Source organism: Xenopus laevis, chromosome 5S, assembly GCF_017654675.1.
Source record: "Xenopus laevis strain J_2021 chromosome 5S, Xenopus_laevis_v10.1, whole genome shotgun sequence".
Taxonomy (NCBI): Eukaryota; Metazoa; Chordata; class Amphibia; order Anura; family Pipidae; genus Xenopus; species Xenopus laevis.
In genome coordinates this window covers 99,753,075-99,824,328 of record NC_054380.1, presented here as the reverse complement: position 1 = coordinate 99,824,328, position 71,254 = coordinate 99,753,075, and the positions used below count along the sequence as shown (strand labels likewise).

The 71,254-nt window shown below is 37.1% G+C and overlaps 1 protein-coding gene and 2 long non-coding RNA genes across 7 annotated transcripts in view; 1 reads left to right on the top strand and 2 right to left on the bottom strand.

Annotated features, from left to right (window-relative positions):
• Nucleotides 1–20,118: 20,118 nt before the first annotated feature.
• On the top strand, nt 20,119–26,213 carry LOC121394081. Of its 2 annotated transcripts, none has more exons than XR_005961496.1 (3): nt 20,119–20,256; nt 23,125–23,294; nt 25,910–26,213. It is a non-coding gene; the product is annotated as an uncharacterized LOC121394081 (long non-coding RNA). The 2 variants fall into 2 exon arrangements; XR_005961495.1 differs by having other exon boundaries at nt 23,125–23,322.
• Nucleotides 26,214–28,394: 2,181 nt separating this feature from the next.
• On the bottom strand, nt 28,395–46,646 carry LOC108717578. Its single transcript, XR_001935868.2, has 2 exons — nt 46,540–46,646; nt 28,395–28,595 (listed from the first exon to the last, which is right to left on the bottom strand). It is a non-coding gene; the product is annotated as an uncharacterized LOC108717578 (long non-coding RNA).
• A 17,208-nt stretch (nt 46,647–63,854) lies between these two features.
• The window catches only part of golim4.S (golgi integral membrane protein 4 S homeolog), a 59,482-nt gene continuing 52,082 nt past the window's right edge, over nt 63,855–71,254 (bottom strand). For 2 of the 4 annotated variants that reach the window (XM_018265708.2, XM_018265710.2), the window contains 4 exons: nt 69,083–69,241; nt 68,488–68,553; nt 67,632–67,706; nt 63,855–64,196 (listed from right to left, as the gene is read on the bottom strand). In XM_018265708.2, the coding sequence (XP_018121197.1) occupies nt 64,053–64,196; nt 67,632–67,706; nt 68,488–68,553; nt 69,083–69,241 (444 nt within the window). In that variant the 3' untranslated portion in view covers nt 63,855–64,052. The remainder of the gene's footprint in view (nt 64,197–67,631; nt 67,707–68,487; nt 68,554–69,082; nt 69,242–71,254) is intronic. The other 2 variants (XM_018265709.2, XM_018265711.2) reach the window with 1 other exon arrangement.

The window sequence follows — 71,254 nt, the reverse complement described above, 5'->3', positions numbered from 1 at the left end:
GCACCAGGAACAAACCTATAACGGGCAGTGAAAAACGATACAATACCCCTTTAAATATTTGAATTTTGCGCCCTTGCGCGCTGGCGCCTATAAATACAGCAGAGGCGCGCCGAGGGGGTGGCAGGCGTCCCTGCCGTCCCCCCACTAGACCACCAGGGTAAGCTGTTACATGTTGCTACGGGAAACATCACAGGTGATGGTTTTTCTCCAATGTTTTACACAGCATGATAAATAAGCCCCACATTTGTAAATTAGCATGTGATATGCTAGCTCTACCAGGTACACCTAGAAGGCCATCTCAAAGAGCAATCAGATTGAAATTTCTTTCTTGTCTTAGGTATTCCTGGAAATATGGCTGAATGGCTGACACATCAATGTTGTACAATGCTAGAAAATTGTTGGACTTTAGACTAAAATTAGACTATAATTTAGACTAAATTGTTGGACTTAAGACTTAAACAAAAAAGTCACATTCACACAAGCTGACACCAGCGCACAGAAAATCTTGTATGTATACATGTAATTGTGTACATACACAGAGCCATCTAATACCCTGCACATGGAAAGGGCATTGAGAAAGGCTCATTTACCAATGTAGTGCAAATTCCACTAAATAAATCACCATGGTTTACCCATATGCAGTGTTTATTTCCCAGCATTCTAACAGCAGATTCCCACTAAGCATCTACCACAGCTTGCACTCAATGATCCAATATGGGAACTACCGTATATACTTGAGTATAAGCCGAGTTTTTCAGCATCCAAAATGTGCTGAAAAAGTCTACCTCGGCTTATACTCGAGTCAGTGGGCAGTAGCTGAGATTGCAGTCACTTTTAATCATTCCTATACCAACAGTTCGCTTGGGGAGAGACTGCAATATCACACAGCGCCCTCTGTTGGTTATATGAAAGAATAACAGTGTGCCCTCTGTTGGTTATATGAAAGAATAACAGTGACTGCAATATCACACATCGCTCTCTGTTGGTTATATGAAAGAATAACAGTGACTGCAATATCACACAGCGCCCTCTGTTGGTTATATGAAGGATTAACAGTGATGGCAATATCACACAGCGCCCTCTGTTGGTTATACGAAAGATTAACAGTGATGACAATATCGGCTTATACTCGAGTATATACGGTAATAGGGCTTATTTGCTAAAACAGGGAAAACTTCCTCTACTGCAGATATTCAATGTAACCAGTCAACAATTACCTGATGATATTGCTGCAGATAGTATTCTGAAAGCAAAACTCTGATTGCACTAAGGTGAATAAGTCGTTTTTGGCTTGAAGAATCCTCAAAGACCTGTGGGCTGACTCCTGCTTATGGGTGCTTTTTTCAAGCTACCAGTATTAATATGGGAAAGACCATTTTGAAGACATGTTATTCCAATGTCATCAGTTGGAATTGTAGCCTATCTCTGCAAGCATTAAAATAAGGCAGTAGTAGTTTAATTCACTAGTGGGATGTCTAATGTATGCCTAACATATTAACAGTCATACTTTGTGCTCTGGACTTTCCAAATTATAGAAAATTAGCAATGTGTTGTCAGTGTACTTGTCACAGTATGCATTTAGCACTTTTACTGAATTATTATTATTAAAATTATCATTAACGCTTACATATAAACCACCAACATATTCTGCATCAGTGTATACACTGAACATACAGTAACTCACTGATACAGTTTAAAGGGGCCCTATTTCAGAGAGAAATCCAAAAAGGGGCCCCTTTATTTATTTGTATTTTTTTGGGTGCAGTGGGTGTATGTACAATAATCACTGTAATAATGGGCTAGCTAAACTGACATCATCATTGATACATGTACTGTAAGTGCATGCAAAGCCCCAATGTAAATGTATAATGTTAAAGTAAAATAATATCTTTTTATAGCACAGATAAAACATTCCATGTCCTATTCTGGAAGAGATATATGCAATGAAAGCGGAAATCCCTTGGAAATTAAGCTTTCCATGCTTTGTTTATCCATCTTATCTCTTTTTTAGTTCCTCAGGTGTGAATAGCAGCAGTAATAGCTTTTCTAAATCCTACTCATCGCACTGCTCAGACTTCACTGATACCAACAATTCTGTTCCAGTTTTGTCAAGAAATAGAGGGCTACTGCAACAGAGTCGTGATTCTGGCATATCATCACCTGTAAGTACTTATTCATTTATTACATATTACAGGGGTTTTAGTTTCAGCATCAGTAACAGCCTCCATTGTATTAAAACGTTGATGAAAAAGCTTAAGTCAAAATTAAAATGGTTAAAACACTGAAAGTTATTGCTAACACCTGATTACTCACCAGGGTTCTGCTGCACAAAATGGCATGTGACCAGCTACTTTTCATGGAAAAAGTCTATTAGCCTTTAACCTAAACAGTTTTAGAAGGACCAAGGTTCCTTTGCACTGATATGCATCCTTTAGGCTTGGTCTTGAGGCCTTATTTTTTAAACTGACGAGGACCTCAGCACCATCTTGCTGCCATTAGTAAGCCACCATGCCTTATCAAATCCCTGTGATTTGGGTTAAAAACCACCTACTACTAGTTACTTAAAGATGTAATGACCTATTCCACTTTGGACTGTACATTTGACAGATACATTAGATAGCTTCAAGAAGAGAGTGGATGGCTTTTTAGCAAGGGATGAGATACAGAGTTATGGAAGTACAAGTTGATCCAGAAACTGATCCGGAAGGAGTCAGGAAGGAATTTTTCCTTCTGCAGCAAATTAAAGAGGCTTCAGAAGAGCTTCCTCTGGATCAACTAACAGGTAGATATTATATAGACTGAAAGACTGAACATGATGAATCGTGGGTTTTTTTTCCAACTTATTACAGTATGTTACTATGTGATCTGTTACAATAAATATGTGGTGCCCATATTATACAGAACTGGACTACGTTTGAAAACCATATGATACTCCCATTTTGTGAAGCGTTAGTCCACAGCCATATCTATTTGACACCCCTCCATATCTGTTCTGCACACATATATTAGTATTAAGCATATGATATAATCACCAGAAGGCCTTCGCTGCAGTCATAGGATCTAGTGTAGTCCCAGACTGCTGATAAACTATGCTGAATGGACCTCATGGAGCTACTAGAGTAGGTGGAGTAAAAAAAGTAGTGCAGGCTACTGTACAAAAAGGAAAGGTTCTGCTGAAAGGCATGTGATAAAGAGGTAATTTTATTTTAATTGATTATGTTCAAATATTATTATATTCATATGTGTGTGTGTGTATGCATATAGAATAATATATATTTTTTTTCACTGAGGAAGATTAAAATGATCTAGAAGAAGTTTTTATTGTGGCTATATTTTGCCCTTAAGTTCCAGGCAATTATTTTTTGCTACTCATTTGCAGTTTTGCTGTTATACTGTATTCATCCTGCAAATTGCTACAAGCCATGCTAATGAATGCCAAACTACCCAGAACCCTAACATATTGCAAATGCTGATTGATTTTGTGCCAGAGCTTTATATTATCCCAGCGATCAGACAAAACAAAGCATGGAAAATGATGGCTGTACCATGTCAAACAATCATTTGAGGAGATCTGCAAATGTATTGTTAGATTGATATCTTAATTCATCAAATGCTAACAGAGCCTAATAAAGAAGCTATTTTGCCTTTCAACACAGATATGCACTAACTGCTTTTCTCAGCGTGTCCCCAATCGGCACTGAAGCTAGAACTGCTTCTTAGATACTTATGCTCCTTATTTGCTTTCTTTTAATATACCACGAAGCAACATCTTCATTTTCCATCGGCATCTTTATAAAAATGATTCATTAAATTATGCTATTACCCTGCTTAATGAAAATGAGAAATTCCCTATCCTCACAGGCATGAAGATATTTGGCAGATTGAGAATAATTTACATTGTAATAGGAATTCTTTGGTGTTCAATTACTGATGCTTGTTTAGGCCTACAGAGTGATGGAATCTGTTTCTCATACTGGAAACAATTCCAATAGTGGTGTAAAGTGATATAAATGCTGTAGCCAAAGTCTACAGTAAATTGTTCCTATATGTATGTAACACTACAAGCAAACCACCTGACCACAACACAGATGCTAATCTTTTGCATATACCAGCCCATGGTGTGAGGAGAGAATTGGACCCAGCAATTTTTAGTGTTTAAACCATTGCAGAGTAATTGGATTCCCTTAGAGGAGAACTAAACTCTAAAAACTAATTTGAATAAAAAATGCCATATTTTACATACTGATAACTGATAAGCTCTGTAGTATACAATGAGATTCTTCAGAACTTATCTGTTATCTACTGTGTGTCCTGTGCTTGAATGGCTGCCCCCATGGCTACACAACAGCTTATTTATATAAACCGATTTTGCCAGTGGACAGTACATTATATTTTGATTCCTTTAAAACACTTTAATTTTTGATGTTACTGTTCCTTTAACAGTGTTGGATTTCTTCAAGCACTTAAATAATTATCTTTATAAGTTGTTACAATTGTATAGCACATCCTTATCATGGTACAAATTAAATAAGGGTAATTGTACCTCGGAAAACTGCATTGCTTTCTTTAATTAAATTAGCTATTAAGGTTTCACTGACAGAAACGAAACACTTAACGTAGTCCTGGGTTTAAAGGAGAACTAAACCCTAAAAATGAACATGGTTAAAAATGTCATATTTTATATAGTGAACTTATTGCAGCAGGCTAAAGTTTCAGCTTCCCAATAGCAGCAATGATCCAGGACTTCAGACTTGTCACAGGGGGTCACCATCTTGGAAAGAGTCTGTGACACTCACATGCTCAGTGGGCTCTGAGCAGCTGTTGAGAAGCTAAGCTTAGGGGTCATCACTAATAATCAAGCAGAAAATAAGGTTGGTCTGTAATATAATAAACTGATGTTACAGGGCTGATTATTAATTTCTCATGCTAGTTGCACTGGTTTCTGTGCTGCCATGTAGTAATTATCTGTATTAATTACTAATCAGCCTTATATTGTGACATTTCTATTCTATGTGTACTGTATATTGTGAGTTGGTCCCTAAGCTCAGTAAGTGACAGCAGCACAGAGCATGTGCAGTGAATCAATAGAAAAGAAGATGGGGAGCTACTGGGGCATCCAGGCCAACTGGGATTTTAGGGCTCTTACACATGAGCGTTTTTACCTGCGCTCCCCTGCATTCAGTTTTTCGGCGTTCAGCCGCAGGGGAGCGCAGGAATAGACGCATTTCATTATTTCAAATGGGGCTGTACTCACACAGGCGCATGTAGGCGCCGAACGCAGGTTGAGACGCAACGTGCTGCATTTTTCCTGCGTTCGGCGCCTACACGCGCCTGTGTGAGTACAGCCCCATTTGAAATAATGAAATGCGTCTATTCCTGCGCTCCCCTGCAGCTGAACGCCGAAAAACGGAACGCAGGGGAGCGCAGGTAAAAACGCTCGTGTGTAAGAGCCCTTAGTGTATTTGTTGCCTCACCTGATGCAGTTAATCTCAATTGCTGTTACGATATAAATGGTGATGTTTTCAGATTTTATATCTGGTAAAGCTACTTGCCTTTCTATTTTGTCTCTCTACAGCCTTTAATTCAATATACTTTCTGGTTGCCGGAGTCTTGTTTGATGTGCTTTAATTCAATGAATGTGTTGTTAACATATTAAATGACTATTATGTCTTAATTTGCCTTTGTAATTGTCTAATGGGAACATTAGAGGCTTAATGGATAATTATTTTCCCTATGCTTAGTTTTTCAGATGAAGATTTAGTTTTACCCGTGCTGCTCTTGTCCGATAGTCAATAGTCCTCTGGATCAACTAGCAGTTAGGCAGGTTATATATGTACTTAAAAGGTTGAACTTGATGGACGTGTGTCTTTTTTTTCAACCTAATTTACTATGTTACTATTTGGCAAATTTACTAAAGGGCGAAGTGACTAACGCTGGTGAAAATTCGCCAGCATGACGTCATTTTGGAATTTCGCCGATTTACTAGCGGTCGCCGGCCTAACTTCGCTAGTAAAGGAGATAGACTCTAGCGTTAATTCGCTCCCTTAAGCCCGGCAAAGTTGCGCTCTGGCAAAGGGACTTAACTACGCAAATTCACTAAGATGCAGATTTTACTGAACGTTACCTCTTGCGCCAGACTTGCCTTTGCCACCTCAGACCAGGCGAAGTGCAATAGAGTAGATAGGAGTTCCTCCAAAATAGTTTAATTAATAATTTTCTAAGTCCCAAAAAAAGCTGCCATCTTTTCCTTTTTGTCAGGGTGATAGGCTGCAAAAGAGCGTACATTTTTTTGGGGGTAACCGACTTCCCCCTATATTTCCTAACATATGGCACATAAACTATACACTGGGCTCATGTGTAGGGCAATATAACAATTTTATTTTATTAAGGTTTCCCGGGCTTGTGTAGTGTAATGTATTTGCTGCAACATATACGTCCATTGAACTTTAACTTCCTGCTGTATGCAAATTGAGCAACGATATCGCAACTTTGCTTCGCTTGGCACAGTAACACTAGCGCAACTTCGCCAGTGTTTGACGCCCTGGACGCAACTTCGGATTTTAGTGAATTATCGTTGGCCTGGCAAAGTGCTGCGCTGTGAGCAAAGCCGTCGCTGCCGAATTTTCGGAGGTTAGTGAATTTGCCCCCAAGTCTCAGGCTAACTCTCCACAGCCTTTTTTATTGCCTTCTGGTGTTAAAATCCCCACCAGGGGGTTGTGGTGGGGTAGACTATAGGGGCATGCTGTAATACCATTGTAGGGTATGGCTTGTTGAGCTGGTAATAGAGTGCCCCAAACATTGCTATACCAAGAATAACCTCCTATGTGTAATAGCCCTTACAGGGAAATACCACATAAATACCACAATTGCCTAATACAGTTTACATTGCAGGATGTGCCTTAAGGCTTCTGTGCATGGATGTCCGCAGAAGGGGGCAAGAGGGGGCAGTTGCCCCACCCTGACTTCTCCAGCTAGTTCCAAGTAATTGTTTGTAATTTAATTTCCAACAATACAAAACATTCTCCCACCCCAAAGAAAGCCTTAATTAGGTTATTTTCTGCATTGTCATGAATAGGCTCATCTTCAGTGGGATGCTACCCTATGTGATATTAGTTTACTTGCCCCCCCCCCTGAAAAATTTTCTGAGGAGACCCATGCTTCTGTGCAGGTATTGTGTGTTTACCATGTGTCCATGTGCCTATCTATATAACCTTTTTCCCTGACAAAAACACCATATACACCCCACAAAGTAACAATAAATTAATAGCAACAGATTATGATAGAAATAATATAAGTAGTCTCCATTGAATTTGCTCTCCTAAAGGCACACACAAACCTCCAAAGAGGTTTTTATGCCGTGAAAAAAACAGCGCGATAATGCACCAGACATCACCAGACTTCTCCGTGTAAAAAACAGCATTGAAAAATGGCGTAAATGTTTGTGCGTTTATCCACTAGAAACAATGTAAAATAACGGCATCAAATCTGACGTTTGCATGGTGTAGAATTACACCACATTGAAAATTTTGCAAAACGGCACCAGCGTCTTGTTTTTGACGCCAGCGTCCGTGTTTTGACGCCGACGCCCGTTTTTGACGCTGATGCACGGTTTTTAACGCCTGTTCCTTTTTTTGGATGCCGGCGACAATTTCTTTTGATGCCGGTGAACTTTCACCAGCGAATTTTCGTGGCCGTTTCGCGAATTTATTCGCCGGCGGCGAATTGCGCGAATTTGCGCCTGCCGAATAAATTCGCCCATCACTAGTGGTTAACGTAGTGGGTCATTGTTAAGAAAGAGTATCTGTAAGATGTCAGAATTGTGGAATCTGTGGAACATTAACTAATGTTTTCAGACATTTGATCCTGGGCAAAGTACACTATGAATAACTCCCCCCCCCCTTTTTTTCTATGGAATTTCATCCTATTATTTCACCATTATTTCTTACTGGACTAATCAAAATATACTGTAAATTAGCAAGAAGTAGCCTCCTTCAATTCTTATTTCTGGACTCCCCCAATTATCTCAAGTGAAGGATCTCCCACATGCCAAATTAAGCCCCAGAAGCTCTGCATTCACATTGCGCCATCTTCTCTGTACGTTTTTATATTAAAATGTTAACCCTGTACAGACAAGAAGCTCAAGATATGGAGATAGATTTAGGATTAAAATAAGTCATCACATGAAGCTGGTAAATGGTTGTACATACAGCATTCATCCTTGGTCAGTGGTTCTTCACTCCTGGGCTTATGAAAAACAAAGTCAAACCAAATGAGAAATAATCAGTACATTTTAGTAATGGCTTCAAAGTGTGTGTGAGATAGAGCCGGATATACAGCCAACAAACAAATATTGTTTGTACTTTTGCAGCTGCTGAGGGCACATTAGATAAATATTAAAGAGTAAGAAATGACTGTAATGTAAGTACGTCTAGAAGAAAAATGTTACATTTATGTTACAATTCAAATTTTCTTACCGAAACTCTTAATAAAAGTCAAAACCTTGTCTAAAATAAATGTTGCATTTTGCTCGATATCACACTATTTGTGCTGTATCTGTCTATTTGTCTATCAGAGTTAGGGACAAGGTGTAAATCACCATGCTTTTTCTTTCCATAATGTACCTTGCTACCTATTTACAGCACCTAGAGATATCATCTACAAAGAGTTGCCTGATGGGGAGTTGCAAGTGTATACCATGCAGCGACCCAAGTCCATTCACAGGCATATATTTAACAAGCATACCTTCCTTATGTCATTAATACATGATGCTTGAAGGGACAGTTTTGTATAACCCCATCCCATAGATCCAAACTGTCGAATTGAGCACTGTGAAAGAATGTTTCTAGCAGCCAACACAGTATCCCATCTCACAATGTTTTCAGCAAACTATCATTTCACAAAATCATATCTCCAGGACATGAATTCAGTATTCCCTGGACTTCATTTAAATGTTAATTCCTTCAAAATATGTTCATATGATCATGTAAAGTTTAAATGAAAGACTAGAAGTCCTGTAAGGGCCAGATTCATACCCAGTGGCTTATCAGCAATTACTTTGCAAAGAATACATTTTGCACAAATATTCTAGACATCTATCCCAGCTGAATTTCTATATCCCAGTCCTCACATGGCTAGAGCATATTACTTTTTTTTTGTCTTGTAATGGGAATAAATGTCTTGCTCAGATATGTGCTTCAGGCATAATGGAATTCATTCCTAAATGGAGCCAAGCCCTAGTCATGGTAGATCAGAAGTCTTGCTAACACAATTCTACATCTCAAAATAAATCTTTTTTGTCACCCTTTTACAGTATTTAAAGGGGCAATACACTTTTGCTTTTAAAATCATTTTTACTATTTACCATACTTTCTTCCTAAACAATTGCTTTGTACGAGACTTTCCTAAAGCTAGTGTGTAGGGGCGGTAGCTGCTAATCAATGGATACATATAATTGATACAAACTGATATGAATTTTAACAGTTTAGAAATATTGAGGGGGGGACCAAATTAATTTTTAAAACATACATTTTAGTAAAATGGTTAAAAATAATTGAGAATAGAAATCAATGAGAAAAAGGCATTTGATTTTGTGAAAGTGACTAGTCCCCAAATACAGCTAAAGGATTTATACAGCTATGGGTTTCCATCTAAGGAGGTCTTTTGTAACTTTAAGCACCATGCCTTAATGCTTTTATAAACCAATAGGACTGATGTGCCACCTATTTACTAACAGACGTAGAGGACAATTAGCTAGCAAGAAAAAAAAACGTCGCTAGCACAGTTTCGTGCCCTGATCGAATTTTCGCTCAAGTGAATGATCGTTACTCCACAAATTCACTAAAGTGCGAATTTTACAGAATGTTACCTCTTTCACCAAAGTTTCGTATGCCAGCTTAGACCTGGTGAACTGATAAGATGAAGCTACATCCTCCTCTAATGTCAGTGACATCATATCCTGTATGTGGAAAAGTCATAAACATTTTAAAAAATGCTGCAATTTTTTTTCATATTTTAAAGTGGGATTGTCTTTTCCATTTTTGTTTTATAATTCAAATTGACCTAAGAGCAAGTGTGCTAACAAAGTTTCACTAGGCAGAAAGAACGTTGGCTAAAGTTCACTATTAAATGTTCACGCTGAACATTTGCCATTGTTCGACTGCAGAGACACAACTTTGCTTTTTCGTGAATTAACGTAGTGGTATTGAATTTGTTCCTGACAAGGTGGTGTGGAATATGGTAAAGCCTTCAAAATTCGCCATTTAGTGAATTTGCCCCCAAGTTTCCTATAATGCTCATACTGGAATCCAGCTTAAAAGTTCAGCACTATGAGGCAGCTGTTCCAACCAAAGTGCCACCATTATGCCCTAAGTATACCGGTGGAAAAAATAAAGAACATATCATTATCTTGTTGCTTCCAGGTACAGGGATATGTAGGACTTACTGGACATGTGTGGGTAGGCTGACAGATGATCTCCCAAAGGATAATTACAACTTTCCTGGGAAGGTTAAATATGAGATACTATGTTCAGTCTATCACACATGTGGCCAGTTGGAAAGGCTGCTTTACAATATGTTCTACTTTGAACTTTCAAACCATACCAGGGAACCACCAAACCTGAGAGGAACCAGGAGCAACCATTAGTAGGCAGATTATAATGAGGACAATTAGGGAACTGAGCAGAGGGGAAATCAAGAGTTGAGCATGGAAATGTGGAAACCTGAATAAATGTATTTTACTAATAACAAAAGTAACTAAATGTCAAGTATCTGCATTTCATAGTGATTTGTGGAATAATGTACCAATATAGCTTTGTTCTTTATATTGTCTCAGTGATGTTCTCTTCATTATGTTTTAGCCCGGGGGGGCAAGGGGTATGTTTGACAAAACGAAAAATAATAATAAAAGTAAATTTAAAAAAAACAATATGTTTTACTTATCTGTAAATTAAGTGTATCCCTCCCATATGTTATGTATAAATTGAAGAAAACAAAATGTACTGTATATCACACATCCTAAGCCATTTCCCTTAAAAATACTGAGTACATAATTCCTGCTAAAAATGTTTATAGTGATAAAGCTGTAGACTGGAAATGCGAGCGATTGCAGGCTGTCCATGCTGATACTTAGAGCATTTCCCATTTGGGAAATTAAAGTTAAATGATACCATTAAGGATCAAAGCAAAACCGGTTTAAGAAAACTTACAGTTACCAGCAGGTGCTGCACTGATTTTCGGCATCTAATATAAATACCGGTTATTTTAAATGGCAAATATACTCTATTTGAGTATGGTTTGTTCTCCATGTCTCTTCTCCTAAAGTCTTTTTCTGTTCAATGATCTTTCCTTGCATTTATACATGTCACTCACCATCCCATATCCCTTCTCACTAATCTTTATAGACCAACAAAACCAAATACTCAATTACTTTGTATGAGGAGATACGCAGATGATATGGAAGCTGCCAATTGTGGCTAAATGGAGATGCTCATAATGTAAATGGGAAGTGTCTGTCCAAACAATTCACAATACTAAACTCATATTTTGCTGAATACATAATGGAAAATAAAAGGACTAAAGGACTAATTAAAAATCTGGCATATGCTGCTTTTTAGAAGGGAAGCTAAAGAATTAATCATATTTCATTGCTTTTACAAAATCGGAATAATATGTAAGTTTAATGGTTCAATTGGCTTCTAGAGACAACTGTACAAATTTGTAAAATGTTTAACAGATGCCGAGGGCAAAGCAAATCACTTGGATGCTATATCGGCTCAGTAGCTCGTTGTGTGATCTCGTCTGGAATAAAAATGCCTGGGAAGTATTAGATTACTAAGGGATAATGCTAATATTTGTATTTAAACAGATGTTTCCTTATGTTATTTTACAGCTAATTAGCGCAAAGCAATAAAAAAAAACTTATAATTTTGCTTAAAAAAAATTGTTCAGTGATAAAGTAATTTTTCCTACATAGTATTTTCCCCCTTCAGTCTATCGGGACTGGAGTTCATTTATGTTTGGAGTTCAAAGGTATAATTACGGTAGTATCCATCCCTTTCAGCTCAGTGGTAAATAAGTCAGATGGAAGCAGAGGATTCTTGCTGTGTGGTTTATTCTGATTTACTGAATTATACACGTATATATATATACTGTATATATATATATATATATATATATATATATATATATATATATATATATATATATATATATAATATCAAAACAGGGGGGTTGTGGGAGCACTCTAAAGGCTTTAAAGTATATATAAGTATAATAAATGCTATTGCATATGTACCCAAAACAGGGGTTATTTTGTTACAAAGTTATGATCATAAAATTGATAAGCCACCATACCACGTCAAGGTAAACCCCGAATGGCGGTCCCTAACTTGTTTTATATTTTATGTGCATTTTAGCATTACCTGTAATCAATGTCCGTTGAACGCTGTTTTTTCACTAAGGGCTGTTTTGATAATATATATATATATGTATATATATATATAGTTCTGAAACCTTTTACCCATGTTTATTTCAGACATAACAGAAGTATGAGAGCTAATGAACTATTGAATCAACTAATAAAGGGAAAAGCATGATAGCCTAGTGGGTAGCAATTCTGTCTGCAAAGAGTTTGTATGTTCCCCTAGTGTCTGCATAAGTTTTATCCAGTTATTCTAGTTTCCTCCCACACCATTAAGGGAGGAACTCCACAGATGATTTTGGAGGGATCCGACACCTTGTGCAAAACCGCAGGCGTCAAATGAGGCGGAAATAAGGTAAGTGAATGCATTGTAAAAAAATGCAGCGTCGATTCAACGCGACACGACTGTCGGATGCTGACACTGCACGCTGAGTCTGCATCTGACAGTCGAGTCGCATCTGATCGACACCATCCGACAATGCATTCACTTACCTTATTTCCGTTGCCTCCGATTTGACGCCTGTGTTTTTGCACAGCACGTCGGATCGCTCCAAAATCCTCCATGGAGTTCCTCCCTAAAACATTCAGGCAGGTTCAATGGCTCCTTATAAGGGTTGGGGCAGATGGGCAGATTCGGGGAGATTTAGTCGCCTGGCAAGAGGATTATTTCCTTTAAGCATTGCACGTTCTTAATGATATCACCCCTTTAATTTATATATTAATAAAAACGATTTGATCTTAAAAAAAATCCTTGTAGGACTTTTGTTTGTTTTAATATGTTGGGTTTTTGTATGAAAATCATTTTCAAGTGTTCCATGAAACAGCATGAGAATTCTTCAAAGAATAATTAGCTTTCTTTCTTCTCTGTATTTCAAGCTTCCATGCGATCCGTTCAAATATCTAACTTGGCACAAGTTAAAAGAACACGATGTTCAAGGGACTCAAATTCGCTGCCCCAGAGTAAGGGAAGGTAAAGTAATAGCATTCTTATTGTTGAAATGCATTTCCTTATGCTGTACTAAATAGCCCTGTTTCCCCACCAGTGCCAACGACTACTGTGACTTTAACTCATTACAGTTTCCTCATTTTTACTTAGCGTTCAGTATAATTGAAATGTGATCCTTTTTGTTTCCGACGTGCTCACATTCTTCATTGGAACAAAGGGCCATCGTTTGAGGAACTTGTAACCAGAGGAGAGCTGCATCTTTTCCAGGAAGAAATACACATCCCAGATAAGGAGATATGGAGAAAGCGACTCCAAGAAAACTGGGAGCAGTGTGTGGTAAGGCCGAGAGACATAATGTACAAGCCATGGCATTATTTTGTGTTTTCAAAAACTGCCAACGCTGCTTTAAATTCCCAATTTTTCACAGTTGATATTTACAATAGAGTTGGCTTCAATTTAACCAGAAAAAAATAACGGATGTGTCAAAATACATGAGAATTTTTTTTCTTTCTTTCATTAGTAAATAATAGACCGCTTCTGTCCCATACCCCTGAAGATTTTATCATTTGGCAAAGTCAACAAACACCAATATGGGCACCTATGTGCTGGGCCATATCAGGCCACCAATGCAAGCCTTTAGTAGAGGACCGAATCAAACCATTGATGCAGTCTTTACCCCAATGGCATTTTCAAACCTGTTGATAGATATCAGGTGGGACGGAAGTCAAAGAGGGACCATACGGGACAGATAAGCTGCCATCTTGATCGGAAGAGGAAAATCAGCAGCTTCAATCTGTGCATATATGGTCAGTAGTGATGGGCGAATTTATTTGCCAGACGCAAATTCACAGCGAATTTGTGCGATTCGCCGCCAGCGAATAAATTCACGAAACGCCCATGAAAATTTGCCCAAAAAAATTCGCCGGCGACAAAGAAAAATTCTCCCGCGTCGAAAAAACAGCCGCAGGCGTCAAAAAACGGGCCCCGGCGTCAAAAACAGGCGCCGGTGTCAAAAACGAGACACTGGCGTCATTTCGCGAATTTTTCACCGTTTCACGAATTTCACAGGAAATTCACTAATTTTCCGGCTAAGCAACACAGCGCAAATTCGACCATCACTAATGGTCAGCTTAGGTTATACTGTCAATATACACAAACAACTCCGTCAACACAGGCGCAGCAATAGAACTTGTGTTGGAAATACATTCTGCCTATAGGTATAATTCAGTAGTATCGTTTGATTTGTTGTATTACAGTGCAAACACTATTGTTAAAAAAAATGTTAAAGGAGAATGCAGTTAATCAAATTATTATCCAGTAAACACACTGTATAATTTACTCAATGTATAATTAACCATTATCTATAAGCACAGGACACAGGTAACAATGAAGGGAAAGCTGAGCCTCATAATAAAGAGCTTGTTATTTCTCTTTAAAGTGAAGTATATTACATGGGGTGTTTTGATACTCACAGTGAATTATTTGGCTCATTTTGACAGAGGTGAAATTTGCCCCTTTAAAAAAGATGAAAACGTCCAATTGTTGGGGGCTGCCAAATGTTAGGGCATCCCCCAAGGATTGTAATAACTTGCCTGATAGATGGGACAGGTGATTCTGTTAGCAAAAAACTGCTCCGCCCAGGGTACATGTGAGCAATCATCTTCCTGTTTGTGTGCTGCTTGTGAATAGCCAAAAAAAAATAAGGGAGGAAGAGGATTGCTCATACACAAGTATACTGGCCTGGTGCGGTTTTCTGCTAACAGGAGCATCAGCTTGGGTATCAGGTAAACAATTACAATCCTTGGGGGTGCCCTAAAATTTGTCACCTCCCAATGATTGGACATTTCCTTCTCCTTTGACAACCCGTGCAAAACTAGACTCCACAGTGAATAAGGATTACATTGAACAACTACACTATATGCAATATGAATGCATGAGCCACCATTTATATTTTTGAAAGTTTTGCTTCAACATCTGGATGGTTTGGTTGTTGAATTAGGGAGTTGGGAATTGTTGGTCAGGAACACCTGAATGCTTTAGGTTGCCCAGTTTTGAATAAAAAGAGAACTTCATAGATCCCTTTTAGCAGGGAATTCATTTTAGTTGTTTCATTCATTCATCTGCAGGCTTCTTAGTAACTGAGGTGTACAGCAGGTTGTCCTGTCCGTTCACAAGTTAATATTTCAATGTTATTTTAAGGCCAGCGACTGTTGGTCTCCTGATTTGCTGCCTGGCTGCTAGGCTAAATTAATTCAAGCAACCAATGTAGCAGAAATTCAAAGCCTAAGTTGAGTAGGTTGCTTATTCAGCATTACAGATAATCCATCATTCACATCAGTCCCTGCCCCAGTGGAGCTTACAGTATAAGGTCTCTATCACATCCAAATACTATGGTCACTATGGTCATGAATAACTCTGGGTGGTGGCTGGTGGATATGTTGTAAGAATACCTAGAACATAACATCATATGGATCAAAGTGGTCTGTCTAGTGTAGCACCTTTATCTAGCTTCTTATGCTGAAGAATCAAGGTGGATGGTGGGGTATAACACCTATGGAGCTGTACCATTACTATTCCTTCAAAAAAGGTTTTTTTGTGAGATTCACCATGTATATGAGGATGCCCAGGTGCTTTGCCCTGAGCCTTCAGCTTGAGGGAGCAGATATCACAGTATTACAGCCTTACTCGTTTTGTGTTCTCACAACACTTAATTATAGTCTATGCTTAAGTGGTGTGAGAACATGAAACACCTGGAAGATTGCTCTTTGAGTGCCTGCTCTACAAACAATATGGCCATTGCACTGACAGTTATTTTAGGATACAGATTTGTGCAGTAAGAATTCATTAAGTGGCACATTACCTTTTTTTCCTGAGTGAAAGTGTTACCATGCCTACCAACACATTATTATTATTTTTATTATCTTATTTGAATTAGAAACACTTTTGTACTTTGTGCATTTGTTTTCTGTCTTAGGCTTGTAATTCAGCTGCTAGCGAGTGCCCCTCTACTTGTTATCGCTATAATAAACTCCATCAGTCATCACTGGGGATGAATTTATACCAATTTTGTCACACTGAAGTAAATGAGCTCTTCTTTCAAACTTTCACTTAATGAAAATGTCTGCAGCCAGAGATTTAATTGACAAAAAGGTTCAGACAAACATTTCTCTCTGGATCCCTGTACTTCAGTACTAACAAGTGATGCTTTATTCTGTATATAATTATTATTAACATGTATTTATATAGCGCCAACATATTGCGTAGCACTGTATATTCATTAGTAACTGGTGGATATAGAGAGATTTCAGCTGTTGGTATGACTCTGGGTAATTTAGGCTGAAGGAGTCTGTGGAGACTGGGACCCACTAGTGTTTTTCTTGGTACCCCATTGTTATCTGCTTACAGAGACATTAGGGGGGTTATTTATCAATATCCGAAACGTTCTCACTATTTTCTGAAAGTCACTCTGACCAAATCTACACAGACTTTTTCCTCCTATTTATCAATACATTTTCACAAACTTTTCTTATGCAGGAAAAGAATCAATAAAATCGTGCAAATATCCGAATCATCTGATTTTTTGCGGATTAGTTGCAGAAAACAGACTTTTTTCGTATATTTGACGCCCCAAACCATGAAATGTTCTGATTATTGAATGAAACCAGGATCAGGATATCAACGGGACATCTGCCATTGACTTCTAAATGAACTCGGCAGGAGTACTTTATTTATGAAGCCTCGATTTTTTTCTGGTTTAGTTTTTTAGGGAGAAAAACTTGAATTTGGAATTTTTCGAGATGTATTATGCTTCAAAGCTGCTTGAAATCCAAAAATACCGCAGCAAAAACCTGTTGAAATCATGCAACTGTTAGATGTCCTCACCAATCCAAAGAAGTTTTTTGAAGATCAGAAATATGGATAACTTTGTGCACATGGAGCACAGGGGACCATGGCTTATGTTGTGTTTGTACGCTTGATACTATTCATGTGGAATGATTCAGTAAGAAGAACAATTATAAGTGATCTGAATTGCAGATAACATCCCTAATACATTAGTTTATTCACAGATATGAACACACTACGCATGCCGTGCAATAAATTGTAAGGTTTTTCAAGCACAACCTGCGTTAACTGCGAGAATTACAGCATGTCCCTCCTTATAACATTTATTTCAAAGTTCATGTAACACACAAATCTCCATTGACTGATCTGTATTGTGAGAGAGGTTTCAGGTGACTGCTTCCATTGAAACAAACAATCAGGCATTAATGGCAGCGCATCCAGCTTTCCAACATCCCAGTCTGTTTCATTTTTTTGTTCAGCTTGCAGTTTATGTGACATCTTGTCATGGTTTCAATAGACATAGAGTAACTCACTTGCTGTTGACCTAAATATAATATATAAAAGATGACCATGTGGGACATTGCTAAGGCATACAAAGGCAATACAAAAAGGACAGTCTAGCCTAAAGAGACGTTCCTTTCAATTTTGTAGAAGAAGAGCAGTTGTACTTTTGCCTGCATAGGCAGAGGCTGCCCTAGGGAAATAAGAGGACTCCTCCAGCAAGGCTGATTGCTGCGGATGAATACATAACAAACAGAACACATGGCTGACTTACAACCCAAGCATAAAATGCTGCCTGGCACTGTGGGCTGTCAGGGGAGTCACCCAGGGATTACTTATACATGAAAATAACACTTACATTTTATGTCCTTCATTGTGGAACTGTCCTTCTGCTTTTGCAAACAACAGATATCCAAGACTTTTCATATAAATTCAAAGACTAATTGAGTTTTTCAGAACAAAATCCAGGATGTCCTGTTTAGTGTTCCATGAATGTTCTTTAGTTAAGCTGCTAGTAATGTTCCAGAATTCGTGCTGCCTAGTTGATTGGTTGCAAATCGAAGAAGGTGATGATGCATATATTTTACATATATTATTCATGTTCTTGATTTACAAAAATTGCCATGAACAATGAAAGGAAGAGGGAATTAAATAAATACTGTATATCCAGGTAACATTATACACTGATGGGCATGAGGAACATGGATGAGCTCTGCTCCCGTCAGTCTGGAGTCATGCCGTATAATGAAAGGTGTTGGAGCTGCCTTCATCAGTCAGACCTGCCATTTTACTGCTCAGAATCCTTTACTACAAGTGATAACAATACATCTGTAGTGATGCAAAAATTGCCTTTTCTAAAAATTGCTCCCCTTTGTCAGTCTGAAGCAGATGAATTATTTGCACACCCTAAAACTTGCTTGTTGTCCCAATATGTGTCTGGCATTTGTATATGTACAGGTCTGGGATCCATTATTCGGAAAACCATTATCCAGAAAGATAATATACAAATAATCCATAATAATACAAATTATACAAATAATCCAAATGTTCCAAAATGATTTCCTTTTTCTCTATAATAATAAAACAGTACCTTGTACTTGATCCAAACTAAGATATAATTAATCCCAATTGGAGGCCAAGCCAGCCTATTGGGTTTATTTAATGTTTACATGATTTTCGAGTGGACTTAAGGTAGAAACATCCAAATTACAGAAAAATCTGTTATCCGGAAAACCCCAGGTCCCGAGCATTCTGGTTAACAGGTCCCATATCTATACTGCTGTTTGTGCATGTCACACTGGCATAGATCTGGCCCTTTCCATTGGATGACGCATTATATGGTGCCCTTTCTGTTACCATAAGTAATGGTGATCTACTGTACATTCCACATTTGGTACAACCGTAAAAGAGGCAGCTGGTGCTCTGACAGTTGCCGATTTGGAACCTCATGCTGTTATATCATGTTCCCCTGCTAATTCTTAGTTGCCACTGACTGTTTGAAATAGCTTGCTCTAATGATTTATGTACTACAGTCTACAACACAGATGTTTTGGGGCCTATGTATTAAGCCTCAAATTTTTCTGGTCGAGTTTTTCAGGGAAAACTTTTAGAGGGGGGAAAAAACGAGAATTTTTTGAGATTTATTATACTCCAAGCTCCAAAAATCCTCCAGCTAAAACCTGTCATAGTCATGTAATAGGCAATGGTATATGTCCCTATTACAATTGGAAGATGTTTTTGCCTTCATGATCTTCGACGGTTTCGGGCTGTTTGACGATGGTTTTCAAAATGTTTTTCGGGCGACAATTAAAAAAAGTCCCATGATTTTGTCGAAACTTTTCTCGCACATGCTTTTTCGATTCATGTTTTTTAGCAAATTAAGAGTATTCGTGGTTGGGAGTTTGTTCGATTTTTTTTTAATAATAAAAATGAGAAAAAGCTTTTTAAAAATACCCCCACCATGTTTTCTTTTGACCAAGCCCTATTATACCCAAAATGCCATCAGACACAGTGCACAATTTGTTTTTATTTTGTCTTTTTTTTAGGAGGTAATGAAACATCCATAGGATGAAGGGCTGGCATTTCTGGTGGGTGACCACAAGGGGGATGTGTTGGGCTAACTCCATGCTTCTCTAGTTAGGTTAGACTAAATGCCCAGGGGCTTAATCCTAAACATAGAAATATTCAGGGATAGCTAAGCAGTTTAGAGTGTTTACTTCCATCACTTGTGTTCACTCATTTTGTCAGCATCCCAATACTCACAATTTTTTTTCGTAAACTACCTTTTTGCCGGAAGGATTAGGGATTAGTTGTTTTAATGAGAACAATAAAAATAACTTATTCCATCACATTTTGACCATAAATGGAATTAACTGCTATTAATACAATCTAAATTTTATTTCTAGAATGTAAATCTCTCATACCAGAGCCTTGGAGATCCTTATCAACAAAATAATTTTCACAGGATTCTTCGAAGGCTCATACGAGTAGAAAGACTCTGGCTGGTTGACAATTCTTTGAAAGACTTGAGTGCCATAAGATTGCCAAGGTTTGTATATTTCCCCTAACATTTATAGCAGATCCAGCTTTGGTCTTGCATGGTAAACTAGAGAAAGCAGCCATAGAGACCTTAAAATAGAGGTTTAATTTTATTCCAGGGTGTATTTTAGTACAAAGAATTGCTACATCCCATTGTAATCACTTGTGCTGCAATTAGATATAACCAACCAGACACAGATGTAAATGCTGGATGCCATACAGGCATGAATTTCTTATCCAGAAAACCCAATATCCAGCAAGTTCCAAATTACATGAAGGTCATTCCCTATAGAGTCCATTTTAAGCAATTAATTCTCATTTTTTAAAATGATTTCCTTTTTCTCTGTAATGAGGAAATAGTGCCTTGTACTTTATCCAAACTCAGTTGCAAGAATCCATATTGATGACAAAACAAACACATTGTGTTTGTTTAACCTTTATATATTATTTAGTATGGTGTGTTTCATTTTTTTTTTGTCTTTTTTTTCCCAAGTTGTGCACCTGCTGATAATGATATTTAGGATTTATTAGGGACTATTTCTATGACTCCCCCCCTCAGAAAAACGTGCATTAAAATATGAAATATACAAATCAAACTATAGTTAATGATCTACAGTAAACTGAATTGCAATACCATGTAGCACTCTTCTATAAATGATCAAGACATCTAGACATGATTGGAGATTATTTCCCTGGAAAGCACACAAACCTCTTGGGACACTTGACAATAATGGTAAATGATCCTTCACATTTCTGAGCATTTTGATCACTACATAGTATTTTCCAGATATAGAAATGAAACCACTGCAATTATTGTTAATATAGTTGTTCTTGGTTGGAAAAGCACAGCAAATGGAGCATTGATGGGGAAGCTAAACTTTTACTATGGTAGTAGGGGTTAATAGTGTTAACAGAACTAAGCTTTTAGCTGTGATTCTTATAAAAAATAGTTTGAGAGACAAGGCATTTAAATGGTTCCTTGAATTTTGCAATCAAATTGGAGCAGAAAGCTTGGGGAGCGTTTTATTATCCTGGATGGAGTTCTGAGTGTTTGTCAGTGTTGCTTTTGACACAAGGGGGCACATTTACTAAAGGGCAAATTGTGTGTGGGGGGGGGGTTTGGTGAAAATTCGCCAAAATAACAATTTGCAGCCAAATTTACTAAAAGTCAAAAAAAGACAATTCACTAGCAAAAAAGCTCAGCACTAAAGAACCTTTGCTCCATTTTGCCAGGTGAAGTTTCACTCAGGCGAACGATCGTTAATCCACAAATGTATCAAATTGTAAACTTTCCAGTATGTTACCCTTTTCTCCAAAATCTACTTCACTTGGTTCTACCTGCTGAATTGTTAAGATGAAGCTTCATCCTCAACATTACTATGTCAGGGACATCAGATCTTGGATTCAAAAAATTAACAAAAAAAGAAAAATGCTGGCGTTTTTTCACATTTTAATGTGGGATTATGTTGCCACATTTGTTTTAGGGTATGCTTATGTCTAGGACAAAAAGGATCTCTTTTGTCTTTATTTTGCTTCCTTGGACATTTTTAATAATAAGTGGCCATTTCCAGCAATTTTACCAAAATCACTAATAAATACATACATATGACCTATGCCCTTCATATAAAAATATATAAATTGACGTAAGTATGTTAACAAAGTTTCACTAGGAAGAAAGTAACGCTAGAGAATTTACTAAGAAAATACACCAGTGTTTATCTGCCGAGCCGAATTGTGGCATTTTGATGGATACATTTACAGTAGACATAGCGAGAAACGTGGGACATAGTTGCGCGAAGTATGGCGAAGATTTTGAAGCGAAAATTTGGACCTAAGTAAATTTACCCCAATGGGTCTGAACTGTTGTGCATGCTAGGTATTGCCTGGATAATTATGTTATCACTAGCCGGTGGCTCATGGGAAAATATCTGCACATGACTAGGGTTAGAGAGGTTTAAATCTGGCGACTCATGTATAGGTTACAGGCTGATGATTATATCCTAAGGACAGTGCACTTGCCCTAGGGATCGACACATGTTCTAGACAATGATTTATGAATAAGATCTAAGATCTGCAGTTGAATCTGTAGTTGCAGGTGAGTTCTACACATGGCTTTGGTGAGATATATGCACATGTGCTAGGTGGTGTCTCATGGCTACAGTCAGGGTAGTGCAGATTTGGGGAGAACTATAACTTTCTTATGAGCTGGTAACACTTGGGGGGTTATTTATCAAAGTCCGATTTTATCTCAACATTTTCTGCTACAAACTCCATCAAATCTGCTCGAGTTTTTTTTACGCTTATTTATTATTACATTTTCCCTAATATTGCTTTGCAGGATTGGATTTTTTTTGCCCAAAAACTCAGAGTATTGCACAAAACCCAGCCCACATCAAAAATCATTGGCACTTCTCCCATTGACTTATATGCAACCTTGACAGGTCTGAGATGCCGGATTTTCTAATTCAGACTTTTCCATCCTTGGTGTTTAATCAATTCAGAAAAATTTGTGATATTATCAAAACAAAATCACCCATTTTTCATGATTTTTGCATTCGGAGTTTAGTAAATAACCCCCTTGGTATCAGGAATGTGCACTTCCCTGTCTATAGAAATGACTAAGCAACTAGAACATGTGCTAACTGGTGACTTGAGACTTGGGTCAAGGATCTGGACCTGTGCAAAATGGTGGAGGAATGTGCGGAGGTATCAGTGGATTAAAAACATGACAGGTCTTGAAACTCATTAGCAAATCTTACCCTTTCTTACTTTGTTCATGTATAATTATTTTATACAAAACAACATATTATTCTTGTGTGTTTATAGAAAATACATTTGAACATAATTGACTTTGTGCATAATCTTTTTCTGTCCCCAGGTGCACCGAATTAAATTTAAGCAGAAATTACTTTACATCTTTTAAAAAATTGCCAAAACTGCCTGCAATTCAGCACCTGTCGCTATCTGAGAATAACATTGAAACACTGAGTGGCCTTTCAAACTTGAAGCATTCTCCACTGGAGTCCCTTGTACTGAAGTCCAATCCATGTGAGTTTTTCGAAGACTACCGGCTACAGTAAGTCTTACCACTGAAATAGTTCAACTGAGCACTGTAAAAAAAAAAGTATGCATTCCATTTTGTATCAAGATAGAGAAATAAAGACGCAGTATTGCACTTAGATTTTAGAGGCATTTCTACAATATTTCTATATTTAGTCCACAAGATGTAGCAGTACGTTCAACACTGTGTTCTCTCAATCTTACTGATGTGTGTTTCATCGCAGCAGCAAATTACACATGTCTTTTTGCAGCACTTAGGTGTCAGATAGTCATTGACAGTTAGATCCAATATATCTTATAGGCAGTAACGTAACTAACTGCTTCTGGGCCCAGGTGCAGGATGTGCACTCGCCCCTCCCTCTAGACACTCGGTTTCCTTACCGCCACATGATCTCCGGCGGGCCCGAGGGGAAGCGGTCACTGGTGCAATTGCACCCCCTGCTCCCCCTGGTAGTTACACCACTACTTATAGGGAGGGCTTCCTTTCCTAGCAGATGAATTACTAAATAACTGCCTTTTGCACAAATCCTGCATGTAGAGAGACATGATGTCTGGTGATTTTAATAGAGTGAGCTCTAATACATCTTCTAGGCAAAAGGAGCCCCCTATAAGATATATTGGATCTAACTGTCAATGGCTATCTGACACCGAACTCCTGCATGAAGACAGAATGAAGAGAAACAGATGCTGAGAGAGGAACAGTGAAGATGAACTTCATTATTTCAGAAACATTAAATCATTTTTAATTGATTGTATTTAGAACGGTTCTTATCTCATTATGATGAAACTTATATTAAATTTTCATTTTTGTGATAGTTCCCCTTTAAATTAACTTTTAGTATGACATACAATTTGCAATGGTTTTCATATTTAGTTTTTGTTGAGGTTTTTCAGATATTTAGATTTTTGTTCAGATGCTCTCCAGTTTGTTGCTAGCATCTTATTTACCTTACTAACCAGGCAGTGGTTTAAATGACTGGAACATGAATAGGAGAGGAACTGAATAGCAAGACAAGGAATTCAAAGTACCAATAATAGTAAAATGTAAGTGCACAAGCTTTCAGGGTCAGTGACTCCCATTTGAAAGCTGGAGAGATGAAGAAGAGGAAGGCAAATAATACAAAACAAATTAGGGCCAATTGCAAAGTTGCTAGAAAAAGGACATTCTATAACATGGGTCCCCAACCTTTTTACCCAAAAACCACACTGAAATTTAAAAAGAATTAGGAAGCAACACACGCATGCAAAAAGTTCCAGAGGAGCCATATGTGGGTTCTCATTGGCTATCGGCAGCACTTTAGGGGGCTGGAAGCCTACAGGAAGCTCTGCTTGGCACTACACGTGATTTTTTATTCAGTTAAAGCTTGCCTTTAATCTTGGGGGCACATTTACTAAAGGGCAAATTGGGTTTTTTTTTGGTCAAAATTCACAAGGAATTTGCCAATTTACTAAAAGGTGAAGAAGACAATTCACTAGTGAAAAGCTCAGTGCTAGAGAATTTTCGCTCAGGTGAATGATTTATTCATTTATTAAAGTATAAACTTTTCAATATGTTACCCTTTTTGTCAAAATCGTCTTCACCTGGTTCTACCTAGCGAATTATTAAGACGAAGCGACATCTTTAACATTACATTGTCAGTGACAAATCCTGTATTCAAAAAAAGTCATAGAAAAAGACAAAATGCTGGCGTTTTTCCATATTTTAATGTAGGATTATGTTTAAAAATTGTAACTGTTGAATATATATTATTGACACTTTTTTAACCATGAAGCTCATGCCACATTTGTTTTAGGGTAGGCTTGTTTTTAGGGCAATCGAGGAGAAGAGAAGATCTCTTTTGTTTTTATTTTGCTTCCTTGGACACTTCCAGCAATTTCTCCAACATCACTAATATAAATACATACATATGACCTGTATGTACCCGCCATATTTATATTGACGAAACCTAAGTATTTTAATGAAGCTTCGCTAGGAAGAAATTTTCGCTAGCGAAAGTATACCAGCGTTCATTTGACAAGACGAATTTTCACATTTTGATGAATACGCTTAGTCGTAGCAAATTAACACCTGGGGCAGATTTATCAAGGGTCGAATTTTGAAGTAGAAAAAGCTTCGAAATTCGACCATTGAATTGGAATATTTCGACTTCGAATATCAAAGTCGAAGTTTTTTTACATTGAATTTGGCCATTTGCGGTCAAAGTAAAATTGTTCGATGAAATCCTTCGAATCGAACGATTCGAAGGATTTCATCCATCGATCAAACGATTTTTCTTCGACTTCAAAAAATTTGGAATGAAGGGATGCAGCTGCTCTTAGTGAAGGTAATTTTGTTGCTGTTCTCCTGGAAAGAATAGGGCAATTAAGGCACCACTCGTGTATGTATATGTTTATTCATAGAAACCTACTTGTTCATTGCAACAATACATTACCCCCAGAGCAATACAATAAAAGAATACAAATATATACAAATACAGTATTGATTAAGTGCTACTGCTAATTGTTACGACACAAAAAATAAAGCCCCTGCCCCATAGAGCATACAATCCAAGTGCTTGTGCTAATAGAGACAATGTTTATTTTTGGATCTTTCTATATTTTAGAGTGTTCTCCATTTTGCCAAACCTGAAAACATTAGATGGAATTCCAAAGCTCCCAGAGGATTGGTCAACAGCAGAAGAAAGTAATTTTTGGTTTAGCAAGTGTACAATACTTTAGCGGTGTCTGTATAAGTGCCTGATCCTGCGCTTCAAGAGAAGTCGACTGTAAATATTATTTGTAACAATAAAATATTACAATGACTATTCTGTATTTTGGTTGCATCACATTCTTTCCTATTGATTTTACTTGAGAAGAGAAAAATTCTGCAGTGCTGTGTTACATCTCTGCCGACAGATCTACAGTACAGGTCTGGGATCGGCTATCTGGAAAACCGTTATCCAGAAAGTTCTGAATTACAGGAAAGTCATCTCCCATATATTCTATTTTAATCAAATTATTACAATTTTTAAAAATGGTTTCTTGTTTCTCTCTCTTTTGTTATTGGAGGCAAAACAATCTTATTGGGATTGTTTAACACTTTGGGGGTCGTTACTAAAACTTGACTTTTTCTCACTATAATAAAAAAAAATGTGACCAAACTCCCAAAACTCCAATGACCGTAATTTACCAATAAATCTGATTGAAAACGTTGCTGTGGGAAAATGTGCGTCAAAATCATGCATCAAGTGGAATTGCAACTTTTTTTATTTGATGCTCGAATCTGGCAACTTTTTTCAGTTGTCGCCCGGAAAACCTGACTTTTTCGGATTATCGAATGAAAACCAGCCCAAAACCCTTGAAGATCATGAAGACAAGAAACATCTTCAAATTGTTAAAGGGACATCTGCCATTGACTTTAACATGATTTTGACGGGTTCTAGCTGGAGTATTTTCAGATTTTTAGCAGTTTTGAAGCATAATAAATCTCAAAGAGTTTGAGTTTTTTTTCCCCTCTAAATAAAATCCCATAGAAATGAATGGGATGAATCACTCTTTGATAAATATACCGCAAATTTTGTCCCCTTTAAAAAACTAGACCAGAAACATTTGAGGTTTGATAAACAGACCCCTTAAATAATGTTTTAGTAGACGTAAGTTATGGAGATCCAAATTATGGAAATACTCGAAAACTCAGGTCCTGAGCATTCAGGTCCCATACTTGTACTTCTTTTTCTCCTTAGGGTTGTGACACACGGGCAGATTCGGGGAGATCTAGTCTCCTGGCAACTAATAGCCTCTTCTTCTGGGTGACAATCTCCCCGAACTGCCTTTGCATGTCTTCCTGTCCGCTATAATGAAAAGTCGCCTGCGCTAAAGCACACATGGCACTTCATTTTCCGAAGTCGCCCGAAGTCTCCACGTGAGGCAACTTCGGAAAACGTAGCGCTGCGTGTGCTTAAGCGCAGGCAACTTTTCATTATAGCGGATGGGGAGATTGTCGTCCAGAAGAAGAGGCGATTAGTCGCCAGGCGACTAAATCTCCCCAAATCTGCCCGTGTGTCACAACCCTAAAACTAGAAGTGAGTCTCGTACAGTTGCATTATATCTCACCAGAAACTAGGGATAGTACAAGAACTGTTTGGATACTTATTGTAACTACTCAGATTTTTTTTTTTAACTCAAACTAGATCCATGTGTGGTGTACTGTAGGTTTATTTTACCTTTATGATATCCCATTCAATTCCAACAAATATTAGAATATAAATATTTATTACAATAAAGAATTAACACAAAGCCAGTGTAATTGGTTAATATATGAGAGATCACTGAACTGTCTGAGCATTGGTAAAGGCTGGTCTTACCTAAACATGGGGGTAGTTTCATAGTAAAAATGGTGAATAAATGATAGGGTGGAAAATGCTTTTCCAACCTCCTTGAAATCAGGTATATTGGAATGTATAGTATACATTTAAATCAGGTATATTGGAATGTATAGTATACTTTTGATAGCACATGTATTCATTAATAGGAGAACAGTTATTCTTATTTGCAAAACAATGGATTCTAAAGTGCATCATGAAAGAAAACATTTAAATATTTTAATTTCAAATGTAAAACCACATTTGCATCCACTGTCATATCCCAGCTGTTATTTAGATTGAACACATTGCACATACACACACTTTAACTCCAATTGATAGCAGCCTTATAAAAAGGGATGAAGGGCAAAAATGGGTGGATATGTCATTTCATGCAGAATCGATATCCATCCCTAAATAAACCAGCTCCCAGTCCTCCGCTTGCTCTGTGCCACTGAATGAGACTCCTGTTGATTAATTCCCTGTAGAACTGCAGTCTCGTTTTGGAATTCAGCTCCAGTCTGCAAATGAGTTACAAGAGCATCCAAACACTGAATGCACTGCAGTAATGTAGCCTTGAGGAGATGAATGTATGTGCCACAGCAAACAGCTCATATGTTGTCAGGGTACCCCTGCCAAAGAACTTGGACATGATAAAATCCATTCTTAAGCGATATCATCACTGTGAACTTTAGTCTGTCTCTTGATTAAAAAAATGATATAAAAAATATATATTTCTATATACAAAAAGAACAATTTGCATTTCATTTATTAATGTTCCAGTTTTGCTTCTTTTCCTTCATTTCACGGCATTGCGTCTGAAGAATCATTCATGTTGACGATCCATGAGATATTTTTTCTGGTGATATCCCAATAAATGTAGGGTTGGACGGGGTTAACTGCTGCTTTAGATTTTTCAGCACCATTTTCATTTAATATTTCTTCAACCCTACAGAGACAAAAATGACATTTTAATGAGAACTAATTATGAAGTGTTAAGGGAGCATTTTTGATTTACAATAGGATATATACACAAAAATATTTTTTTGCCTAATGAAAATGGAATACAGGTATGAGAACTGTGTTCGAGAATGCCTGGGACCTGGGGTTTTCTGGATAAGAGATCTTTCCATAATTTGGATCACCATGCCTTAATTCTACTAGATAATGATTTAAAAATGAAACCCAATAGGATTATTTTTCCAATAAGGATTAATAATATTTTAGTTCAGATCAAAAAAAATGTATTTTTTTATTACTACAGAGAAATTATTTTGAAAATTTGGATTATTTCATTAAAATTGACTCTATAGGAGATGACCTTCCTGGATAATGGGTCCCCTATATAACAGACATAAACTTGATTCCTATTGTACAATTAAGATTGTGTATTGGGTCCTGCCTTTGTTGCTTCCCTCAAGAAGTAACGCTTGCTCATCTCAATCACAGATGCAGAAAGCATTGGGCAGTCAAGTAAATTATGTCGTAGCAATGTCGTCCCTAACACACTGCACTCAGATGTTATCTTTCATTTTTCAAACTTTGCTAGATCTGTCCCATTTTGCTTTGCCGAAAAATTTGTGGAATCGAGAAAAATTCACAAAACTTGCTTGCTTGCTTGTCACGCAAAAAAATTTGTTAAGAATTTCACAGAAAAATTTTGTTTAGAATATCACAGAACTAGATGGTTTACAAACTCAAGTGCAGTGAGCAAAGTATCATTTTAAATTCAAATTGGCATGGTTTAACGCACAGTCCCACAAAGTTGTGGCCAAAGCGATTCTGGCCAATGCAGCAATATGCACAATATTGTGTTTATTTTGCTGCAAGTTAGATGCAATTGCAAACCCAATGCCACCATTTCTGCTGTATGTCGTTATAATTCTTAAGACACGAGACACTGGCTGACCTACCACCAGCTTGATGGTACTGGAGTTCGACATGGTCAGTAGGACCATGAGAATTGAGAATTGGAGATGGAGGCACTAGTGATGAGCACAGCCACATGGAAGTGCAAGCATTTGTTTGGCTATAAGTAGCTTTAAGGTTTTTAGGGGTTGTTTACCTTCCAAACACTTTTTCAGTTCCGTTGTTGTTCACCATAAACAAATATAATATATATATATGGTCATACTATTAACCGGCACTCACCGCCAATCCATCAAGTCCCGAGTGCTCCTCATCAAGAGCATACAATAGGTGAAGTCAAGAGCACTCACGGGTATCGTGATAAAGAAGTTTTATTGAAGTTTTACAAACTACCCCACATCAACATGTTTTGGTACTTCTTTATCACGATACCCATGAGTGCTCTTGACTTCACCTATGATATATATATATATATATATATATATATATATATATATATATATATATATATATATATATATATATATATATATATATATATATATATATATATATATAATACACAAAAGCCATGAATATCCTGTAAATTATATCCTTATAAACGGTGAGTAGTGATGTCATCAGTTATAAACGGTGAGTAGTGATGTCATTTCTGTCACATGACTCACTAAAATTTGTGTATTATAATAAATAAAGTACCCCCAGTTGTAAAATATGAGGATATTAGAAGTTACCTCGGAGTTCCATGACCTGTATAAAAACACTCGGCCTTCGGCCTCGTGTTTTTATATAGTCATGAAACTCCTCGGTAACTAATAATATCCTTATATTTTACAAGAGGGGGTACTTTATTCACTATATATATATATATATATATATATATATATATATATATATATATATATATATATATATATATATATCAAATGCTTTCTGTCTTTTATATTTTACTGTTTTTCCAAAAATATTAATGTTCCTGTCTCTGGTGTTTTAATCTGGCAGCTCAGTGATCCAGGAGCAGATTCTGAACTGTTACAATTTGCTACATTTAGTTGATACAATTAGGGGCAAATTCATCATGGGTCGAATATCGAGGGTTAATTAACCCTCTATATTCGACTGGGAATTAAAATCCTTTGACTTCGAATATTCGAATAATCCTTCGTTTGAACGATTAAATCCTTCGATCGAACGATTAAATCCTTTGAATTGAACGATTCTAAGGATTTTAATCCAACGATCGAAGGATTATCCTTCGACCAAAAAAACGTAGGAAAGCCAATGGGGAAGGTCCCCATAGGCTAACATTGAGTTCGGTAGGTTTTAGATGGCGAACTAGGGGGTCGAAGTTTTTTCTTAAAGAGACAGTACTTCGACTATCGAATAGTCAAACGATTTTTAGTTTGAATCCTTCAATTCGAAGTCGAAGGTTGAAGTAGCCCATTCGATGGTCGAAGTAGTCCAAAAAACACTTCGAAATTCGAAGTTTTTTTACTTCGAATCCTTCACTCGAGCTTGGTGAATTGGCCCCTTAGTTTGATACATTTCTCAGCAGCATCTGTGGAATATTAGCAACTATTGTATCAATTTTAACAGCTGCCTTTAATGAAGCTCAGGGATTCTATTCAGAAGGGCCAAAGATAAATGTATCAACTAAGGGGCAGATTTATCAAAGATCGAAGTGAAAATTAAATTTAGAAAAAAATCGAATTTAAAGCTAATTATTGTGTACCTCAACAAGAGAATAGTCCAAATTCAATTTGAGTTTGAAAAAAAAATTCGAAAATTTGAATTTCGAAATGTATCATGTACTGTCTCTTGAAAAATTTGACTTTGACCATTCGCCATCTAAAACCTGCCGAATTGCTGTTTTAGCCTATGGGGGACCTCTTAGAACCCATTTGGAGTCAATTTGTGGACTTTGAAAAATCAAAGGTTTTTTTGGGGAAAACTTTGATTCGTACGATTCGAATTTGATCGAAAATTGACCTATTTGATCGACAAAGACCAAACTTTGATATAATTTCAGTTGGTCTTTTTGAATTCGAATCTCGAAGTTTTTCAGATTCGAAAATCGACCCATGATAAATCTGCCCCAAAATGTATCAATTTAGAACAGTTAAGGGTGGTGGCAAACAGGGAGATTAGTCGCCCAGCGACTAATCTCTCCTACTGCAGACGACTAATCTCCCCAAACTGCCTAATCTCACCAAACTGCCTTCCTGCTGGCAAGAATACAAATCTTAGATGGGATAGCTTATTATTTCCGATATCTTATTAGTGCCTCACGGGTAATTGGAAAAAGTCTTTGTTTCTGGTGAACAATCTGGAAACCAACTGAACTGAAAAAAGTGTTTGAAGGTGAACAATCCCTTTAATGAGTGGTTTAAATTCACTGCAACTGCAGACTTTTTGTGAGAGCACAAATGGTCATAAATGAGTTTTAGTTCAGTATATTAGAAACTAGCTATTTTAATTTCTGTACACTATAGGAACATGATTGACCCAGTTCTACCCATGAGCTGTCAAATTTGCCATTAGGCATTAGGTGCACTAATTTGCACTGGATTGCTAATAAAACATGGTAACAATGTGGGTAACAAAACATGGCAATCTACACCAAATATTTGTACTTTGCCCATCTTAGTTAACAAGGCTTTATTGGGGGAATGTAATAAATGTTGCAAAGAGCAAAACAAATTGCACAAATAAAAATGTGCATTTCGCAATGTAATATTCTTCCTTAAACTGTTATTGCATTGCAAATTTTCATTGTACATTGCCCACTTTTTAAGTTCTTGAAGGTGTCGTAATCTTTTGGAGCAAACATAACAACTTTTTCAGTAAGAAGTTTTATTACATTCACTGCGCACTGGCGCAAACTATAAAATTCGCAAACCTTCTTCCACTGTCGAAAGTGGTCGCTAAACAGTTTCCAGGTTCGAAAAGCTAAATTAAATTCACACAAAGCTAAATTTGTTTGCACAGAGGCATAACTTTTTGCATTGCAAATATATATTCCGTTACCGACTTTTATTACATTCTCCCACATTGTCCTTATCATTTTGTAATTTATGGTTGTCCGTTTCCATTTTCATAGACCATAAACATGAATTGCTGAGAGCAAGAGTAGACCGTACATCTTACTATGTGGGTGAATACACTTTAATTTGATGGATAACCTCACTGTTGCTGTTTTACTGGAAAATCCCCTGAAGCTGTATTCATAAAAAGATCTGTTCTTGTAACGTGACCCAATATCCTCCTGAGACCCTAGAGTTAAATTATAAATCACAGACTTAACTCTAAAGTAGCGATGCATTTCATTCACAATGTGATTGTTTTATGCACGGCCAGTTTAACATTTTGTACATTATATGATGTGCCTCTCACCTGAGCTGAAGCCAATAATAATAATAAACACCAAGCAGAACCAGGGGAAAAGATTTTCCACTGCAAGATTTAAAAAGAACGTTTTTCAAGCAAATTCATTGTTACATGTGTAAAGAGAGTTGAAAAAAAAACCATATCTGGTTCTAGAAATGTGTTTCTACAGAAGTGCCAGTTTGACAAGCAGAATTTTGACTGGGATTTTTGGGGCAGATTTACTAAAGGGCCAAATGGCCATCACTAGAGAAAATTCACCAAAACAGCAATTCACAGGGACATCTCCAATTTACTAACAGGAGTAGAGGACAATTCGCTAGCAAATTTCCACTACGTTACCCTTTCGTCTGCTGGCAAATTGATAAGATGAAGCTACATCCTCCTCAATCTTATGTCAGTGACATCATATCCTGTATGCCGAAAAGTCATAAAAAAAGACAAAACACTGGCATTTTTTCATATTTAATGTGGCATTATGTTTAAGGGGCACATTTACTTAGGGTCGAATATCGAGGGTTAATTAACCCTAGATATTCGACTGCCGAATTAAAATCCTTCGACTTCAAATATCGAAGTCGAAGGATTTTGCGCAATTCGTTCGATCGAACGATTCGAAGGATTTTAATCCATCGATCGAAGGATTATCTTTCGATCAGAAAATTGTTAGCAAGACTATTGGGACCTTCCCATAGGCTAACATTGGCCTCGGTAGGTTTTAGGTGGCGAACTAGGGGGTCGAAGAAATTTTTAAAGAGACAGTACTTCGATTATCGAATGGTCGAATATTCGAACGATTTTTTAGTTCGAATCGTTCGATTCGAAGTCGAAGGTCGTAGTCGAAGGTCGAATTAGCCAATTTGATGGTCAAAGTAGCCAAAAAAAATTCGAAAATCTAATTTTTTTCCTCTATTTTCCTCTATTCCTTCACTCAAGCTTAGTGAATGGGCCCCTAAATGTTAAATATATTTTTTTGTAATTTTTCTTTAACCATTGAAGCTCATTTCACATTTGTTTTAGGGCAGGCTCATGTCTAGGACAAGAGATGATTTGTATTTATTATGCTTCCTTGGACATTTTTAATAATAAGCGGCCACTTCCAGCAATTTCATTACTAATTGCATTACTAATAAAGACATATATACTGTATGACCTATATGTACCCACCATATTTAAATTGATGTAAGTGTGTTAACGAAGTTTCGCTAGGAAGAAAGTAACGCTAGCAAAAGTTTGCTTAGAAATGCCAGCGCTGACGTAACTTTGCATTTTGATAATTAAAAACTCCTATTGGCCATTTTGATAAATAAGCGTATGCGCTGCAAAATAACATCTGTGTGGTGGAGCCTTCCAAGGCAAAAATTTGCCCTTTAGTTAATTTGCCCCTATGTGTTAAGCCATACACAGGCCCATCGAGTGCATTTTCAAACCAATCAACCCATGGACCAAAGAGCACAATCAGAAAAACAGGAAATGAAGAGGAGCTGCAGCATCAGCTAATCCAATATTCTGGTCAGTGCATCGACAGATGAAATTTTTTTTGAGGCATTACAGGTATGGGATCCTTTATCCAGAAAGCTCTGAAAGGGTGTCTTACATAGACTCCATTTTAACCAACTAATCCAAATATTTTCTCTGTAGTAATAAAACAGTACCTTGTACTTGATCCCAACTAAGGTATAATTAATCCTTATTGAAAGCAAACCCAGCCCATTGGGTTTATTTAATGTTTACATGATTTTCTAGCAGACTTAAGGCATGAAGATCCAAATTACAGAAAGATCCAATATCTGGGACACTTCAGGTCCTGAGCATTCTGGATAAGAGGTCCCATACCTGTACGGAAAGGAATTATATATTATATCCATTGTAAATGTGTTGAATACAAGTTGCCAGTTTAGTATATAAAATATATTACTCTGGATTGTAATGGAATGTATTGTAGCTACTGCCAGCCAATTAGCTCTTTATTAGAGTTAATAATTCTTACTGTAGTAATAGACAAAAGAGCTGAATTTCCATTTCGTTGATGTGAGAAAGCAGAGACAGAAGGTGTAATCCTGTACATATGGGAGCAGATAAACATTGCTCATTTTTGCCTGAGAAGCAATGCTCTCTGATTAGCAGAATAAAACATGTTTCTTTTATGTGCAAAGCTGGTGTGGCACTGAATGCTGCTGAAGACAAAATCCTTTATATGCTGGAATGATTCTGTTTCTGTGAGAACTTCATTTACAGGAACAGCAACTTGTTTTCCTAAAGGTGGCCATAGACGTGCAGATTTACCTTCCCATCGGATGATCGATCGTTCATGCCATCTCCCGACCTGCCACTAACCATTCAGATCAAATAAAGTAGTAAAACAACAGGTCAGACGATGTTCTGCCCCTGACAGCAATCGTACGAAAGATAGGTCAGACAAAAGCTGGTGACAGTCTCCCACTGATATCGTCAGATTGACAATACATGCAGAGATATTATCAGTAGCCGACAGAAATGATCTAACCTGACCGATCAACTGAACGGCCGATTGTCATGGCACGAAAAATGTCGGGACACTCCACACACGCCTGAAAACCGTATGAATTTTTGATTCATACCATCAAATCTTTGCATTTATGGCCATCTTAACAAACAATATCAGAGCTGATTTCTTTGCAATGGGTTATATTCAGCTTTATTACCGGAATACCACAAATATACTCTACACCCACTGTTGCCTTAAGGATATAATCATATATTTTAACATATTAAACGAAAAGCAATTAATAGATGTATATACTGTATATGTTATGTTTGCTATTTTCCACTATTCATTGTTATTATGAATTTCATGGCATCAAAAAAGCAAATTGGAAGAAAATTAAAACACGGATAATATTTAAAAAAAATTTTTTGGAATGTGACAATATTGACCAGTTAATACAAACACAGTTTAAACACAACTCATATACATAAAAAGATTGGCATATTTGTCTTTGAATTGATTTGTTTTATGATGTATAAAAACAGTAGCAGGTTACTGTACATTAGCAAAGGAAATGGTCCTCTAGTAGATGCATTCCCAATATGTATTCTTGGGCCTAGCTTAATGAGCAGTGGAATCTAAAAAAAAAAAAAAGATAATTATAAGACTTGGGCAGATATAGTGACTATTGCTATGTACTGGATGACTTCAGTTCTGAAATTAATGAAAATAAATGTGATCAAATTGATTTTATTCAGAAGCATGGCTCCATCCAATTAATACTGGCAGTCCCCAGGTTACGTACGTTTGTTCTTAAATTGAATTTGTATGTAAGTTGGAAAAGGTTCATTTACCTATTAAATTCAATTTAGACAGATGTTTGTCTTAATACATTATTTATTATTAGCGTTCTGCACTGCACAATAGACAATACACTCCAGAGGGGGTTGGGGCGAGTTGTTAAATGCTAATAAAGGCCAAGCAAACCACATTACATTACTATAAAAGTCTCCATATATAAATGCAAGCTGTATATAAGTCAGAAGTTTGTAACCCGGAGACTCTCTGTATACAGTAGATATTGGTCTTATACACAGGTAAAAGACAACTGTTCTTAGTTTCATGCATCTGAGATATTTATCTCCCATAGACTCAATTTTAAGCAAATAAATGATTCCCTTTTTCTCTGTAATAATAAAACAATACCTTGTACTTAATCAAAACTAAGCTGCATGAATCCATATTGGTGGCAACACAATCCTATTGGGTTAAATGATTTTGTAGCAGACTTAAAGGGACCCGTCACCCCAAAAATATATTCAAAATCCTATATTATCCCATTAATCAAACAAAATGAACTTTAATTACACTATATAAATTATTTCCTTCAGTCTGGGAATACATAATTATAGCAAGCAGGCAGAAGCCATTTTGTGGACACTGTTATTAAGACAAGCCTTCCATCATCTCAGAATCCTGTTTGTGCACCAGAATGGGGGACCTGATGTCCATCCTCATGCGCTGGCTACACAATTACATGGTGAAGAGAATGGGGGAATGTGAGGAGAGCTCTAGGAAGTGCTGAATGGAAAGTGAAAGTAATTGTCTGCCCAGCCTCTATACCTAAGGCATAGAGGAGGGGCAGGCAATATTTGATTGACAGCTGAGACTTTTAAACAAGCTTACAACAGCTATGAACGCTTTAATAAAAAATAGAAATTGGATTTCATGTTTAATTTGAAAAGGACTTTTTTTATACAGCTTTTTGTGTCTGGGTGGCAGGTCCACTTTAGAGTCCCCTTATCCGGAAAACCCAGGTTCCCAAGTATTCTGGATAATAGATCCTATACCTGTATAACAATTTTAATTAGACTGGCCCACAGAGTTCCCAGTCCAACTTGTGGCTGTCCCCTTGATTTTATTGGCCTTTTGTTGTGTTATGAATAATCATAATAATAATCATTATTAAAATGTATACCTCGCTGATGAATATTATAAATGCTCCAAAAATGTAATTAGCACTCCCGCCAGTCTAAAGTTTTCCTTTTGTCTGATATATATCCTTAAGAACAAAATAACATTGTGATTTGTATCTCAGAATATCAATATGAACATGATCATTGAGTTATATATTAGCCTAAGTTAAAAAAAATTCAAAGTTTTGAAAAATCCCAAAATAGATCACAATGCTTGTTATCCTTCTGTATTCCTCAGTTCTCTCCATCATAAATCTGAGGCCTGTCACTCTAACAAATTAATTCCAAATACTTTTGTCTAAGGTTTGTTTAGCAAAATTAACTTTACTTAAACAATATAAATAATTTAAATGCTGTTCCCTTCAGTCTTGGACATCACAATCACAGTAAGCAGGCATGCGCCAATGTGTGGACACTGTTATTAAAAACTGGTTAGAGGGATGGAAGACTTAAATTATGAGGGTAGACTGTCAAGGTTGGGGTTATTTTCTCTGGAGAAAAGACCCTTGCGAGGGGACATGATTACACTTTACAAGTACATTAGAGGACATTATAGACAAATAGCAGAGGATCTTTTTACCCATAAAGTGGATCACCGTACCAGAGGCCACCCCTTTAGACTAGAAGAAAAGAACTTTCATTTGAAGCAACGTAGGGGGTTCTTCACAGTCAGGACAGTGAGGTTGTGGAATGCACTGCCGGGTGATGTTGTGATGGCTGATTCAGTTAATGCCTTTAAGAATGGCTTGGATGATTTTTTGGACAGACATAATATCAAAGGCTATTGTGATACTAAGCTCTATAGTTAGTATAGGTATGGGTATATAGAATTTAATTAAAAGTAGAGAGGGGTGTGTGTATGGATGCTGGGTTTTCATTTGGAGGGGTTGAACTTGATTGACTTTGTTTTTTTTTTCAACCCAATTTAACTATGTAACTATGTAACTTTGTAATAGATTCCTCTGACATGCCCTGACCTTAATTCATTTCTATTTACTGCTGGTGCACCTGTTCTTATAAATACCTGTATATGATCTCTGAATATGGTAGAGGAAAGGAAACATAGAAAAATACATTTAAAACATGCACTTTGAGTTCTCTCACTTTATACTGTGCTGGTTTATGTGCGTATATAAAATATTTATTTTATTTATAAACAGATTTTTGTTGTTTTATATTGCAGTCCTCCAAAACAATAAAATGACCCTCTACTTTTCCTTAAATTGTAAAATAGGTTAATAATATAAATATATGAGAGCTTATGTTTAATTCAGCTGATTATTATGACAATATATTTTAGAGCAAAAATAAATGACAGTTTTTCCTAATTGTCCAAACAAAATATTTATGAGGAGCATTAATATTTACTCAGTCCAGTGCCCTTTGCAGGTCTAGAATTCTAAAATAAAAAAGAAATGTGCAAATGAAGGGAAAAGAATTACTTAGAAGCTTTTGCTTTTTCATGAAGACATTTATTTCTGAACTGCACAAACAGAAGAAAGGCGAGCAGCCAGAGTAAATGGTATTGCTGGATATGAATACATGCTCTTTTTTTGTGAGCACTGATTCACATAACTTAGTATAAAAAGGTTTAGTATTTAAAGTATAGGTGGAAATGTCATTATCTCACAGTGTTGATTGTAGATTTATTTTATAGAGGAACCACCTTGGTCCTTAGTTTGTTACCCATCTGCGGTGACATCATCAATAGACAATGCAATTGAGAACAAATACAGAAAATAGAGGCAGTAAGTTTCCTATTTACCTTGGAGTTGATACTGGATGTAATAATATAATAATAATAATATAATGTAAAATAAGCACAGATCTTTGGGTATTCCACGTGTCAGTATCAGTTAGGTCATACATGCTCTATGCTCTCTTTATAAGGTAGTAGAACATCTGTGGGTTTTCAGAATACTCTTGGTGAATACACTTGTGTTTTCTAGTTTATTAGTTAATTAAAAAAATGTTTTCAAAATGAATCAGTTAATAGTGCTGCTCCAGCAGAATTCTGCACTGAAATCAATTTCTCAAAAGAGCAAACAGATTTTTTTAAATTCAAATATGAAATCTGACATGGGGCTAGACATTTTGTCAATTTCCCAGCTGCCCTGGTCATGTGACTTGTGCCTGCACTTTAGGAGAGAAATGCTTTCTGGCAGGCTGTAACTGAATGTGTCTCAGTGGGACATGGGTTTTTACTATTGAGTGCTGTTCTTAGATCTGCCAGGGAGCTGTTATCTTGTGTTAGGGAGCTGTTATCTGGTTACCTTCCCATTGTTCTTTTGTTTGGCTGCTGGGGGGGGGAGGAAGGGGGTGATATCACTCCACCTTGCAGTACAGCAGTAAAGAGTTATTGAAGTTTATCAGAGCACAAGTCACATGACTTGGGGCAGCTGGGAAATTGACAATATGTCTAGCCCCATGTCAGATTTCAAAATTGAATATAAAAAAATCTGTTTGCTCTTTTGAGAAATGGATTTCAGTGCAGAATTCTGCTGGAGCAGCACTATTAACTAATTCATTTTGAAAAAAAATGTTTTTTCCCATGACAGTATCCCTTTAAGTTAAAATTTCACCTCTTGATTGCTGCCTTTTCCAACTTTGTATTTTTCTAAAAGCTTTTTCTTCGTCTTCTCAAATCCATTTGGACTTGCCAGTTTGACCTATATAAAATAACTGACACATGCATACCTAAATGCATGTAAGTGTTAGACAATACAGAATGCCATGGATAAGGAAGACCCAAGCATGGCAAGACAAGTTGTTCTTTTTCTGATGGACTGTTTATAATGCAATACTTTGGATTTCTGCCTAAAATAGTATCCAGAGAGTATACCCAATTTAATTCTGTTTATGGACCATACATCTATATGGTTGCTTCAGCTTTGTTTTCCTGGGATCCTGCCACCTTTTGCAAATATTTCTTATGAGGCAGGGGTCACTTTCCATTCATATGTTTAGTAGGCATCTTAATTATGTATTTTATTATTCAGCCACCTGAAGGATGAACTAGTTTTTTGTAATCCTATATTATTTATTTGTGCAATCTACCAGCGACTCTGGATTTTCCGTTTTTTGCCCCTCTGCAAAATGAGAACGTGTAAAGCTTTGCTGCTGTGGGCTGAGCAGGCAATAAACTGATATTTCTACACTTATTTGTAGTGTAAGATTAAATACTAGTTTTTTCTTAACCTTTTTCACAGAGGACCCAAAATATTATTAGTTGAGAATTATTATAATTAAAATGATTTAATTATTCACTGTTAAAGAAAATATTTCATTAGACAAATGGCAGTCAAGGGCACCCACCATAAACGGCATGGAACCCAATTTTGGGTCACAACCCATATGTTAAGAATCACTGTTCCATATTACAGTATATACCTAGTTGCACATGTCTGATATTGCTGATTTGGTATTGATCATTTTCTATATCCAGCGATAGTAAATGTAGCCTACGATTTTATGTTTCAGTGACACAGGACAAATAGCCAGTAGCAGAAGACAATAGGTACTCTTTATTTAAAATATATACTACCAAAAGTCCAATGCTAGATAGTAGTATAGGCTCCAGATACACACCTGTATTTGGGCTAACATTTTATTGAATATCTTAAAAATAAAATATTTTTTATAATTAGGACACAATGAATCAGTCCAGTAAATGGAACCCAGTGCATCTGCTACAGGTATGGGACTTGATATCCGGAATGCTTTGCACCTGGGGTCTTCTGGATACCGGATCTATCAATAATTTGGATCTTCATATTTTAGTACTAGAAAGTCATATAAGTCATGTAAGCATTAAATAAACCCAATCGGCCGGTTTTGCTTCTAGTAAGGATTAATTATATTTTAGTTTGGATCAAGTACAAGCTACTGTTTTATTATTACAGTGAAAAAGCAAATTATTTAAAAAAAATATGGATTATGGCAGGTGGCTTTTCCATAATTTGGAGCTTTTTGGATAATGGATCCCATACAAGAATGATTAGTTACCAAGCGATGAAAAAAGCTGTTTAGAGATTTCTTGCTTATATGAAAGCTTAGATAGGTAAGAGTATTTTTATGGGGGGTGATTATATAAATAATATGGAAAAAATATGGCACAAATAAAGTCTGCAAAAAAGTGCAAAATGTATGCCTTGCTTATGGAGAGATTGTGTTTATTTTATACAATGCTGTATTTTTCCCATTTTCTATTTCACAAATGCAGCAGCAGCATTGATTGAATCACACACAACTTTACCCCTTTTCCACTGAAAACTATTGTGTGTCATAAGCACTAAATGTTACAAATCCATCAGAAAATTTGCTCAATAGGCACCCAAGTGCAATAATAGAAGAAATGTTCTTCAAAGTCCATGTTTTTCTCTAGAAGCTCACTAATAATATCAGCCAAAAAATTGCTCAGGCAACTAACACAATTCTACCTGCCAGTCACATTTATTCTGATACTGAATATAAAATGAAAGTTGAATCCATGTGGTGCCGGCTGAAGGCAAAGTGTTGTTCTACACTGGGATTAATTCAACCTTATATATTATATTACATTGAGCTGCTAAATACATTAGATGGGAATGATGCTAAAAAATGAAAAACAAAAAAACTTGCCATATTTAATTGATACCCTTAGAAAGAGAAGGTATTTCTTTTACTTTTTTCTAAAAAAAATCTTTTTGACTTCAGCATTCTCCTAAAATTCTTTTGGCTGAGCATGTGGAGGCCCATTGCATTATTTATGGTTTTTGCAAGAAAATGGAATTTCAGAAAGTAACAAAGGAACTGAGCCAATAATGCTAGTTATGATGAATAATTGATAAACATATTCACTAACTTCCTTCATTGGCTGCCAACTTTAATATAGTGAAGCCATCATTATTTTGTAGGTGTTATACACAATGAGAATTTTGTGCAGCACGAGTACTAAGATCATGGCATACATGAGACAGGCTACAGGATCAGGATAGCCACTCTCCAATTATTTCTATGGGATTTTTGAAGGAGTATTTATTAATGGGTAAAAGTGAAAGTTCATCTTTGGATAAATACTCCTTTAAAAATCCCATAGAAATGAATGGAGAGTGGTGGAATTTAACTCTAGCGGACTGTGGCGATCTTTAACGTCACTCTTTGATATATACGGGAAATGGTCTTTCCGTAATTCGAAGCTTTCTGGATAATGGGTTTCTGGATAACAGATCCTATACCTGTAGTAAAAAGAACTTACATTTTTTCGAGTTTTTCGCATTCGGACTGATAAATAACCCCATAAAATACACCGCAAAAATTATTATCACAACAGAAAAGTTGCTTGCATTGCTTTTATACCAGCGACCCACTAGAGTTTATTAGGACTCTATGGTTACTGTAGCTTTCACTAATACATATAATACTTTTTTTTTTGTGTCAGAATATTCAACAGCTGAAGGGTTAATAATACAGTGAAACTTCAATCTTACATTGCCTGATTTTACGTTTTCCTTAATTGTACACCATTTGTTTGTGGTCTCACCTATATAATATGCATAATACATTTCCTGGGTTTTATACCATTTTTTTCTGGTCCCCAGAAAATGGGGGTTCTACTCCTTTGAGGGGAAACAAGAAACGACATGACTGCGAGTACAATGCTTGTAGTAAGGTAACAGACAATCTGCAGATTGTGAAAACTGGTGCACAGTTTAAAAATAAAGATTTTTTTTTCCAATTGTGCTGCAAATTTAGAATCTTGGGCATTCAGTGGGGCTTGGTGATCCACCAGAAGAAGTTTTGTAATTTCTTTATTTCCTGTACATGCAGCAAATGAAAATGGATGTTCTCCTAATGGAATTCCATTAAAGCACCAAAATATTAATATATATAATCAAATAATAAAAATAGTATAAATGCAAGTTTTACACTAAATGGCAGGATGTGTTTTTTGTAGATAACAAGTTATCAATTCCAGGCAGTGTCCTTCTGTGGCCACTATAGAAAATAAAGGGCATAAACTCAAGAGATGAAAACATAATTATGCCTCTTTATAGGTCCCTGGTGAGGCCTCATCTGGAGTATGCTGTGCAGTTTTGGACTCCAGCCCTTATGAGGGATATAAATGAGCTGGAGAGAGTGCAGAGATGTGCAACTAAACTGTTTAGAGGGGTGGAAGACTTGAGGGTAGACTGTCAAGGTTGAGAGGGGACATGATTACATTTTACAAGTACATTCGAGGACATTATAGACAAATAGCAGGGGATCTCTTTACCCATAAAGAGGATCACTGCACCAGAGGCCTCCCCTTTAGACTAGAGGAAAAGAACTTTCATTTGAAGCAACGTAGGTGGTTCTTCACAGTGAGGACAGTGAGGTTGTGGAATGCACTGCCGGGTGATGTTGTGATGGCTGTTAATGCCTTTAAGAGGGGCTTGGGTGATTTCTTGGACAAGCATAAAATCCAAGGCTATTGTGATATTAAAACCTATAATTAGTTTATATATGGGTATACATGTGAGGGTATGGAGGAGCCAGTGTGTGTTTGGATAGTGGGCTTCATTTGGAGGGGTTGAACTTGATGGACTTTGGTCTTTTTTCAACCCAATTTAACTATGTAACTAGATGTGCTTTAAGGGTTGTATTTATGAAACCATGAACAAAAATAATATGCCACACAAATCAAGCTTATTTATAAAATTGCGCATTTATTTGTACAGCAGTATAAAATTACATTGTAAAAAGAGATGCTGGCCTTGTAAGAATGTGATTTTTTTTTACCATTGACTTGGGTTAAACCAGGTCTGAGGCATTAGTTTGGCCTAAACCATACCTTGTATACATAATACCGTACCTTTATAAATAGAACCGATTAGCACTTTAATTGGTATAAGCTCATGCCTACATTTGACTATTATGACTGAGTGACTATTATGACTAAATATGACTAATAGTTGGGAGAGACTTGTTTACTGCAACTGACTCAGAATGTTTAAATCTGTTCTTCAAAATAAACCATAAAAAGAAGCAGCATATCCACTATTAGTTGAATGAATAAGACTGAACATACTTTAGAACTATTATATATTTTTGTTATTTCTTGCACTAAACAGGGCAAGGTTTAATGAGCTTCTCTTTGTCTCAGAGCCTAACACACAGCAACTGAAGAGAGGGGCCTGTTTATTCAGAGTGCTTTTCAGTGGACTGCTGATTTATTTTGATTGTGCTTGTAAAAAGTAAAATGTTATGACTTTCTTGCCCTGTTTAGTGCAAGAAATACATTAACTTAATAAAAAAATTGCTAAAAGTATGCTCAGTATATTAATTGCACTGATGTTGAAAAGGGGGATATATTTCCTTTTATCGCATGATTTCACCATCTGCACCCAAAATCCAGAACCAATACTAGGCTCCCTGGTCTCTGCTCTTGCTTCCACCTTTAACAGCCGCCTTTCACCTTGGGAGGAGCCCTCGGCTAATCGGATGCCGCCAGGTCTTACAAAGGGAGGAGCCAAGGTAAGGGTTCCGGACGAGCAGAGGGGCATGATTCTTAAGCAAAAGTCTTTTGGGCAGAAGGTCACAGACAGAAAGCATAGTCAAAATCAGGCCGGGTCGGTGAAAGGCAGAAAACAAGCGGAGTCAAACAAGCAGGGGTCAAAGCCGGGAGATCAATCAAGAATGGTCATGACAGGCACGGGTCAGAATACAGATATCAGAATAGTCGGTTTACCAGGCAGGGGTCGGGATCACAGAAGTCAGCTTAATCAGGCAGACAGGGGTCAGAAACAGGTATCAGATATCAGGAACAGACGAAATAACACCCAGGAACTTAAGGAGATAAACCTATAACGGGCAATGAAAAAATACCAAAGGCCCCTTTAAATATCTTTGAATTTAGCGCCATTGCATGCTGGCGTCATGAATGCGCCTATAAAACAAGAGGATGCGCGCCGCTAGTCCTAAGGAACCGGCACATAGGAAGACGCGGCATGGCGTGGCGGCGTCGCCGCTGAACCACTAGACCACTAGACCACCAGGGTGAGTTATTCACATGATCAATGCTTATTAGGCACAAAAGCCTAGAGATGGAAGTAAGATTAGTGACATTTTGGGGTTTACTAAAATTTACTAAGGTTCCAATGGTAAATTCAAATTTCAATTTTTGAATTGGTTTTTTCGTCAAAAATTACAATTTTGAATTTAAAACCACCAACTCGAATTGAGATTTATCACACTTCGATCATGAAAACAGTTCTAATTTGGTACAACTGCAGTCAATCAATAATTAGATTTGGTCCTCTGATTGCTGTTTTTCCTGTGATAGTTAATGTGGCATTACAAATTTAAAGTAAAAGTGACTAATTCAGTCTGTCAGTCAGTCAAATTATTGCTCTAAAAACACTCCCACTTATTCTTCCACATTTAAAACAACAGAGATCAGTACAGTATACAGTACATGGCAGATAAAGTGCATGCCCTTAACACCTCAAGCATTTCTTTCCCCCCAGGTAAATGTGGCCCAAAGACTACAGGTATTGTAATGCCATTTGTACATGCGCTGATCATTCATCAGGACGTGCAAGAGCTGCACTAATATGCCTGACCACTATTCTGAAACATTTCTTAAACAAGCTACCATAGTTTTTTTTTTTGCAAGTGAAAGTTTAAAAGTTTAAATTGAAAAATGTGCTTGCATACTTCCACTGTGCCGAATAAGCTCTCATAGCCTAGTAAATAGATTAGTGTTAAACATAGCAATGAGCGGAAAGTGCTAAATGCTTCCACTAATGATACCATTATGAAGCTTGCTGTACAGGCTAATCAGCACTTATTTGGGCAAGTAATATTGCAGCTGATTGCCAAGTACTGGATTGAAGTATATCGCTTAGATCTAAGTATATCTGAATAGCAGAACATTCGCACACTCTAGTTTAAGTGAAGGCAACACAGGAAATAGGCATAAACCCACAAGAAACAGAAGGCACATTTGTATCAATATAAAGAGCAAGAAATACTACTAACAGCAGCATTACTTCAATCAGTTAAATGCACGGATTAGTGTACCACGTTAAAGGGAAAACTATACTCCCCGAACAATGTAGGTCTCTATAAAAATATATTACATAAAACAGCTCATATGTAAAACCCTGCTTCATATAAATAAACCATTTTCACAATATATTTTTTAATAGTATGTGCCGCCCCCAGGTTAAGCTTACCATTCGTCCCCATTTCACTAATGAGAGCCAGCCTGCGATTTCTCCCTTTTGCTGTGAGTGTTCCTGCTGATTTATCTGAGTAGGAAGTTAGGGATTTAACCTATAGAATATTTACCCATATAGGGAATCCCACAGTCAGAAGCACAGGGAGTTAGTTAACCCTTTCCAGTCAGCCATCATAGTGAGTGGAACTAGTGCAGCTGCCTGAGCTATTGCTAGGGAAGTAATCCCTGTAGGATAGATAGGACTTCAGCCCTGTAGTGAGTTGCCAGCGTTTACACCAGATCTGGACTGTGGATCTCCTCAGGAATTCAGGAAGCCTTTCTCTACACCAGCATTCCAAGCTCAGTGTGGATTAAAGCTGCCAGACTGCTTCCCTGTATCTGCTCTGCCTCACAGGATCTTTATTCTTTCATTATCACTGGGAGTTGGTGAGACCTTCACTTTATACACCCCAGGGTGCATCAATCTGGTGTTGCAACACATAATTCTGATCTTACTACTTTGCTATATCCTGCAGACCCCTAGTGTGCACACTCACCATTCTTAAAGTGACAGCAGACATTTCCATACAAAGCGTGATACTTATTATTTTGTCTTATATTCATCGTATTATTGTTATTTCACTGTTCTTATTGCATTGCATATATTGCATTTCTAATATTACATATTACTGCATATCTGCCTATTGTGTGGTTTATTGTCTGCTACAATTGGTACCAAAATCACTGCTATTGCAGTTCCCAGGGAGTTGTATGCCACCAATATCTGGTTTTAGCCCTGGGTGGAGGCACTTAACTTATCCAAACCCCGCAAATCTCCCACTTAGCAGAGACTTGGGATCTATACTGTTAGCGCCACAGTGTGGCCCTGGATATTCCTGCCAAGAAAGGGTTACACGTCTTTATGCCATCCTACTATGAATTCTGGGGGTTTTGTACATGGAAATTTCCTTTGTGCCATCCTGCAGTGAGTTCTGGAGGTATTATACACTGAATTGCCACTACGTTCATTAATATATTCGTGAGGGTGTATTTGTAAAATGGGGAGTGGGGGGTGTCCTACGAAGTGGGCGTGGTCTAAAGCTTTTGCTGCGGCACACTGTGTGCGCCGCTATATTCTACCCTGTCCCCAGATTTCTTTCCACAAATCTGGTCACCTTACGCCCCCTGGGATCCAATAATTCACAGTGCACATAAACAGACAAAGCAAACCATAAATGTTACGTCATGTGAGCCAATTAAAGGAGAAAATGTTGTCTTTTTGCTTCCACACTTCTTCTTGTTACAGTCAGAGCTGCAGTCTTTCTGGTCAGGTGATCTCTGAGGCAGCACAGACAATATCATAAAATTGGGGCTCGAGGGAAAAGATGAAAAGGGCAATATTTACTGAAATATATTTTACAGTTTGGTAAGATTCATTAATATGCCGCTTAATATGATGTGAATTATCTGTTGCTTAAGTATTTATTTTGGAGGTATAGTTTTGCTATAAGATGAAATATTACTCGCTGTCTGTCTATAACATAGTTATGGTAAAGTGATGGACTTATATGCAATGGGATGCAATGGATCCACTATTTTGGGATTCAGCCAAATCCTGAATCCTTCATGAAAGATTTCGGCCCAATACCAAACCGAATACGAACCCTAATTAGAATATGCAAGGAAGGGTCAGGAAGGGTGAAAGAGAACCACGTGGTTAGTTTCCTTGCTTGTGTGAAGAAAAGCTACATGATGTTAAGGTTTTGAATTTGGTTAGTGCTGCATCCTACTTAAAAAGGCCGAATCCTGAAATGGGTGCAACCCTAACAATTGATAAAATAAAATCTCACTCTAGTTGCTTGAGTCCTGCCTAGTGATGAGTGAATCTGTCTTGAAACTACAGGAAAATTAGCAAAAGTGTCAATTTTTTTGTGCGCAAAATACTTTTAAAGTCAATGGGCATTTTTGTTTTACACAAAATAAGTTGGGGTCAGTAGGTGTTTTGCATTGTGCATGAAGCAGAAATGTGAAATTTAACAAATGCATGCCTGGTGAATTATTGCTTATCAATAGCCCTGCCTCAATTTGGATTGTGGGAGGCGTCTGGTTGGGCTTTTAAGTATGGCTGAGTTCCACTGAGTTCCAAAACGTTAATGATAGTGATTTTCTATGGCTGGAAATAAACAGGTTAAACATCTTTTGCATTTTTACACTATGCAACTCCTGTTCTTTTTTTTTTCAGCAAATATAGTATTAGGGCTGAGCATTGAGTCCTATTGATTATTAATCATTATATGTGCATTATATAAATATTAATACCTGTGATTAAATGTCTGATTAGCCTTGTGACAATGATAAAACACTTGACAATGATAAAACAATTTCAATATGAAACAACGAATAACTATAAAAAAAGGGAAGATGGCAAAAAACTAGAAAAGCTGTGATAAAACTTAACCTAGAGACTGATGAGTCTCTCTTAATGCAAAAATGTAACAGATCATAGTGATAAAGCAATTTACAGCCAATCAAATGATAGATATGATAATGATATGATAAAAATAAAGACAAAACCTGTGATGCTCACAATATGCTTGAACTAATGTTGCAAACCCGACGGAGGGGGATATTTATTAAAATCTGAAATTTTCTCACTATTTTCTGAAAACCACTTTGCCCAAATACACACATACCCCCCCCCATTTATCAATAAATTTATTGTGCAGGAAAAGACAATAAAAAAATCTAAATTTTATGAGTCGCCGAAAACTGCTACTTTTACAGAATTGACGCCCAAAACCACAAAATCTTTGTATTAATGAAGGAAACCAAGTGCAGATCAGGATATCTTCAAAATGTCAACGGGAAATCTGCCATTGACTTCTACTTGAACTCGGCAGGTCTGAGTTGGAGTACTTTTTTATTCAGACTTTTAACACCATCAAGATTTTATGGAAAAAAAATTGTGTTGCTCCCCTTTAAAAGTCTGACCAAAATAAGTGTGTTGGGGCACCTTTACTACTAGCAGGGGTAAAGGCCAAAGCAACAGAAAGGCATATAGTGCATATGGACTGTATCATGCATTTACATGACAAGGCAGTCTTTATTGGAAAATTTAATGAAAGGGGGTGTCATTTTGGAATAAAAACAAAGATACTTTTTGAGGTAATCCTCATGGTATCCTCCACTCCATAATCCTGCATGTGGGGTTACATAACATCCCCTGTGTCTATTCCTTATTCATCCTGTTCGTAGCTCATAAAAGAACATTAGATAAAAAAAAATTGGGAAACCACAGAGATTTCCAAAGTGTAGAGGATAAATGCAATTTTATGTTGCATGTAAAGGGAATAGTAAGCAACCCCAGTAAAGAACTGAAGCCAGGGGAGTTGATAGCAATACACATCTTACCAAAGTAGCACAGGCTCTCATTTCCAGGGATAAAGCAGGTTCCGGAGGCTCTGGCATTGATAACATTGGCACCATACTTTCGTAACAGTTTAACAGATTCTATATCTTGTTTCAGTATAGCTTTATGAAGAGCAGTTTCACCTGAAACACAGCCATGATGCGCACCACTATGATTCTGCACTGTACTTACCTCTAAACAGGGACACTGATGAAATATGCATAGTGAAAGCGTATAGGTTGCAGCAAAGGGCAGCTCTATGCATTTTTCATAAGCATCTCCCTTTAAAGGAGATATCTGATAGCACGACTCATTAATTCTATTCCCTCTATTCCTTTTTTAAGGTATAGACTCTTCTGTGAAAGCAAAAGATTATATATATATATATTCAGATTATTATATAATCCGAATAAAAATGGATACAAATGCAAGGTGGCAGCACTCCAAGGATTTTGCAACAAGATAAGGTGTCAAATAAAGCAGGTTTATTAAATCCGACGTTTCAGTTCCGTACTAGAACTTTCTTCAGGGGGAAAAAAAAAAAAAAGAAAAGTTCCTGTACGGAACTGAAATGTCGGATTTAATAAACCTGCTTTGATATTTTATCATGTTGCAAAATCCTTGGAGTGCTGCCACCCTGCATTTGTATATATATGTATATGTGTATATATATGTATATGTGTATATATATATATATATATATATATATATATATATATATATATATATATATATATATATATATATTTGGTTGGGGTATTTTTAAAGGTGCTTATTATATTTTATTTAATTTGGCCATCCATTATTTTTAAGTTTTCATCCCCTTTAACATGTACGCGATGTCCTATGCCTTCTGAATGGCGCATCGGGTCCTTTTACCGTCACTTATCATCCAAACCTTCAGTCGCACCTCCTTCCTCTACCCTCCCTTCTCAGCCGTCAGTCATGTTTACTCCGCCCTCAGCCTTCAGGCCTCGGCCCTCAGCAGCCCTCTGGGCGGAGTTAACATGACTGACGGCTGAGAAGGGAGGGTAGAGGACGGAGGTATGAGTGCAGATTTGGATGATGAGTGACGGTAAAAGGACCTGATGCGCCATTCAGAAGGCATAGGACATTGCAGGAAGGAAGGGTATTTTGCCACAGGATGGCCTAAAATGTGTTCTGTATGTAACAGACGTGGATATCTCAGGAATGGACTCCTGCATGGGGCTCTGACATTACAGCAAATATCCCAGCTCTTCTATTTGCAGCTCCTGCAGTTACGCTGTGGATCAGTGACTTTCAACCCAAAATATGCACAAGCAGCGAAACAAAGTTTAGACCGCTTTTAACACTGTAGGTAATATTGTGATAGCATTGCGGCATTACCGAGACACCAGAGGCGTTTTTTACACAATATTTTGCTTGTGTATGATATGTACAATGTGTGCATTAATACATAAATATATTTATTCACTTATAATATCACTCATTTTAATTACATTAACAATGTGGTGGTGGGGGTGTGGTTTAAAAAATTAGAGCAAATTTTTCTGTACTAGGGAATTGTCTAAATTATATTCGAATTTGAAAAAAATTTGAATCGAAATTTATAGTATACTGTCTCTTTAAAAAGTCGATCATTCACCATCTAAAACCTGCCAAATTGCTGTTTTAGCCTATGGGGGACCTCCTAGAACCTATTTGGAATCAATTGGTGGACTTTTTTTGGGGGGGGGGACTTAAATTCGTAAATTTTGAATGTGCTATTACTTTGATTTGTACTATTCGAATTTGATCGAAAACTGACCTATTCGGCCCAAAAAAACCTCAGATTTAATTTCGGTTGGTCTTTTTGAATTTTCGAAGTTTTTCAAATTCGAAATTCGACCCTTGATATATCTGCCTCAGAGGGACAGATTTATCAAGGGTCGAAGTGAATTCGAGGGACTTTTCGAAGTAAAAAAAAAAATCGAAATTCTAAGTAATTTTTTGGATACTTTGACCATCGAATAGGATACTACGCTTCAAATTTACTTCGACTTTAATTCAAAGTAGAAATAGTTTGAATATTCGATAATCGAAGTACTGTCTCTTTAAAAAAACTTTGACTTCAATACTTCGCCAAACTAAACCTGCCGAAGTGCTATGTTAGCCTATGGGACCTTCTACAATCGTTTTTTTTTTCAGTCTTTACACATCGAAGTAAAATCGTTCAATCTCACAATAAAATTGTTCGATTCGAACTATTTAATTGTTCGATCGACAATTAAATCCAATGGATGTTGATCCCAGTGGCCACAAAGCAGGTGCTTATATTTGAATTCTTGACTTGGAGGCAAGTTTAGTTGCGTAAAAAACAGGTGTAATGCCAAACAGAGCCTCCTGCAGGCTGACAGTTCACATGGGGCTACCAAATAGCCAATCACAGTCCTTATTTGGCGCCCCCAGAGACATTTTTCATGATTGTGTTGTTCCCCAACTCTTTTTCCATTTGAATGTGGATCATGGGTATAAAAAGGTTGGGGACCCCTTAACTATAGCAAAAAAGGGAAATTTGTGCTCAACACTAAAATGTAAACCATTAACGGGTTGGGTGCAGAGCACCATAATAGCAGATGCATCTGGCACTTTAATCTCTAACCACATGGGTGGGCATTAATACTGGAAAAATAGGTGCAAACATACCCACACATTCAAAATTGACTTACCCTGTTGTGGAGCACAGCATATGCAATTTATAACACGTGCGGGTACACACTGTACTGTTTTTATTGGTTTTAGGGCAGTTTTGCCTCCGAAGCCTTAGAGCTCATGTTAGAATGTAGTAAAGGTAACCATACGAGCTGAAAATAAAAAAGAACTGGCTATTTTATATCTAGATATAGGTATAGTTTCTCTGCTTCACCCAGAGGTGGTTTGGCATGACTCGAGTGAAATGACTGTATTTTTAGCAGTTATACTTATAGGTATGGGTCTGCTGAATGATTTTCCCACGTTCTCTCCCTTGAGCACGAACCAAGGTCAAACAACTGCCATCATACTGTTTGATTCTGAAAGTTGATAAAACCTCTGTTATCTTTGGGTTATTTGATTCCAGAAACACATCGTGTTGTCAATAAATATATTCTAGAATGCTGTACACAATTAGCTACTCTTTGGTTGTTAAATAGTAAGAAAAAAATAGAACCTGTATTAGAAAATATAGTCTCACTTCCATTTAGGACTCCTTTATACCCGATATGTTCTGTATATGCAGTGGCACTTGCAGGTTTGATTGCAAATAATGGGGCTCCACATGGTGTATATTGTGCCAATATGGACAGTTTTTAAAGTTATTTTCTATTGGGGCACCTGCATTGTGTAAAGGTATAAAACAGACCCATTATTTAATCATTAAAGAATTCTATTAGTGAAAATTGTTGGAAACTGATGCATCGTTTTTCCTCTTTACACGTTTTACTGAAGCAAACTGCATTTGTAGTACTCACAACCTATGAATGCAACATTGCAGATTAACTTTTTGCTACATGTTATACACAGAACACAATATCCTTAGAGTATCATACTTTCTCTCCTACAGAACAGCTTTGTGTTCTTCAGCTGCACTAGTTTGTGTGTAAAGAATTTCGCTGATGGGTATTGGCTGTTTGGGACACTTGACCTGGACTTGAGTCCACTTCCCTGCATGTGACCTGCCTTCCAGAAAGAAGAGAGGAACAGCTGGCAGTTACAGTATGGGCATCAAGCCAGGGACAGAGTATAATAATGGCACAGGCAGGTATGTTCTAATGATATCAGGTATAATATTATGTGTGGGGTCTCCTTATATATATATTTCAACTGGCAGCTGTTGTTCAGATCTTCAGATCATAGCAACCCCGATACCCTAATCCTCTGTAGTGGCTTAGTTAGATGTTACTGGGCCCCACAGATGGCCAGGGGCCTCCTACACCTCCTGGGCCCCCTTGCAGCTGCAGGGTCTGCTTCCTCTGTAGTTACACCCCTGACTCTAGAGAGCAATGCAAAATGCATCTCTATTTGAAATAAAGTGCATGCATTCAGTTCTTTTTCTTTCCCAGATTTAACGTCTTCCCAGAATTCAGACAGCTGCGTGGGAAACTTAAATCAGGGGTTCTGCTGTAGTGCTAAGGCAACAACGAAGTGCTAAAGTTAATACTATATGTCAAGGCCCATTTCACCCTTCACACACCCTTTACCACTGGCAGATATTTCGAATTTATATGAATAGGAAATGTGATGTCTATGACAAGACAACCACAGGTAGATATCTGCCTGATATCTGCCTGACTGTCCAAAAGTGTTTTAAAACAGTAGATAGCAAAACATCCATGTGCCAAATACTTTTATCATTGGTAATGCAAAACCTGTGCCTATATTCGGGTGGTGATCAATCTGGAAACCTTGGTTTCAGTAACCAAGGTTTATATATACACACTTTGGCACATTTGCCAAAGTGTGTGCCATCTGATTTTCTACTATATGCCAAATACTTTTAGCATCTATACATTTTGCATCTTGGTTCTAGATTATAAAGATAATACATGTAGAATACATAGTTAAATTATTTATACAGTTGCGTTCAGAATAACAGCAGTGTGTTTAAAAAACGTGAATAAAGCACAAAATCTTTATAATAGCTTTTCTTTCCATACATGCAAATGCATTGGGAACACTGCACATTCTATTCCAAATCAAAACGAAGAAGAAATCCTTTACAGAAAGTTTAGAAAAGTCAATATAAGGCTGTTTCAAAAAAATAGCATTCTTCTTTACAGACTCAAACATTCACTATATAAACTGAAAAACGTTTTAAGATTTTGGTTTCGTTTGAATCACTGAACTAATAATTAGTTGTATAAGCAGTGTTTCTGAGAACCACCAACTTCTGGCACCTGTTACATTCCACAATTATTTTGCATTTCTTGGTTTTGCCTCAGAAACTTCATTATTGATGTCACCCCACCAGTTTTCTATTGGATTAAGGTCCAGGGATTGGGCTGGCCACTCCATAATGTCAATCTTGTTGGTCTGGAACCAAGATGTTGCTCGTTTACGGGTGTGTTTGGGGTCATTGTCTTTTGAAACCCCATTTCAAGGGCATTTCCCCTTCAGCATAAGACAACATGACCTCTTCAAGTATTTTTATTGAAACGGATCAATGATCCCTGGTATGTGATAAATAGACTCAACACCATAGTATGAGAAACATCCCCATATCATGATGCTTGTGCCACCATGCTTCACTGTCTTCACACTGTACTGTGACTTGAATTCAGTGTGTGGGGGTCATCTGACAAACTGTTTGCAGCCCCTAGATCCAAAAAGATCTTGCTTCAGTCCACAAAATGTTGAGCCATTTCTCTTTAGGCCAGTCAATGTGTTCTTTGGCAAATTGTAACCTCTTCAGCACTATCTTGCAGATAGCTTGGCTTCACATAGGTATCTTCTAATGTTGCAGTACTCACAGGCTGACTCTGTGCCATTCTGGCTATTCTTCTATCCATTTGAATGGTACTTTTCCACATCTTTCCGGTTTCGGTTGCCAAAAAATATTTGCGATCAATTTGGCTGAGCAGCCTATCATTTTCTGCAATTCTTTATATATTTTTCCTCAATCAACTTTTTAATCAAAGTGCACTGCTATTATTTTGAACAAGCCTGCATGTCATGACTATTGGATCTGTTGGTTTTCTATTACTCTGCTACACCTACTACTATATGCCATGTAGAAAATCTGATTGATCAGGTTAGTGATGCCGGACTGCTATTTTTAAAAACTTGGTTTGTTTTAACAACCTGACCTCTGTACAACCCACACATTACAATTCTTGCCCCTATAAATTATGAAAATTAGGCTGCATTTAGACATGTTTCACTGAAAACCTTTTGCTTAAGCAGTGCACCAAGGCAATAAAGAAGTGGACATTAAAAGCACAGGTTAGGATTAAACCCATGGGTGTTATAAATTGTGTATGTCGTGCTCTACAACAGGATAATCCAATTGATCTAAAGCATATGCTTTCGATTGATTTGCCTAAGTAATACATACCTCCCTCCATCCAGGAAGTGAATTGTTTAAAGGAAAATCCAATTGTTAATGTGTTGGTTTGTTCGCACCTATTTTTCCAGCATTGCCACCCATGTGGTTAGAGACTAGAATCAATTCTGTTACCCTGTGACAGCATAAAAATCCACATCAAATATGCTTAAAATACATGTGGATTCATACCCTAAGGATGTTCTAACTAAGGTTCAGTAGGTATAGTGACAGAATATAGTATCGGAGACATAAGCCTCACACAACCAGCAATTTTTGGGGGGAGAAGGAAAGAGCATATTGATAATATGGGGGGGATAACTGAGGTACAAGAAGGGAAATATGGATAATAAAAAAGGGCTCACAGAAAAGGAGCATTTAGGAAACATTTAAAAGTAGGCACTAGAAGGATGAAAAAAGAGAAAAAAAGGAATTAAAGATATAATGTTAAAGCAACAATAAGAAAAAAAAAACTTCGAAGTACAAAGATGGCAACTTTGGAAGAAGAGAATGAAAAAGCCAAAGAAAGGAGCATACAGCAATATGATTGTCATACAGTATATACAGTAATGTATTAACTTGAAAAGCCTAGAATGTACCCACACATGCACAAACTCCTCACTCAACAACATTAACAATTAATAAATGAAAACTCGTTTTAAAGTTTGTGTCCAAATTTATTGCCAATGTCCCCACATTACAAGGGAACAAAAACCAAAAACATATTTTGACTTCATTAAATAGAAGAACTCTCATTAAAAACACAAACTAAGATATCAAAATAGCTTTTGCATTCAGAAATACCTACAGTATGTACATATTATACATTTTACAAACAAAAAAAACAGCTTTTATTATCCTTTTTTCCCACGATATACGGTAAGCCTAAAATTGGCAGTTTCTGGCCTGTCAGAATTAATAGCAGCCAGAAATGTCCTATTGTCTTCAAACAGCACCTTAGAAAGTACAATAACATTATATGATCCATCATATTCAGAAGTCAGCATTAAAAATGGACATTACGGTTGCACCTATGGTATAAAACTCCATTCAGGGATACAAGAAACAGTCTCACACAAGGGGATCCTAAAGGAAGTAATGGTCCCTTAAAAAATGGGTATTAAACACATTTCCAATGAAAAGACCTTAATTTCACACTTGGTCCCTGCTCAATGTTTCATAGATACGACAAGTAGTGGAAAGGGGACGTTCAATCACATGGAATTGCAGCCTAGGGACTGGCCAAACACATTGTGCTGCAGAACTGTAAAGCGACTCCTGATTAATGCAGCAAATTTGTCTCTTTAGGACATGTGAAAAACGATTAATGGGGAAGTAGTGCCTGGAAACAGGTTTTTCTTATCAAGGGAATCATTTTGCCTTTACTTTCTCTCTCTTGTTAGGATAGCTTGGCATAAAAGAAGATGACAGTTTGATGCGGGTTCACTAGGCAGATTCAAATAAACACTATGTTCACTTTAATTAAGGGACACTATAATACAATAGCCTTTAATAGTCCTATATTATTTATACATAAGCTTAAAGGTGTGGCTCACCTTTTAGGTGACTTTTAGGGGCAAATTTACTTTAGGTCGAATATCGAGGGTTAATTAACCCTCGATATTCAACTGTTGAAGATCGAACGAATAGCGCTAAATCCTTTGACTTCGATATTCGAAGTCGAAGGATTTAGCGCTATTCGTTCGATCGAATGAAAAATCGTTTGATCGAACGATTAAATCCTTCGAAACATTCGACCAAACGATTTTTGTTCGACCAAAAAAAGATAGCTCAGCCTATGGGGACCTTCCCCATAGGCTAACATTGACTTTGGTAGCTTTTAGGTGGCGAACTAGGGGGTTGAAGTTTTTTCTTAAAGAGACAGTACTTTGACTATCGAATGGTCGAACGATTTTTAGTTCGAATCGTTCAATTCGAAGTCGTAGTCGTGGGTCGAAGTAGCCCATTCGATGGTCGAAGTAGCCAAAAAAAACATTCGAAATTAAACGTTTTTTTTCTCTATTCCTTCACTCGAGCTAAGTAAATGGGCCCCTCAGTGTTATAGAATGGCTAATTATAAGCAACCTTTTAGTTGGTCTTACTTTTTTATTGTTTCATTAACTCCATTTAAAGAAAATGCTTTGTAAAGCTACAAATTTATTGAAATTGCTAGTTTTTTTTTACTAATCGCTACTTTTATTTTTATTACTAATTCTTATATTCAGACCCTCTCCTATACTTATTGCAGTTTCTTATTCAAATCAATGCATGGTTGCTAGGGTAATTTGGACCTTAGCAACCAAATGGCTGAAACGGCAAGCTGGAAATCTGATAAAAAAAAAGAGAGAGAAAAACCACAAATAATAAAACAAAAAAAGGAATTGCAAACAGACTTAAATGATGACTCTCTACATCATACTAAAAGTTAATTTAAAGGTGAACAACCCCTTTAAATGGTGCAGCATTATCGGTTTTCAAATTGTAATCGTTTGTTTGCCCTGTCTTTGCCAAGATTTCTTATCTCTTCCAGTCTCATAGCTAAATTAGGCATGTCTGAGAATGGAGCAAAACTATAGCCATTATAGTGAGCAATTTTCTCCTTGTCCCTGTGCAGAGCAGCCGTGCCTAGTAAATGTAAATCCACCCTTCACATAAAGGGAAATAAATCCTATTGTGTTTTTAAGACTACTGTATCCACATATAAGGGGGTTGGCTTTTTGTGTGCGTTTAGAATTCCTGCCATAATTCAAGACAGCTCTGTTTGTTTGACAGAAAGGAAGCAGACAGCAATGATCATCAAGACATATACTTGTCTATAAAAAGCACACAACTATACAAAATATTGCACATTGTTTTCAGTCATAAGTAAGCACTTATTTTTATAATAGCACCCCGATAACTAGTATATTGTTGGCCACGTCTAACCCTCGTCAATACCTGATTTTGGGTAAAGCATATACTCCAGGGCCCCAACCAGAGTTTAGGCCTCTTGGTCACAAATGTAAAAGTCTAAGTTACACAATATTAAATAATGTAATAATTATCTTTATAATTTTAAAGGGGACCCATCACCCCAAAAAATTATTCAGAATCCTATTTTATCACATTAGTCAAGCAAAATGAACTTTAATTACACAATATAAATTATTTGAATCTTGTTTCCTTCCATCTAGTAATTCATAATTACAGCAAGCAGGCAGGAGCCATTTTGTGGACACTGTTATTAAAGGAACAGTAACAACAAAAAATGTGTAACTGTTTTAAAGTAAAGAAAATATCATGTACTGTTGCCCTGCACTGTTAAAGCGGATCTGCTTGCTTCAGAAACACTACTATAGTTCATATTAACAAGCTGCTGTGGAGCAATGGCGGAAATTGAAAAATGGCTATATGGCACAGGTTAACGAATGGATAACACCATTAGACAGACAGAGCTTATCTTCTCTCTGCTGTGTAACATGAGCTTTTTCTCCTTTGAATGGCTGCCCCCATTGCTACACAGCAGCTTATTTATATAAACAATAGTAGTGTTTCTGAAGCAAACACAACAGTTTTACCAGTGCAGGGCAACACTGCATTATATTTTCATTACTTTAAAACACTTATTTTTGATGTTACTGTTCCTTTAAGACAAGCCTTTCATCATCTCTGAATCTTGTTTGTGCACCAGAATGGGGGACCTGATGTCCATCCCCATGCCCTGGCTACATAATTAAATGGTGAAGAGAATGGGGGAATGTGGGGAGAGCAGGGACATCTAGGAAAGGCTGAATGGAAAGTGAAAGTAATTGCCTGCCCCGCCCTATGCCGAAAGCTGGCCATAGATGCAAAGATCCGATCATTGGAATCCTCCCAACTTCCCCATCGCCAGAGCTGCCACTAATCATTCAGATCAAATAAAGTAGTAAAATAACAGATCAGCCGATGTTCTGCCCCTGACAGCAATCGTACGAAAGTTATGTCCGACAAAGCTGAAAATCGTCCGATCGGCAATACATGCAGAGATATTATCGTCAGCCGACAGAAAGCTTTTAACCTATCCGATCGACCAAATGGCCGATCTCCGTGGGACGAAAAATGCAGGGACTCTCCACACATGGTCCAAAGATCGGATCTTTGTGTCTATGGCCAGCTTTAGGCATACAGGAGGGGCAGAAAATATTTGATTGACAGCTGAGATTTTTAAATGAGTTTACAAGAGCTAAAAAATAGAAATTGGATTTCATATTTAATTATATTTTTGTGTCTGGGTGACAGGTCCACTTTAAGTCAGTTCAAACATTGCACCTCCTGCTGCCATTTCCCATTGAGTAGGGTACTACAGCATTTGGGCATTGCACATTCCTGGCTACTTTTAATTCTGATCAATTTGCTTGTCCATGGTGCATTTGGTATAATGGCCAAAACGTAAAGGCATCAAGGAACTTTAAGGCACTACGAATAAGGCATTGTGATAGTACTGATGCTCAGTCACTCACATCACAAAGCCAAAACATATACATCAAGTTTCATGGGGGAGGGCAATTCAGAGTGAGATATGTATAAAGGTAGCACTACGAATGCTGATTATCTTCACACTTGGGTGTCCCTGTTTCAGAACATCAAAAGTATTTCCTTTTGTTTACAGTACAGTTTTCTCATGACTAGTTTTGTAATACCCTAGCTATGAATAGTTTATTAGATACAGCAGAAGCTGTAGCAGGAGCATACAATATACGGTACTGCCCAGAATCCCAGTTCATTATTGCTGCGCTGCTTCTAATGCAGCCTTTTTGTAGGAGCAGATTTATCAAATTGAATGTGATTATTTTCCATGATTCAAAGTTTTTTTGCACTCAAACTCACACATTCGTGTTATATCTTTCGAAAACTTGGATGTCTGTGAGTTCATAAGAAAAAAAAACTTGAATGTAAAAATTCCATTCATTGGAGTTTTCGGGACATGAACTTGAATTTTTCCCCCCGTTGTTTTTCCATCAGAGTTTTTGTAATTCAGATTTTTCCATAAACACACAAAACATTCAAAATTTGAGTTTATGAGAGGTAGAAAACCCCTCACACAAATTCGAGTCTTGATAAATATGCCCCTGTTCGCTCCTAATTCAGTATGTAGTGACAAGCTAGTGACATTAATACGATAGATTATTCACACATCCAATCTTCATTATACTTCATATAAACTCTGTTAAGGAATAGTGTGAAAATAGATTGCAGAGTGTGTCATTACAGAACAAATAGCACTTTTTCTTTTGGCAACTAGGATATATATGCATTCCCTAAAGAATATAAGGCAGCAGTAAAACCTAAAGTAATGACATGGGCATGTGTGGTAGGATGAAAAGCAGTTGAAATATTTATGGAGGTGAGATTTGTTCTATTATTTGAGCAGTTTGCTCAAAATGACTTCAATAAACATATCCACAAACCCACCTTGCTAAAGCAAGCACATAACCACAAATAATTCAATCATAAATAAATAACTTGATTGTATTATGGTTTCATCCAAGGGGATCAGGCAAAGCAATTTGTGCAGGCTTTTGGCTTGTCCTCAAAGGGCTTGACTTTTTATCAAATTTTTCTTTTGAGAATTCATATACATGTAGTGCTAAGATCTCTAAGCTTATCTAGAAGGGTCTGCCATTTCTAGTTATGAACACATTGCTATGGCACCTACGCAATTCTAAACTATGGTATGGTCAGTGCTGGATTGCCCTATAGTTGGAGACTAAAATTAAGATTTCAACTTAAGTTTGAATCTCTGTTTCTCTATGCTGGCTTTATAGCAGCTAACAGGGGTGTTTCTTTATCAAGCCACATTATTTGACTAGTACAGAGCAATATCAAATTCTCAGGCCCTTCTAAAGCAGATAGGTACTTGCACATAATGTTTCTGAGCTGTTAAGCTGGTGATTTAGTGTGGCTGCCACACAAGTGACTATTGTATTTCCTTTTTTTGGTGGCACAGTATGTATAATAATGGTTATTTATGGAGACAATAGCATATCTTGAAGGACAGTACCATGACAGTATCTGTACAAGTGAGCTATTATGTATTAATATGGGATAAAGCAGTCAAGCAATTTTGTATGTATTACTGAGCATGGCATCGGTCATAACTGGGTACCCCTGTCACTTTGCATTCTGTTAGCTTCTTTTCTCCAGAGTGAGCAGAAGAAGAAATCTAATGGGTTAAGATAACTCACCGTATAACAGACTCTTTTTTGTAAAACCATTAGGGGTGAAAGGAGAAAGTTTGCTTACTGGTAATTCCATTATCTACCTCGCAAGTACTAAACATGATATATTCCTTATTTTCCTGTTTAGCTGAACAAATAAAAATGATTTAAACAATAGGCAAAAACTGTGATCTTATATTGAAGAAGGGGGTATACTGCCCCTTAACATTTAATAAAAATTAATGTGGACTTGTTAATTAAGGGAAATCAGTGTAAACATCTGCACAGATTATGTGATACTTGTACTGCGGGCCAATCTATTTCCTACGATTCCTTGTGAATCGGCTGTAGTGAAACCTTGCAAGGGCATCCACATGATAAGAGTAGGAAGAAAAGCAATAATCCCAATTGCCTAGTAAGAGTGAGCTGTCTGGGGCTTCATTTTTGGTTGAAGCTCTGCTGAAGTGTAATCAGTTCCCTCTTATTAAATTATTCCGAGTTTTTCTTAATCATTCAGTCAATTCGCTGCGGAAGTGGAGATTCCTTCCTACAAAAACATGGCAGGTTGGCATTATAAGGAGGTTATTTATCAAAATCTGAATTTATCTCCTTTTTTTTTTTATAAGTATAGTCTGACCAAACTCAAATTTTTTTTTTCAGATTTATTTCCGAAAATCGCGAAATCTTCGGATTTTTGCATGAAACCCAGCACAGATCAGGATAACTTTGGGACTTCTCCCATTGACTTATATACAACCTCGGCAGGTCTTCGATGCCTTAGATACATTTTCCATCCTCGGGGTATAATATTTTTTTTTTACTAAAAACTTTATAGTAAAAAGAAAAAGCTAGAATTTTTCAAGTTTTGGGCTCTCGGACTTTAATAAATAACCCTCTAAGTGTTGTCAGCCTAGTGACGTGTTACCAAAGAAAAGATTATCAATGAGATATTATCACAAGGAAGACAGAAATCATAATCATTAGATTTCAGAGGAGAAAAAAAGGCAAAACAACAGTGTTTGAAAGGATTACAGGGGATGAGGTACTTGAGACTATAACTGCTAAGCATACCTGAAGTACAAAAGGCCATGAGGCTGGGTGTTTTTATTCAAAACTCATAGAACGCCAACAGCTAGAAAAGCCCCTCAAAATTATGACTACCTGAAGCATGTGTATTATAATAAATAATGTACCCCCTGCTTCTTTATTGCTTCCTCTATCTGCAGTTGGAAATGTATAGCTACATATTTTGGCTTAGAATGTAAGGCATTATAAGCCACTTTATTTTGTTATTAGATAAGATCACTGGCACGTTCAACATTTCACTTTATTGCTTGAGACAATTTTGTAGTGTCTTATAATTCAAGAGAACTTTCTGAAAGTCAGCTTTATATTTCATAACTCAGGGAGGGATTTTTAAAGGCTGCTCTTGATCTGGGATGTTCAATAACAGACCCTGAAGCTGCTGCTGAACTGCATAGACAAGCATTCTCCGGCAGCAGATGGAAACGAACATGACCAATTTCAACTTGACCTACTGAGGCATAGCTAAACATTATCATACACACTTTCCATTTGATAAACGGAAAATTCCATATATATATATATATATATATATATATATATATATATATATATATATGCATCTAATTGCCCGAGTGCCGCTTCAAAAACTAGCCGTTAGATGCATCTAATGCAATCTTTAGGTTTTGATATGTCTGCTTTGATAACTATTTTTTTTTTTTTACAACAAAAGCCTATATTATTAAAATAACTGTGATTTAATAAAAATACAATCTTTATATATAACGGTCCAATATATTCTAATATAAAATTACAAAAGGAAAAAGATAAAGGCCAACTTGGCATTTGCATCTCATCTGTTTCTATAGTATTAGCTGTCATTACATTTCAGCTCTTCGCTTATTTTTCACCCCAGCTACCCCGTCTTCTTCCTCCTCCTCTTCTTCCTCATAGTTCTCTTCATTTCTTTCTTTGTTGTCTTCATGCTGTACACCAGGTTCTCTCTCTGCACCAATCTGTCTTTCCTGTCAACAAAGCAAAGGCAAAAGAAGAACAGTCATGACACCTTATGTTCTGAATGTATTTGGCAGTTTAGCAAAATGGCATTTTTTAACAAATTTAAAACGAATGTTTATAGTTTAGTGCAGCAGATGCAATCAAATTCACGACAAGAAGATTAAGTATTGTTAATGTAATACTGAGATGCATATTTACATGCTTTAGCATAGCAGGGCAAAAGTACAATCAATTGATTACACCAGTGATGTCACTAACCAAAACAGACTCGCAAGGCAAGAACTCGTATGATGTTAAGAAATGTCAATTGAATGCATGTCTGCTTGCGTGTGAGCCCAAAGGTTTTTTCAAGATTACATAACCAATGAGTGAAGATTTGGGGATGTAAAGATTATATATTTAATATATAATTTAGGAGACTTGAGTCGACTGTCTGTGCAACTAGGATTGTTTTTTACATGGCCCAAAACTACCTAAAGGCATGGTTCACTTTCAAGGTAACTTTTAGTATGTTATTCATAGCAACTTTTCAATTGGTCTTCGCTATTTATTTTCTATAGTGTTTTTCAACCATTAGCCTTTCTCTTCTACATCATTTTAATTTTAATATGGGGTCATTGACACCGGCAGCAAAAAAACCTGATAAGCTCCAATTATTATAGTTATTTTTTTATTACTTATCTTTCTATCAGTTCCTTTACTATCCATATTCCAGTCTCTCATCCAAACCCCTGCCTGGTTCCTAAGATAAAAAAGACCCTAGCAACCAGATAGCTGCATACATATTCTTATGAAGAACTATTGATCAAGAGCTGAAAAACCACAAAAAAATAAAAACAATGGCAAATTGTCTCAGAATATAAATCTCTATGCTATACATATATATATAAATGTTAATCTAAAGGTGAACAACCCATTTAAAGGGATAGTTCACCTTTGGGTTAACATTTAATATGATGTAGAGAGTTTTTGCAATTGGTTTTCATTTTTTACTATTTGTAGTTTTTGAGTTATTTAGCTTTTTATTCAGCAGCTCTTCAGTTTGCATTTTCAGCAATCTGGTTGCTAGGGTTCCAATTACCCTAGCAACCATGCATTGATTTAAACAAGAACATCCAAAGAAAACTGTAGCACACCGATCAAACTTGTCTTGTGAAAAAAAGTGTTTTTATTGGCTCACGGCAGACATAAAGTTTGGCAACGTTTCGGGCCACGCAGGGCCCTTTATCAAGCCTTTATTATCCACACTTTTTTTCACAAGACAAGTTTGATCGGTGTGCTACAGTTTTCTTTGGATGTTCGAGATGTTTGGACCTTGAGCAGGAAGTCCTGTGGACTGTCTAGCACCCGAGAGGGTAATTACGTTCAGGTGAGCACTCTAACTCTGTGTGGAATTGATTTAAACAAGAGACTGAAATATGAATAGGAGAGGGCCTGAATAGAAAGTTGAATAATAAAAATGAGCAATAACAATCAATGTGTAGCCTTACAGAGCATTTGTTTTTAGATGGGGTCAGTGACCCCCGTTAGCTTGAAAGAGTCAGAAGAAGAAGGCAAATCATTTTAAAAACTATAAAACCTAAATAATAAAGACCAATTGGAAAGTTGATCATTATTGGCCATTCTATAACATACTAAAAGTTAACTTAAAGGTGGGCCACCCCTTTAACTCAGGAACCATACCCATTCTGAAAGGGGAACTCCACAAAAACATAGTAAACATAATTTCAAGCAACTTTGCAATTTACATCAATTAAAAAAATATGCCGACTTTTCATGATTTTTAATGTTTTCTGACAATTCTCTAAGCCTAGCCCTCTGTTCTTCTGGTGATCTCTCTGACTACTTTGCTGAGCTGGCTGACTACTGTTACTTTGTATCAACAGCCATCTGTCCTCAGCCTGCATCAATACAATTCCCTGCACATGTGATTTCAATAAAGAACAGAACATCACAGTGCAATGCATTGTGGGTTATGTAGTTCCTGCATGCTTCTGTAAGTTGTGGAGAAGTTGTTACAATTTGTAACATCAGTGTTTAGTCCCTCCTTCCCTGCCAGGATTTCAAATGATGCAGAAAGAGAAGAACTGTTAAACAGCTGGATTTCAGCATAGAAAATTGCATGTATTCATACTTTTTAAAGAAACAGGTAACTGTGATGGGTATATTAGGGGTTTTTGTGTTATGTGGGCCTCTTAATCAAATTTTGGTTTGGAGTTCTCCTTGAAGAAACTGCTTCCAGCCTACCTTGTACCCTTCACTTGTACTTCTAACTTTATTTTTATAGATACCACCATTTGTATATTAGTCCTACATCAACATGATAACAAGTCTCTTGAATTCATAAACTGTACAGATATGCAGATGCAAAGACCTTACAGTCATACCCCATAGGATCCCTATAAATCAGAATCAGAGTAGACACCATACCAAAAAAAAATAAGAATAATTCATAAACATATATTTCTTGAAAACAGGAGATAGGGTATTTGAAAATGCACGTGCTGTATTTCAGCAAATGATAAACAAATCATCTTAGCTTTTAAATCATCTGTTCTGATCTTGTATTTCCTTTTTGAGTAGTGTTAGTAAAGGAAGACACAGCAGATGGAGACAGAGTAAAATTAGATCTGAAAAGGTTAAGAAAACACTGAATGCTTCAACAGTATAGCCTTTAAGAGAAACTCACATTTAGACACTTCTTTCATTGCAAAATCTGTTAAATGTTTGGCTTCAAAAAACTGCAATAAAGCCCCTAATCCATTTATTGGTGTCAGTTTGAGTTCTTTGAACAGTGAAATGGACACTGAACAGAACAGTGCACGGTTATACCATCAACACATTGTAACTCTCTACAGCATTTGAACCAAAGGACCCTGTACTTTAGTAGTTTTGTCTCCAGCTACAAAGAAGCCAAGATTAGAAGGGAATATTATGCTTCTAGGCCCCAGACTGGCCCACGCATGCTTATAAAATGATTTATGTGATTTGCCCTACTTATTGAAATAATAGCCGTGTGTGATAACTGGAACATATAAAGCCGCTACAGTTTGCCGTCTGCTCTGGTTTAAATCCTGCCAGTGCTCTCCCTGGAGCCCAGAGGTTTAGATAAGCAATGAAATGGATTTCTGTATTACATTACAATATGCTGCTAGTGTCTGTGTTAAACGGATAGCTTTTATTATTTACAGTAGAGAATAGACTGGGTAGATGGTGGATGTGTCAGTCAGCTGATTGTTCATATAAATGCACAAAGGCTGTTGCTAGGAGTGAGGGCAGCCTGAACTTCTACACATCACTGTAATGTAGAGACACATAACGCAGTGTTTCCCTGCATGCAGTATTAGTAGCACACAAATAGTATTTGTATTATTCAAACACAAAGGTTAAGATGCACCGCGAGAAGGCTAAAACTAGTACATTGTTTTCTCGATTAGCCTTACATTTTCCTCATTTTCCCCATACATCTCTTCAGCATTTTGTTCCCTTTTTCTTTCTTCCATTAAATCTTCTTGGACCTTAACAATATACAGGCAGTTTTGTGAGAATTATAATAGTTGTTGTAACTCCCGACACTCCTCTGTATCTAAAAATGGCTGGCCATTTAACTCAGTACAATCACTTTAATATTATAGAATAGGGATACCAAACTGTCTTAGCCCAGCTAAACTGCAAATCCCACCAACCCCTGACAGCCAGAAGTTCTGTAGGTTATGAGCTTGAGAAATGCGGGATGGACAACGCTGCATGACCAAAAAAAAGAGGGCTGAGGGTATTTAGCTGTAAATATGACAAACAGAATTTGTAGTTTAACCTCAAAAAACAGTTATTATGCAGAATGAAAAGTCACTATTTTTATAAACTGAGCTGTACCATTTAAAAGTGATACAAATATGTAAAAGCCAAGCAAATCAGCTTATAAAACACAGACAAAGCTAAGGAAACAGCCCGTGTGGTTTACTATATATTAGGAAAATAATAAAATGTTATTGCCTCAATGTCACTGGTTCACTTGGACAAATGGAATGTGGTGTTTTACTAAGAGGAATATGCAACTGGAAATTCAATCTCATAAGCAATCAATTCACTTGTCCCCAGTAACCTTAAGTAAAAGCATTTGTGGCTCTGCCAGTCGTGAAATTAGTTGCAGTCAACACTTGTACAAATAGTTTTGTCTTCATCCTCATTCGGCTGCCATGAATGGCCAGTGCTTTGCTTAGTCATCCAATGAGAACACAATCTGTCTCCCTGTTTTTTTTTTTAACTCTCAATTGTCAACAATAGAAAAAGAATGAATACCTCTTCCTCTTCTTCTTGGTATTGCTGGTCAATATTGTCTTCTTGCTGATCAGGGTTTCCAGCCATCTGTAACACAAAGAGGCCCAGTATCATGAAAGCAGCTTGGATGAAAAAAACAACTTGTTTCAAAGAATAATCCGTCTGTGCTCTCTCTGCTGGGGACATTAAATGGAGACGCTCACAAACTCAGAGAGTGAAGCAGTACTTTCATTTCACTGCTGTCGGTTCATGTGCTATGTTTGTGATGTCTGTCGTCCACATTTACAGCAGCAGAACACAGCATGACTAGTGCTCACCAAATGCCAGCTATAAACATAAATTATTTTTCACTGTACTATTTTAAGGCAGAACAAACAGGAGAATTTTGTAAAAACTAATTATAGTGTCAGGCAGTAAAAAGGTTGTTAGCCATTTGCATTACAGCTGAAGCAGAACAATTAGTGCTTTATACATGTGTTTCCTGTACTGGTTTAGAAAGCATGATGAAGCTTAGGTGTTTTCATTAACTGCAGTGTGGATTTGAGTCTTGTGGAGTACTTCTGCCTCCAAGTGACTCCTTGTGGCACTATCATGTAGAATAGGGAGAGCTGCTTACCGCTAAATGCTCCTGGACCTCAGCATGGTCTTGCTGTTGCCTCTGTGCCTCATTCTCGTCGGGCAGGTTCTCCTCTCGATCTTGTTCTGCCTCTTCAAATTCATCTTCCCCTTGGTTATTTGGATCGTCGGCTGGATTCACATCTTCTGCAGCAGCCTTCTATACAGACATTGTTTCCTTTGTTAGGCAGCTTGCATGAGATAACGTAAGAATATTTCCCTTTTTTATACAGTAAAATACATGGTGGGGACCCATATCCAGTGCACTTGTGTAAGCAGTCTTAGTGCCTTTCCCAAAAAAAATCTGGCACGAGACACAGAATGCAGCTCACAAAGTCGCATCCATAGGCAACATACGTGTGAGTGGTGGAAAATGAAACCTGGGTTGTCCTATGAAAGCTATTCTGTTATTCTGAATGATATTTGCTGCATCACAATGTGTTTGTATTCATAGAATCCTATTCGCAGTTCCATCTACCACTGCCCTGAACTATTCTCCCAAGTCTTTCCATTTTAACAGATTTGTTTTTTAATGTAGCCACCAATGTGCACGACCAGGGAGTGTGTTAATCACAGGCACTCCCAAACTCCGGTGTACAGTACTAGGGGGATCAGCACCCACCCTCTAGAATCATAATGGAAAGCAGAAACAGCACACAAGCTGAACCACAAGATAAACCTCTAGTGCTTTATTGTGTCAGACTAACTGAACAGCAGGTTTCTGGGGCATGCCCATTGTCAGACACAATAAAGCACTAGGGGTTTACCCTGTGGTTCAGCTATTCTGTTGGCTGGTTCTGCTTTCCTTTGGATACGTTTGGGCAGAGCTAAAGGATGTAACTTGGCTATGCCTAAACAGGATGTAACTATGTATGTGTATGCTTCAAAATGTAAATCTGGCTCTGACTGCAAAGATAGATGAAACTCAAGGAATTTGACAATTTAGGGTATTGTCAAAACTACAAATGTAATCTGACGTACAAATTCTTTACATTGCTGAATAAGAAGATGTAACGGAGATAATGCTATATAACATGGCTTTAAAATGTAAAACTGTATCCCTAGTACCTTTTAAAGGAGAAGGAAAGGTTAAAACTAAATAAGCCTTATCAGAAAGGTCCATCTAATTATACCAGTAAACCCTCAAAGTAGTGCTGCTCTGAGTCCCCTGTCAAAAGAAAACTGTATTTATTTCCTTCTATTGTGTACTCATGGGCTTCTGTATCAGACTTCCTGCCTTCAGCTTGAACCTCATTGCCCTGGGCAAGAGCATGCTCAGTTTGTTCCTCCCCCACTCCCTTCTCTGCTGTAATCTGAGCCCAGAGCAGGGAGAGACTCAGGCAGGAAGTGATGTCACAACATGTTAATACTGCAGCTGCTATCCTAAACAAACAGAGAGTTTCTAGAGCTTTTTACTCAGGTATGGTAAAACATTCTACAGAATAAATATTGCATTCTAGCTTGCACTATTGCAGCTAATCTATTGGCAATAAAATGCCACAGGGGGTTGATATGAGGTGGTATATTGTTAGAGACTGGGCTCTTTTCCAGGTCAGCTTCCAACATTATATGAGTGCATAATTTCCCTAAGGTGAGAACTGCGGCATCCCTATGCTTATGTACTTGAGAATGAAAAGAGAGAATTAAGAATGTTTACAACGTTCGGCTCTGCAAGCAATATCCAGGCTAAGGCTAGTAGAAAAGAACTTCTGATTCATCATTGATCATCAAACATCTGATAGAGAAGCTTATGTAGCCTCAAAAGCCTATGAAAAAGTAGAGTTCTTTATAACATGCCATAAGAGATTATAGGGGTTATGTAATAAAACTGCCAAGTTTGCTACAGGTCTAATCGCAAATAGCAACCAGTCAGCAGGTTTAACTGGTTACCAGTTACTGTACCTGGGCAAACATCATTTCTTTTATTACATATGGAAGTTTAAGGTTCAACATAAAGTAGGGTTCTTTTGTGAAGTTTATTTATTATATACATTCATTGCACAGCTTACGATTATTATAGACTACACAAAATTTGGTATATTTGTATAGTTTTTTTAATGAAATGGCTGTGCAGCTGCCTGGTACTGCACTATTCCACACTGGTTTCTGGTGGTGGGAGTTGTAGTTCACATGGGCAACTTTCAAATGAAGAAATATTACTGAAGAGTAAAAG